At 37.6% G+C, this 72,089-nt stretch overlaps 1 protein-coding gene across 2 annotated transcripts; it reads right to left on the minus strand.

Moving 5' to 3' along the window:
- Nucleotides 1–18,297: 18,297 nt before the first annotated feature.
- LOC149223096 (very-long-chain 3-oxoacyl-CoA reductase 1-like) lies at nucleotides 18,298–26,710 on the minus strand. 2 transcript variants are annotated; one of them, XM_089385759.1, is made up of 5 exons: nucleotides 26,556–26,685; nucleotides 26,105–26,334; nucleotides 24,777–25,475; nucleotides 23,796–23,865; nucleotides 18,298–18,804 (listed from the first exon to the last, which is right to left on the minus strand). In XM_089385759.1, the coding sequence occupies exons 3-5, from the start codon at nucleotides 25,424–25,426 to the stop codon at nucleotides 18,550–18,552; spliced, it is 975 nt and encodes a 324-aa protein (XP_089241885.1). In that variant the 5' UTR covers nucleotides 25,427–25,475; nucleotides 26,105–26,334; nucleotides 26,556–26,685; the 3' UTR covers nucleotides 18,298–18,549. The 2 variants fall into 2 exon arrangements, with proteins under 2 accessions (XP_089241885.1, XP_089241884.1); XM_089385758.1 differs by having other exon boundaries at nucleotides 26,105–26,710.
- Between the last annotated feature and the right edge of the window lie 45,379 nt (nucleotides 26,711–72,089).

Here is a 72,089-nt window from a genome sequence, read left to right on the forward strand (position 1 = left end):
GTATGTATTTGGCATAGAAACCCTAAATATGCATTACTCTTGGATTTAGGGTTGATGGTCTCTACCGAGTTGGAGGAAGTCATTTGGGAGATTTGGTGAGTGTACTTCTCTTCAATGTGAATTATGGCACTGGAGATTTGCCACTTACATTTCAAAGCCTTACGTAAGAAAGATGGTCATAGGTATGCCTTAGTTTAACATAAAAATGAACGAGTTTGTTAGGGTTGTGCAGTTGGAAAACATACAAAGGGACCATTCCCTTCTAGTGAAAGTAGGACTATTGATATTCTTCAATTGTTCCATTTTGACATGTCTGGTATCTTTCCCGTAACGTCATTAGGAGGATACTCATATTATGCAATCTTTGTGGATGACTTCTGTTAAATTTGGAAACTAGGGCCAAATTCCACTTTGGCCAACTCAGTTGATGGATATAATCATTCCATTGAATTCCTCTTTTCAAGAGGACCAAAATCAATATAAAGATCATCAAATTTGGCTAAGGAGAAGTATGATTTTGAATTTATGATTCTCCCATGTAAAATTAGGAAGGTCGACCTCACCTATATGTCGGCTCAATAAGCCCAATAGTCACGTCTCTTGACCACAACAAATTGTATATATTGGAGTGTAGTCTCCCTCATTTCACACACGCAAAGGGTTTCATTTTTGTCTAAAATAGCTGAGTTTTTAAAGGAGGATAAAGGGTTAGTTGTTTTTGGGTCTCTCTCTTCTACATCAAGGTCAATATGCTTCTATAAAGTAAGCTGCAGGACATAAAGGAAATTTTGGGCAATTCTCACCATCCTTTGCTAGCCGAAATCCATCATGAAGGTAGTCGTGGATTAGAGGATGGTTTGGAAGACAGTGTAGGGTTGTCTTGTATGAGATTCATCTTGTGCAGGAAGGCCGCAACTCCTGAGGTTTGGTTCAGTTAAGACGCGGGCCTAAATGAGCTTGTTCTGAGGTCATAAGACTGCTCAGATATGTCACTATCCTCAGGAGGGTTTTAAGGGTTTAATCTATCTCATATCGTCCCTTGAAACCAGCGAAGGGGAGCTCCTAGTATACTTGGATAAACCACACTTATGGGAGTTCTTTTGAATCAGTTAAGCAAGAGGAGGTATTTTGAATCAATTAAGCAAGACAGTGGTATATTGTAAGAAGACCTAACTAGACCATGGGTATCTATAGATAACAAAGTACTTGAATGACAGCCTTCTGAGCCATCTTCTTGTTTAAGGTTGGATATTACTATTGTCAAGTCATTTGACTTTAAGTTCTTGTACTTTATCTCTCTGTTGAGAATTCGATATTAATAATAAGAAGATTTGATCAAGGGTTGTCCCCATCTTGGCTTTTTTCCTTGGCTTGAGCCAATTTATTGGGTCCTCTTGTCTTTGCTTGTCTTCGTTATTTATTGTACATGTTCTTTTCTCAGTTATTGTCATCATGATAATGCTTCACATGATTGTTAATGATTTAATAATTGGGCTAATGAGAGAATTGGAGCTTTGTCTTCTGCAAAGGACATGGTATCCTAAAATTAACATGGTATCAAAGCTCAGGTGGAGACAAGCCCAAGCAAGAGCAATCACCAATAAGTCTAGAAGATCTCCATTCTCTGTAAATCTGGAAGAAAGATTGCACAATGGGCATACTCTATAAAATCTTCCTCAAGAAAGACTTCAGTCTCCTCAAATTGTTGCATTAATTAGGAGCAATGATGGATGGATTTATATCTCTGCTTTGAGTATTGGATTAAGAGGGATTCTTCCCGTGAAGAATATACAGTTTAGAAAAATCAAATTCAACTATGAAAATAGCGAGTCAAGGTTTGACAACCAAAAGGTTTTCTGATCTCTTTGAAGTAGCAAGCGTAGGGAACTCGAACCTGTTGTTTCTACGATTTTCGAACAAGATCACTTAAGTAAATATGCTATATAAAGGCAATCTCAAAAGGGGCTTATTAACAATTTTGTGTGGCCTTCTTCATCTTGGCCCTTGCAAAGAAAATGAGGATCATTACGAAAAAGATCAAGCTCTACGATTATGTTTTGGCTCATATTTCTTTCAGGTCATTTGCATCTATTTTGAAGCAATTTTGTGGTAATCCCCTTGGAGCTCGTGCTCTCTGATTCAAGACTGTGGCATTTCAATACTCTCACTCAAAGTTACCATCTCAAGGCAATGCATATAATGTCATTCTTTAAATCCTCTATGGCCTATAGTAATGGTTCTGTGGTTCGCAAATTAGATGGGATTTTCCGTGAAAGATCATCACAAAGATATGGTCTTACTTTGTGGCACAATGAGTTGGACCTCTCTTTGTGTACTTCTTATTGGCTTCAAGTCTCTCATTTCAAGAATCCCTCGTTCTTATGACCATATTATTGCTCTCTGATATGGGTCTCACATCTTTGTTTTGGATAAGATCTTGCATCCGCAACAAAAATTGCTTTCCCTAGAAGAAAAAGGTCTGAAAGGCCTTAAGGCACATCTCGCTCTAAGATGATGTATCGATTTTGTCCTAGCAAATATTAGCATGATCCGATCATATATGAACTACTCTTAGGACCATTCTTTGTCTCGGATATATATATATATATATAATATCTATGTTATAGTATTGTGGTCTCTATATGGCATCATCCCGGCAAGTATAATTCTAGCACTAGTATATATAGGCAACCTCAACATCATATTTACAGTAATCATGGTATAATGCTTCATCTCCACACCATAAATATATTTTCTCGAAGTTCATGTTTCATAATAGTTATGACTTGTCAAATGATCTCGGCACAACGTTACAATTTATTTCGGCACCTCGCATTTGAATCCTTGGCCCGCTTGGTATCTACGCACTCCGTAGACTTCGAACTTTCAACTCTTGCTCTCGGTCAAATTAGTCTCTTGATATGGCTACATGAAGTTGACTACATATCTATATACCTAGACCTTGTTCCAGCAGCATCTGAGTATGATTATGGGCATTGCGTCTCTTTTTATGGATATCTAACTTCATTCATCGATATATCTCTTTAATGTCGTGTTATCAACCATAACATGATATTATTATCATCATGGTTCACTCTAATGACGTCACTCATTATGTCTTCACATCAAATACACTGCTCAATCTCCATGATTCGACCTTTTTCTTTCTTGAATACTCACACTCTATGGTTCAAATTAAAGGTATGACTTATCTACGTGAATGGCAAAGTTTTATGCCTCAAGTTAAGATGGTCTTCATCTCAGTGACCTATATCAACCACGATATGGTGAACAAGATATATCGCTTTATATTGTTATAACATCGTGGTATATCATGGCTCATTGATCAGTGACTTAGAGCTAATCAAGTTCAGACCTGTTATTATTGTGAGCTCAGATCTCAGATTATAATTGTCTATAATTTCACATCATCTCATGTGTCTTCTTGTTCAGGGCGTAAAAATTTTGGTTTCTTATGATCAACCTATATGTCAAACTCATGTAGCAGATATACTTTAGCCAGGGACAGTTATCCCCTGTAATATGACCTTATCACAGTAGCAATGAATATACCTATGTTATAAGTTGTCCAACACCTTGCATAAAAGTATTATTGACTAGGTTGAGTCTCTAGCACAAAAATCCCTACAGTTGTCGAGATATGATTAAATGACACCATTCTAAGAATGAAGATGAATGGCAGAGGTGTTATGACAACTTTTCTTATTAGTTGAAATATATCTGGGGTGAAGAATATAAGATAAGAAAAGTTTGAAGAATGTGATGATTATCAGTAGCTTACCTTGCCATATCCCTTCTAAAGGTTGGAATATCAAGTCATTGTCCCTAAGTGTAATAGCTCAAAAGATCTCATTTATTACATTTTCAGATATTCTATTCGTTGAAATAAAGGTGTTTTATTGAGGCATGACATTGAGATGTTTCAGAATCTTTGTTCAAGAACCAGTGTACTAATGATGACTACTGGATAATATAATGCACAACAAGTTGAGAACCAATATGCTTGGCACTTCCTAGGGTTTGACCTTGAACATGAGTTGTCAAAATTATGTGTCGTTGATATATGGATGACTTGTTCAAGGACTTGCTTGATAGATTAAGTAGAACTCCAACGTTGAGGTAGTTTATTTTACTAGGAAGTCAGAATCCATTATGATTATGTATGACAGTCATAATACATTTTAATGATGTATGGTCTTCAGGATTTCAATACCCAACGTTGAGGTAAGGTGTTATTGTTATGCCGTCAATATTCGTCAGAAGTCTATCCATTATGATTATGTATGACAGTCATAATACATTTTAATGATGTATGGTCTTCAGGATTTCAATACCTTATTTCAACATATTGAACCTATATTTGATTTGTATTGCTAAGGTTTTTCCTATTGTTGAATATGTTATGCCGTCAATATTCGTCAGATTCTACATTTTATGTCAAGCTGATATAATGTTAGCAGATCTATTCAGTCATATGTCTCGCTATGAAAACCTTGTGTCGATTTATGGATGAGCCTCTCATATTGGACAATTGCTTATTGAGGCATCTCTATTCTATTATCTATCATTTGAGGTACATTGTTGGAATCAAATATTCCATGAATATTCTGATGTTGGCTCGATTTGCAGTATGATAGATGGAAAGAGCACATCTTGTGCTTTATCTCTTGATTCGGTTGCTCTGGAAGCACTATTGAGGCTGAATGTATATAGCAGTAAAACCACTTGAGTTAGCCCTTCAGTGGCTGAATGTATATAGCAGTAAAGCCATTTGAGTTATCTCTTCAGTGAGTCATTTTGTGCACACCTTCTTTGTATATTGTAGAAGAAGATTCCGAGAATCCAATATTTCACATACCACTTTGTATGGTACATCGAAGGACATACCTGGTTTATGGCATGTTTAAGTGGACAAGTCTCACGATGAGTTGGTTTTCTGATAGACACAGTGCACTTTGTAAAGACAATTTTAGGTTGTGCTCTCCCTCAGTAAGAGGGAGTGAAATTAGTCAAATATTTTCTTCATCAAGATATACAAGAAGTAGAAGATTGCTAAGCGCTGCCATGATCTCTATTATAATTCAATATGGTTGCTATGTATACATCTATATGATGTTGGATGGAGCTATGAGGCTCCCATTGATCTAGTTTTGATTTTCAGAAAAAGCAGCTTGGCACTATTCCCTATATGAATGGATCCTTTCTTGAAGATTGAGCTCTGGGAGCTCTTGGGGGCTTGGGTTACTTATTGAGCTATGAGCGACCATAGAGTGAGTGGTTCACCTTCCCCTAGTGGTGTGATGTGTACATGGTGAGTGGTTCACCTTCCCCTGTGATACCCCATGGTGGCTAACATGTGTGTAGGGTGAGTGGTTCACCTTCCCCTATGATTGCTAGCACGTGTGTAGGGTGAGTGGTTCACCTTCCCCTACTGTTGATGACATATACATAGGATGAGTGGTTCATCTTCTCGTATGGCATATAAGCAAGATGAGTGGTTCACCTTCTCTTGCAGGTACCCTAGTTAGAGATGCATAGGTGACATGTCAGTGGGACGTGGTTCATCCTTTCCCCAAAAGTAGGATGTTCATTCCCTACAATTGATGGTTGACATGTCGGTGGGATATGGTTCATCCTTTCCCCACGTGTACGATCCTTCCTAATATTGTTTATTTGCATGCGCGTAGGACGTGGTTCATCCTTTCCCTACTCTCTATGTTTTGCTTGCATGTAGGATGTGGTTTATCCTTTCCCTACATGTGGTTGTGATATTTGTTTATATGGGGTTCATCCTTTCCTTACAAGCGGTTGTGATATTTGTTTGTAGGATGTGGTTCATCCTTTCCCTACATGTGGTTGTGATGTGTGTTTGTAGGATGTGGTTTCTCCTTTCCCTACGAAGGATTATGAGCAGGATGTGATATGTTCTTTCCCTGTTGGTGTTCCTACATCATCCTACCCATGTTGTCTGGGACACATGGGAAGTACTTCTCATCTAGCCAATGAGTTGGGAAAATTGGATAGGGACCATAGCACTACCGATGGACGCATTGTGTACTATAGTACTCCCTATGTCTAGAATGTATTATGTTTCTTCAACTTGATTACTTGGGATCAAGTCTTAATGGTTATGTGCACTGAGTTTTGTCAGTAGAGAGTGGCAAGGTCTTGTGACTCACTCTCGATCGATTATTTCTTTATTATTCATATTAGTGTTCAGCAAAGCAAAGCAGAGATGAGATACAGAGATGGTTTATGTCAACAGGATGGCATGATTGACACGTGGATTTCTCCCTAGTTGAGAGGGAGTGTTGAATTTAGAAACTAGGGCCAAATTCCACTTTGGCTAGCTCAATTGATGGAGATAATCATTCCATTGAATTCCTCTTTTTGAGAGGACCAAAATCGATATAAAGATCATCAAATTTGGCTAAGGAGAAGTATGATTTTGAATTTATGTTTCTCCCATGTAAAATTAGCAAGGTCGGCCTCACCTATATGTTAGCTCAATAAGCCCAATAGTCACGTCTCTTGACCACAACAAATTGTATATATTGGAGTGTCGTCTCCCTCATTTCACACATCGAAAGGGCTTCATTTTTGTCTGAAATAGCCGAATTTTTGAAGGAGGATAAAGGGCTAGTTGTTTTTGGGTCTCTCTCTTCTACATCAAGGTCGAGATGCTTCTGTCAAGTAAGCCGCAGGACATAAAGGAAATTTTGGGCAGTTCTCACCATCCTTTGCTGGCCGAAATCCATCATGAAGGTAGTTGTGGATCAGAGGATTGTTTGGAAGACAGTTTAGGGTTGTCTTGTATGAGGTTCATCTTGTGCAAGAAGGCTGCAGCCCCTGAGGTTTGGTTCAGTTAAGACGCAGGCCTAAATGAGCTTGTTCTGAGGTCACAAGACTGCTCAGATATGTCACTATCTTCAGGAGGGTTTTGAGGGCTTAATCTATCTCAGATCAGCCCTAGAAACCAGCGAAGGGGAGCTCCTAGTATGCCTGGATAAACCGCACTTAAAGGAGGTGTTTTGAATCAGTTAAGCAAGATAGTTGTATATTGTAAGAAGCCCTAACCAGACCATGGGTATCTATAGATAACGAAGAACTGGAATGACAACCTTCTAATCCATCTTCTTGTCTAAGGTTGGATCTTACTATTGTCAAGTCATTTTGACTTTAAGTTATTGTACTTTCTCTCTCTCTTGAACATTCGATATTAATAATAAGAATATTTGATCAAGGGTTTTCCCCATCTTGGGGATTTTCCATGGCTTGAGCCAATTTATTGTGTCCTCTTGTCTTGGCTTGTCTTCGCTATTTGTTGTACATGTTCTGTTCTCAGTCACTGTCATCATGATAATGTTTCACGTGATTGCTAATGATTTAATAATTGGGTTGATGAGAGAATTGGAGCTTTTGTCTTCTGCAAAAAACATGTTATCCTAAAATTAACAACTTCTCACGCAAAACATGGATCTATTTCTTGAAGAGGAAGGATGAAGTGTTCAAATGGTTTCGTTCTTTCAAGACATTGGTGGAAAATCAAACAAGGAAGAAGATCAAGTCGTTGAGGACCGACAATGGAACTGAATATGTATCAAATGAATTCAATGACTTTAGCAGAGAGGTTCGCATTAAGAGGGAGACAATTGTTCCATACACTCCTGAGCATAATGGCATCAATGAAAGGAAGAATCAAACAATTATGGAAGCGACCTGTGCCATGATCTATGATCAAGAAATACCAAAGTTCTTATGAGGAGAAGCCACAAACATTGTTGTATATGTTCAAAATAGGAGCCAACATCAAGCCTTGGATTTCAAGACACCCAAAAAAGTTTTCACTAGTAAGAAACTTGATGTTTCTCATTTTAGAATCTTTGGTTGTCCGGTATACTTTCATGCGCCTAAAGAGAAAAGGAATAAGTTAGAAGCTTTCAAGAAGAAAGGTATATCCGTTAGATATGAACTCAAAGGCATATAGAATCTATGTACCTAGTCAAAGAAATGTGGAAGTTCATGATGTTACCTTTGATGAAGACACTACCCGAGGGAAAGCTAGAGATCTCCCCATCTCAAGGAAAGACAATGATAACGCTGCTGAAAAACAAGACGAACCTCTGATGGATGAGCCTATGCCCGATGGATCTTATTGATCCACCACCTAGTGATCCCTCTACCTCAAGGAAACGACCATTATGGCTCAAAGATACTCTCGAAGATGTTGAAAAACATACTGCTCCAAGAGGGACATTTCGCGAAAGTAAAAAGCGAACAGGCATCAAAAGTATTTGGCTACTATGAGTAGTATTGTTCAAGTTGAACCATGCACGTTCGAAGAAGTTGTAAAACACCAAGTATGGAAGGATGAGATGAATAAGGAATATGAATCTATCATGAAAAAATGATGTATGGGACGTGGTGCCTAGACCTAAGGACAAGTCCATGGTCACCTTTAAATGGTCTTACAAAATTAAACATGGAATTGATGGAAGTGTTGAAATATATAAGGCCAAGTTCGTAGCCCATGGTTTGTCTCAAAAGGAAGGAGTGGACTATGACGAAATATTTGCACCGGTTGTCTGATATATCACTATCCAATCTATTATTGCTCTCGTTGCCAATCAAGGATGGATCATACATCAAATGGAGATCAAAACTACTTTCTTGCATGGCTCACTTAAAGAGGAAGTCTACTTGGAACAACCTCAGGGGTTTGAGGTACAAGATCGGAGAAAACTTGTTAATTTTTACACTGCTCTATTCATAATCAATTACTTTAGCCCAATTCAATTCTTCAATTAGCAATATTTTCAACAGTAATTAATTCTTTCATTCATCCACAATAATTGGAGATAGAACAGTAAATGCAATGACAAATAGGAGACAATCAACACATCAACAAGAGACACCAATTTGTTCAAAGAACAGGGAAAAACCCCACAAGGGAGAAAACCTTGTGTAATTATTCTTCTATTAGATTTTCTTAAAATGTTCAAAAGAGTGCAATGAGCAATATCTATCAACAAGAGTCAAAGTCAAAGGCTTTGACTATCAACCAAGTCAACCAACCATAAATCCAATATACCAATGACAAAAAGTCAAATATGGTCAACTATCTCAAATCTGCAATTTTGTCCAAGTCAACAATAGTCAAAGTCTGCCCTAACCAGTGCATAATAGTCAATGGTCAACCCTCTAATTAACTTGGTCAATGAAGAAATAAATGCGGCCTTTAATGCTGGTCAAGTTTAGCCCAAAACAGTGAAAGATATCCCTATCAAAATCAGTTAAAGGAGAGAGAGAAAGTTGTTGTCACAATCTGTAATTTCCTGCAGTCAAAGTCTGAAGTCATCACTTGGTCAAACTGCCTATATTTTCTCGGTCTTAGTTCCAGTGAACTCGGCCTCTAAAAAACGAAATTTTCACACTCCAAGAAAGTCAAAACATGAAGGCATACTCAGTAAAACTGTAGTCAAAATCTGCAATTTCCTGCAATCAAGCCTGCGATAGGTTTGCGGTCAAAGTGCCCAGACTTCCTCAGTTTTTCTGCCAAAAATTGTGGCCTACCAAGACAGAAATGCCCTCAAAATATCGAACCAAAATTTAGCCCAGAAAATCAAATTTAATGTTGGTCAAAGTTGCAGTCTGCTTCAGATTTCGTCCACCTGAAATTCCGTCCTTTTCTAGCCCACACATGTGAAGAGACCCTGCAATTTGTACGAAGCAATGAGGAGAGGAGAGATGCGAAGTTGTGATTTGATGTATGTCCAAATGAGTTGGAGGTCACTTGTATTTATAGGCGTTGGAGGAGGGTTAATTAGTCTCTCTAAGCCAACTTGACAATTTGTGCAACAGTGGGCTTCACTTCAAAAATCCACCTTCCCTTATCCAAATCAAGTGCTTCAAAAGTCGAAATTGGTCCTCTCAAAAAGAGGACTCTAGTTCCATGGTTGGAATTTGTCACTAAGCTGCCAAAAATTAACACTCTCTCTCTCTCAGCTAGGGAGAAATTCCAACTGCATCATGTAATCCCATCATATCTCATCTTTGCTCGACTCTATCTATTGAAACTTTCTCAAATTTAAAGAAGAAGAATCATAGGGGGGCTTCAGCTACCACCCACTATCCATCGGGCAGCCACTAACTACCACCCAAAATCACTGCCACCAGGGAGCCAATGCTACGACCTCGGAAACCTCTGCAAGCGGGGAGCCAATGCTACCACCCGGGAAACTCTGCCAGCGGGGAGCCAATGCTACAACCTAGGAAACTCTGCCAATGCGGATTCAATGCTACAACTCGAGAAACTCTATCAGCGGGGAGCCAATGCTACAACCCAAGAAAATCTGCCAGCAAGGAGCCAATGCTATGACCCGGGAAACTCTGCATTAGAGGAAATTTTAGCCTAAAAGTGGCCTCCTAAGGAAAAATAATAAAAAAATAAGAGTGATGAATTTTGGAGGGAAAAGAAAAAAACTACTTTTTTATTGTATTTTTAGCTTATCTCTTATAGGTTTACTCAAATTTCAAGTGTAGACACTCGTTAGATGCGAAATTAAATTCCACGTCCAACGAGTACCCATTATGCATACTTTTGAAAACGCCCACATTGATAAAAATTGAAGATACATTAAAAAAGTGTGTTCAACACGTATCTTCAATTTTTATCAATGTGGGTGTTTTCAAAAGTATGCATAATGGGTACTCGTTGGATGCGGAATTTAATTGTGCATCCAACAAGTGTCTACACTTGAAATTTGAGTAACCCTGTAAGGAAATAAGCCAAAAATACAATTAAAAAACGTAGTTTTCTTTATTTGCCCTCCAAAATATTTACTTGAGCCTCTTTTTTAATTTAAAGGATTTTGATTGGTTTACGTATTATGTAAGTGAAAATTTCATGGGCACTTTTAGGCTAGAATTTCCTCTAATGCCAGTGGGGAGCCAATGCTATGACCCGAGAAACCTATGCCAATCTTCCCAACATGACCCAAAAGAGTCAAGTGGTATAACACATGCATCTCTAGCTTGAACGGGATGCCACTTATCATAAATAGTAAGGATCGGGCCAAACTCAAGCAGCCAGCGCCCATCGGCCAAATGGGTGGGAAACACAGATGCCAACTAGGGTATACTCTGTATTGACCAAGATAGGGGAGCAACATCTCCAACACTATGGTTGACAGATAGGGGTGACACCCTATTGTCCAAAGATCCCTCAACCCCAAGAGCTTTACATGTCAATTCCTCACCCTAGGAGCTCAAACAGGGGAGGAAGAGTCGGCTCAGTGTCCTCGATCAACCCGGACCCCTTGTTCGGAAGGGTCACATCAATCCATGCTACAATATGCTCATCAATTGAAGTATGACGAAATTTTGTGTATCATATAGACTCATATCTCCATAAGTATATCTCAAACAAAATCCTTCCTATGCTTAATCATCGAAGGCCCGCTACCTGTCAGGAATAGATCGTCAATATATAAAGTCAAAGTCAAATTCATACCTTGGACCAGTTTGCTTCTTGAGATATTAAGCTTCACCAAGTAATTGTCAATACGGGCATAGGCTCAGGGTGCTTGCTTCAAACTGCTAATGAGAGACTTCTTGTCATGTACATCAAACCTTTGAGATTGATCGATACATACTTCCTCCTTGTACCTTTCAAAGCTAATGTCCCAAACATCTTTCTTCATAATTGATTCTTCGGCCATAGTATCCTTCCAAACCTGTTCTCTCACTGCTCCAATATCATGTTCAGAATTATCATCGGACTTGATCCTATTAGAGGGGAATGGTCCCCTGGACTTCCTTTTATTTCGGTGCCATATCTTACTCTGATGATTGGTGTCATGGATCTTTGCTAGAAGAGGTCTTCCAATGACTCTATATAGTCCTCCCACTCTAGATCCCAAAGTAAAGGAATCTTTCATATAGGATCCCTTCAGCCAGGAGAGAACCTTTCCATTAATGAAGGCTATTCTCATTCCATTATCTTCCAAGGCAAAAATAGATATCAGGTTCTTCTTTAATTCTGGAACATACATTACTTCATGAAGAATAATAGATTTTCCATAGTCCAAATCAAATATGACAGTACCAAAGCCCATCACTGAATATGTAGAGTTGTCCCGAGAATAATCTTCAAACCAGTCTCCCTCTCAACCAGATTTGAGAGAAATTCCTTATACTCGGTGAGGTGTCTAGAAGCCCCACTATCAACCAGCGAGGTATTGTACAAATCCAGAGGAGAAGAACTAGAAAGGTTGAAATAAGAATGTATTCAGATGGGATAGTAGCTACGTTACTTTCATACCTGGAGTTTCTTGACTTCTTTCGAGGACGAGGACTTTCTTCAGGATCATCCAAGATATCTCTTCTTTGATCATCTCTCTCTCTTCTATTATCTTGCATTCTTTTATCATCACTTTTTCGATCATCATTTCTTCTATCATCATACTTCTTGTTGTAGTAGCTTTGATCGAATCTTAGAGAATCTTTCTTTTTCGAACAGTCTCGGGCATAGTGACCACGCTTGTGACAATTGAAACATTCGACATCCCTTAGTCTTCTATAAGAGTCCCTTGAATCAGGAGAGGACCTTTTCGAACTAGATGATCTTCCTTTTCCCCTTTTCCTTTTATCTTGAGTAGCAAATGTGGCGGGTTCTTCTTCTCCATGCTTTTGAATTCTCCCTCTTGAAATCATCCTGGATTCTTCTTGAGTGAGCTTTCCAACAAGTTCATCAAATGACGGAAAATTGTTGTTGTTGCTAATGGTAGTAATGAAGGTTTCCCAAACAGGAGGGAGACCTCTAAGAGTCACAATAACCAATTCCTTGTCAGGTACAGATTTTCCAACTCTCTGCAATTGATCTTTTAGACAAGAGATCCTCATGATATAAGATTGCACAATCTCTCCTTTATTCATTTTCGTGTCTTTCTGTTGATCTTTCAAGGTCATGATTTCATTCAAAGTGTTCTTCATACAGGCCGACCAACTTATCATACATGTCCTTAGACTTATTCAAATTCCCAACATAAGCAAGTAAATGATCTTGTAAACCATCAACGATAATTTGTTTTTCTTTTAACTCACATTTCTTGTGCTTGTTCTTGACAATAGCGGAAGCATTCTCCAAAGGCTTAGGTACTTTTCCTTGAATGAATTCCAAAACATCATTGTTATCAATTATGATCTCCAACCTAACCTTCCATGCAACAAAGTTTGATGAGTCACCCAACTTCTCATGTCCCTTGAAGAATGAGGAAGACATCTTGACTTGATTAGATAGGCTCCTTCAACTTTCCAAAGATGATTGCTTCAACTCGTCTTCTTATGGGCTTGTCCTTCACCTTAGCTCTGATACCATGTTAATTCTTCAATTAGCAATCTTTTCAACAGTAATTAATTCTTCCATTCATCAACAGTAATTGAAGATAGAACAGTAAATGCAATGACAAATAGGAGACAATCAACACATCAACAAGAGACACCGGTTTGGTCAAAGATCTAGGGAAAAACCCCACAAGGGGGAAAACCCTTTGTAATTCTTCTTCTATTAGATTGTCATAAAATGTTCAGCAGAGAATACAATGAACAATATCTATCAACAAGAGTCAAAGTCAAAGGCTTTGACTATCAACCAAGTCAACCAACCATAAATCCAATATACCAATGATGAAAAGTCAAATTTGGTCAACTGTCTCAAATCTGCAATTTTGTCCAAGTCAACAGTAGTCAAAGTCTACCCTAACCAGTCCACAACAATCAATGGTCAACCCTCCAATTAACTTGGTCAAAGCAACAATAAATATGACCTTGAATGTTGGTCAAGTTAAGCCCAAAATAGTCAAAGATATCCCTATCAAAATCGGTTAAGGAGAGAGAAAGTTGTTGTCACAATCTCCAATTTCTTGTGGTCATCACTTGGTCAAACCACCCAGATTTTCTCGGTCTTAGTGTCAGTCAACTCAGCCTATGAAAAACGAAATTTTCACACTCACAGTGAGTCAAAAATGAAGGCAAACTCCACCAAACTGTGGTCAAAATCTGCAATTTCCTGCGGTCAAAGTGCCCAGACTTTCTCAGTTTTTGTGCCAAAATTTATGGCCTACCAAGACAGAAATGCCCTCAAAAGATCAAACAAAAAATTTAGTCCAGAAAATCAAAGTCAACGCTAGTCAAAGTTGTAGTCTGCTTTAGATTTCATCCACCTGAAATTTTATCCTTCCTTTCTAGCCCACATGTGTGAAGAGACCCTGCAATTTGTACGAACCAATGAGGAGAGGAGAGATGAGAAGTTGTGAGTTTATGTATGTCCAAATGAGTTGGAGGTCACTTGTATTTATAAGTGTTGGAGGAGGGCTAATTAGTCTCCCTAGGCCGACTAGACAATTTGTGCAATGGTGGGCTTCACTTCAAAAATCCACTTTCCCTTGTCCAAATCAAGTGCTTCAAAGGTTAAAATTGGTCCTCTCAAAAAAAGGAATCTAGTCCCATGGTGGGAATTTGTGACTGAGCTGCCAAAAATTAACAACATGCATGCAGGTTGAAGAAAGCGCTCTATGGGTTGAAGTAAGCCCCTAGGGTTTGGTATGAAAGAATTGATAGCTATCTTATGAAGTTGGGGTTTACTAGAAGTTATGTTAATCCAAATCTATACTTCAAGGTTGAAAAGGACATGCCTTTTATTTTGGTCCTTTATGTTGATGATCTATTTCTAATAGGGACAAACCCTCTCATTTGTTAATGCAAGAGGGAGTTGACTTCTAAGTTTGAGATGAAGGACCTAGGGCTGATGTATTACTTCCTAGGCTTGGAGGTCTAACAAAAGTCAAGTGAGATTTTCCTTTCTCAAGGAAATACAATGTGAAGCTGCTAAAGAGATGTGGGATGGTGGAATGCAACTCTCTGTCTACTCCGATGGAACTCAACTTCAAAAAGCTATGTGGAAGTGTTGTTGGGCCTGAATTGGCAAACCCTGTCGTGTATAGACAACTTATGGGGGCCTTGATGTTCTTGGTAAACCCTTTTCCAGACATATGCTTTGTTGTAAATACTTAGATCAATTTATGGTTGAGCCACATCACATACATTGGGTCGCTACTAAGAATCTCTTAAGATATCTTCGTGGCACTGTCAACTATGGATTGAGATACATTGTCGAGAATTTGAGGCTACATAGATATTATGATGTTGACTGGGTTCGTAGTGTGGTGGATAGAAAAAGCACGTCGGGATGTTACTTTTTTTTGGAATCTGCTTCAATTTCTTGGATGAGTAAGAAGCAGAAATCAGTTGCTCTAAGCATCGTTGAGGTCGAATACATTGCAGTTAGCATGGCCTATTGTGAAGTTGTTTGGTTGAGGAAGCTCTTCAGTGAGCTATTTGGGCACGTGCTAGATACCAATGTTATTTATTGTGATAACCAATAGGATTCTCCTTTCAGAGAATCTTGTGTTCCACGACTGTTCCAAGCATATTGATATCAGGTACCACTTTATCTGAGATATCGTACAACAGGGAGCAATAAGGCTCCAACACATCAAGATTGACAAGCAGGTAGTTGACATCCTCACGAAGCCCTTTGGGAAGGTCAAATTCTTAACCTTCTTAGAGAGACTTGGAGTCGTGGAAGGACCCTACCATGAGGGTCCTGCTTAAGTTGGACATTGAGCTCTGGGAGCTCCTAGGGGCCTGGGGTACTTCTTGGAGTTATGTGTGACCATAGAGTGAGTGGTTCACCTTCCCCTATAGATACGTTGTGCACAGGGTGAGTGGTTCGCCTTCCCTGTGATACCCCATGATGATATATGAGAGCATAGGGTGAGTGGTTCACCTTCCCCTATATGCATAGGATGAGTGGTTCACCTTCCCCTATATGCATAGGATGAGTGGTTCACCTTCTCCTATGGCATATGAGCAGGGTGAGTGGTTCACCTTCTCCTGCAAAAGCCCCAACATACATCCTATCCATGTAGTCCAAGACCCTTGGGAAGTACCTCTCATCTGGCCAAAGAGTTGGGAAAAGTGGATAGGCACCATAGCACTGGCCAAAGAGTTGGGAAAAGTGGATAGACACCATAGCACTACAGACGGACACATCGTGTATTGACGTACTCCCTATGTCTATAGGATGCATGGTGTTCAACAACTTGATCTGGGATCAAGTCCGATTGGGGTTCTACCCCTGGTTATGTGGATTGACTTTTGTTAATGGAGCGTGGTAAAGTTTTGTGACTCGCTCTCGATCAATTCTTCTTCATTATCTATATCAGTGTCCAGCGGAGTTGAGATGAGATGCAAATATGGTACATAATGACAAGATAGCATGATGATCAATGGTCAGATATTGGCAGGTGGAATTCTCCCTAGTTGAAAGGGAGTGTTAAAATTGGCAACTAGGGCCAAATTCCACTTTGGACAGCTCATTTGAAAGAGATAATTATTGCATTGAATTTCTATTTTCGAGAGGACCAAAATCGACCTAAAGATCACTCAATTTGGACAAAGAAAAATATGTTTTTGAAGTGAAGCCCACACATGCAAATTGTCAAAGTCGGCCACATCATCATGTAGGTTCATGAAGCCCAACAGACATGTCTTTTGACCCTCAACAACTTGTATAAATAAGGATGACCTCAAACCTCATTTGGCACCTCATCAACTCACACGTCCTTCTCTCTCCTCATTTGATTGGTTCGTACAAATATTGGGCAGCAGATTTTTTTCACATGTAGTAGAAAAGGACAAAAATTACAAAGCCGAAAAATCTGAAGTTTTTGTGTAGTTTGACCAAGGTCTGACCAATGTTGACTTTGAATTTCGAGGCAGTTTTTGACTTCAATTTTTTGGGAGAATATCTGTCTCAGTAGGCCACATTTATTGGTAGAAAAACTGAGGTGATCTGGACACTTTGACCTGCGTTGACCACAAGCTTGTTTGATCGCAAAGTTGACTTCAGGTTGACCAAATTTGACTGCAGATTTGTTGACTATTTTGGGCTGACTTTGACCAACAAGAGAGGTCGAGTTCCTCTCCTTTGACCGAGAGGTTTTGGGGAAGTCTGACAACATTTTGACTGTTGCTGGCTTTTTGGTTAGGGCTGATTTGACTACTGTTGACTGAGGACAGAATTGCAAATTTGACAGCGTTGTTTTGGACAGTGATTTGGCAATTCAATTTTGACTTTGACTCTGTATTATTGTACTCTTTCTCTCTGGTGAACATTTGATATAATAATAAGAAACATTGATCAATGCGTTTTCCCGTCTTGGGGTTTTTCCCTAGCATTTGCCAAATTCTAGTGGTCTCTTGTCGTGGCTTGTCTTCTGCTTTTATTGTTCATGTTCTATCTACAGTCACTGTCAATGTGATGATTAATGTGATTGCTATTGGAAATTAAATTGGAAATTTCCATTGGGCTAACTAAAGGACATTGAAGTAATTGTTGCAAGCATAGAACATACCATTGCTATCTAAAATTAGCATGGAGTCTAGACAATTTGAATTTGAATGCCCCACAGACTTTATAGGGTGTTGAACTGATTGATGCATTCAAAATGCAATTTAAACAACAAAAAATTACAATCTCATCAAAAATTGTATCACTGGATTATAACGAAAAAACAAAAATGTAGAACAATTGGACTGCACCATATAATAATATAGCAATATTAGAGAAATTATGAACATACACATAAAAAGTTCATGTACTTAAGGTCTAATATTTAACAAAAACTAGGTGCACAACAATCTACAAACAAGTAGCAATTCCCAATAAGTGTAGTCACGTATCTTTGGAGTGAAGCCTTACATTCAAAGTAAGAATGTGGTTGTCACTACAAATTAGGTGATCAAGAAAGACTTGGCTACAATAGCACCATCCACAAATGCCAAGGATAAATAAGATGATAGCACCATCCACAGTACAGACCTCATGTCAATAAATAAACACAGTACCGACTTTAAAGTTGCAACAAATTGATCTATGCTTTTGCAAGCAGATAATATTATATCACCCTGAGTATTTTGCAGTCACGATGCCTTTCAGGTAAAAACTACAATCCAAATTAAATACCACTTCCAACAGAAGTTTCATGGAGGGAAGAGCCTCTCTTTTTAGGGTACTGGTACAAATTGACCTGAAAGTTCTTGAGTATCTGATAACTTTTCGAAAATAATAAATATGAAAGGAAATTGATAACACAATCTTAGGGATTTAGAGGCACACAAAAAATCCAGATTAAAATGAACTGACAAACAGAATGCAAAACCAATAACTAACTCTTTAAATGTTTTGAAATTTATTTTTCCATGTACTGAAAGAAGGTAACCGTAATAGACCGGTTGCACCAGAGAAGTCTATCATAACTAATAACTGAAACGGAAATAGCAGAGGCGTAACATGGAAAGGTCTTAATGTGGATTCATCTGAACTTGTTGCTCACACTACTTGGAGAATTAAAGCTTGTAAACAATACCAACTGAAAGTTACTGACACAGCAAAGAACTTATTCCTCATTCTTTCTTCCTAGAATCCTTCAACTGGCCCCTCTTGCGAATACCAAGAGAGAACTTTAACCGATATGCATCCACAAAAGGTTCAGGCAGTGCATTTGCCAACCACCATATGATGGAATGCAGCCAGTAAGGGGTGCATCTTGGCTCATAACCAACCCACCTTAAGGCAGCACGTGCATAAGTATCAGCAGAAGGTACAAGTAAAGAAGCTTTCTTGATGGAGGCCATTTTAGTAGCTACATACAAGGGAACCTGTTGCACAAACACAGCCAATATTTGAATGTCTCAGCATCTATTAGCTGCATAATATTCTCTTTATCTCTTAAGGGATCAATCTGCAAAAATTTACAAATGTAAAACAGGGAAAATAGATATACCGCTAGAACAATCTGACTTGAACGTTTCACCATGAGGAAACTTTAAAACAGTGATGAGCAAACAAAACGACCTGACAAGTAAAAAGAAAACAACATTGGTTCGCCCAGCCCAGCATGATGCTGGTTGATTTCTCAGACTATGTAGCCCAAGAAATAACCTCTATGCTTCGATCTGTGTACTTCTGGTTGGGTTACTGATAACAACATGCCATGCATGTCTACTAGACACCATATTAATCCTTAGTCTAACAGTGTATCACAGTAACAGGATTCTTGCACATTACAAGAACCATATTTCAAGGATAGGTCACCAAATGATTCCTTTTTACCACTTGTTGTGTGTGCCTTCGCACCCTGGCAACCACTCACATGCCCAGAATTAATGAATAATAAAACAATAACAATTGCCAATATATTTCAGCCCAATATATCATAAACAATTGGGAAATAGAGATGTAACAACCCCATTTTGCTGTTCCTTCATGGTACATGGATCATGGTGTTTGTATGGTGTTTAGGTGCCTAAGTCTTGTGAAACTCACAAAAAGGTACCTGATGTCGTAAATATTGTGCATACGAAGTCATTTGACCATGTAAAAGTTGCCAAGTGGGAGACCCCCATTTTGCTGTTCCATTATGGTACATGGATGATGGTGTGAGTATGGTGTTTAGGTGCCTAAGTCTTGTGAAACTTACAAAAAGGAATCTTATGTTGTAAATATTGTGCATACTAAGTCATTTGACCATGTAAAAGTTGCCAAGTGGGAGATAAAGGCCAAGGCTCCACTAGTGAACATGTTAGTTCACCTAGGGACATTTTTCGTTTTCTTAAGTTGATGGGGTCTAAATGCTGAAGTACAAGAATGATGTAACCATGATATAAAATCTAAAACAAAGATAAAATAACATAAAAATATGGAATATAGTTGTTTTGGGAGTGAGCTGGAGGGAGAGCTATGATATGACGAGTGGCTCCCACTAAACTTACTATCCTTTCAATTGCAAAAAGTAGCTAGAGAAACAAATGCCTCGAGGCTCAAGGAATACACCTCACTCCCATGCACTTGAATGCTTGCCTACCACCCTCCTACTATGTGTACATCTTCTTGAAACTTTGGAGGAGTTCTTTAGTTATTACTTAGATGCTCAACTTCTTTTTGGCAAGATTATTCTCACAAGGAGATCATGCTAGCTAAAGGGTGACAAGGGAGAACTTACTACTTGAGGATGAATTCCCGTACCAGATTCAAACATTTGGATCTCCATTGTGAAAGAGAACTATCGAGGGTGATTGCTGAGTATAAGAAGAAAATTCCTGCTCTTGTAAGGGGATTGCACCGTTCGCAGTGGTGGATTGAGGCAGATAATAGCAGTGAAGTAGTTTAATTGTACATCCTTGATTTTGTTAGTTCTAGCAAGGATTAGGTCTTGTACTAGTTGGAGCTAACAAGGCTGTCTGGCTAACTGCTGCAATAGTTCTTTTCTTGTAAGGCCTTCAGCTGTTATTGTTCAAAATTTGTGTTCCTGTAAGAGGATAGCAGAGATGGATTGAGTCAGATAATGGCTGTGAAGTCATTTCATGGCACGTCCTTGATCGTGATAGTTCTAGCAAATATTGGATCCTTACTTCAAGGATTAGACTCACAAGAGATCTTGTACTATGTGGTACTAGAAAGGCTGTCCAGCTAACTGCTGCAGTATTTCTTTCTTCTGAGGTCTTGGGCTGTTATTGTTTTCACCTTGTCCAGCAAATGGGCTTGCAGAGGTTCCAGCTGTTTTGTTTGCTTTCTTCCCTATTTTGGTATTGAGCCGTGTACATAACCTTTGGAGCAAGGAAATTTGCACTCCCTGCCAACTTGGGAGTAATAGAGAGAGCTATTGAAGATTGGAAACAAGAATTTTTAGTGGGGCAGCCTAATATTCAAGCCTAGGGCCCTAGTATTGATATGCAATTCATGGTAATGTTAAATTCTTAAAGGAGAAGTTTACTTAAATTTTTAACATTACCATGACGTGACTCAGGATGTTTGAGAGTGGTTCATTGGATTTCATACGAAGAAAGTAGGAATTTAAATCTCACTCAAAATCCAGCAGACTTATCAGTTTTTCAGGATTTCAGGATTGGGGGGATTGCAATGTTTCCATTGGATTTGTCATGTACTAAAGTATGGAACTCGTATTTAATCAAGAGCACCAAGCCCTCTATGTACCTTGATGTTAGTGACATTGGTTGTAGAACTCCTCTATCATGACCCTACTAAAAATGTACCCATCACTCAAACAAAATCTTGACTTGACATGCTATGTTGTTTCTATGTTATGTCAATGCTAAGAGGCTGATATTAATGACAAGGATCCCAAGATAGGCAATGATTTTGATGATATGTAGGTATTTGTTGTAGCATGATTTTTTTGGATACTAGAAGCCATCTAGATCCTGTTTGTTGATGCATTTTCGGTTCAGAGATGGATTGCACCCTATGCTATTTTGGTTATATCCATCCTCACATGCTATATAAATGAGAACTTGTAATTTGTGGACCTGTGATTGATGAAGATTATAACTACTAGATGAATGATGTTATATGGTTTAATCCATGTTTTTATGTTTTTTATCACTAATTCATCATTCTACATGCTTTTGTTGACATATATGCATCAAAATATATAAAAATATATATTATATAAAAATTGCTCCCAACCCAAAAGCTTTTGAAAATGTCGCTCCCCACTCCCGCTCCCAAGTAGCCTAGCTTTGAATGAATTTGTGAGTAACCATGCAGAATTCAGATAGCTCAGCCATAGCCTCTTGCCATCTCACAACCCAAGCTCAGGGTGCATTCTAGCAGAAATGCTTGCAGTTGAGTAGTGACTGCTCCCTTGGCAATCATTCTACATGTTCTGTTTAGCTTAAGAGGAGTGTTATGTCTCTTCTTGGATTTCTTTTATGTTATATAATTAAATTTGATATGATAAATTCCTAATTCTGCATTCCATTCTTGAAAGTTGCTCGCACTCTGTAAGTATGTCTATAAGCAAGTGTGCATAAAACCCTCAATGCTTAAGACTCAGTATGGCAAGGGAAACCAAAGAAGCTTGTGGATAAATACGATTCTTCCATGCCATGTGGAAATTGTGCCCCAGTTCTAAAAGTAGGGACTGGGTCTGCTATACCTTAGCCAAGTGCTGTGCAGTCACATTTAACAACAAACTCACAAAACCCCCTGTATTGGTCACCTTGCAATGATAAGCAATTGCTGTGAATAGAGATGGAACTATTTAGAACAAAATTACTCTCTTGCAGGGGTTATTTTAATCTCGGGGAAATAATGGAAACAAAAGATTCATACCACGACAGCAGCAGTTCTACTCGCTCAGGACAGCAACAGCTGCCAGAAAAAGCATGGAAGAAAGACATACATGACAGGACTAGATATGGTTGACCATATCAAGAAAACACAGTTGGATAATATTTGATAACTCAAACCACATATTCAGACCACCACAGCAGCAGTTATACTTGCTCGGGACAACCACAGCTCCACAAAAAGCACGGAAAAAAGACATACGTGATGGGAGTAGATGTGATCAATTTTAATCAAGAAAACACAGTTGGACAGACATAGCTATAAAAGCAGTTCACATTGTCCACAACCTATATGAGAGAAACCAGATAGTGCTAAATACAGAACACAGTGAAACAGTGAGATAGTTATCAATTTGAAAATGGTTGAAATTGAATCACAAGTCATTCTTCCAGGCTTATTCACAGCCATGGCATACCAAGCGCAATCAATGTTAACCAAGGACAATTGGAAGCAAAAGAGAAGGGATGCAATAGCCAGTAACTACTGACACTAAGAATGATAGTGGATGGACTACTTCGGCAACAACTAGAATGCACAGTGTATAAGGCCAAGCATTACCATACTCTGGTAAGTGGCAAACTTGCTGACCCAACTATATCAGGGAATGAGTTTAAAGTAACAGTAGAGTTTTTTACTTTTAAGAGTACCAATGGCATCAGTCTCTTCTTGAACATATGCATCGCAGTTGTATAATAAAGGTCTCATCTTAGAAAGGCACCATTATCTCGTCTAATTTGGGAAATCCTGGCCCAACAGTTCCACTCAAGTTGTGTCAAATAGTTCTAAGACATTTTCTGAGCTCATCCATTAGGTATGATAAGTCCTATTGCAGAACGAAAAAACATCTCTACATGCAGAGAAGCAGTTATAGTAATCTTAATCATTTTAACAAGATGTACCTTAGAGTACATTCTAAGAACAATTAGCAGATTTGTGTATTGTCATTATGACACTGAAATAGCAATCGCTAGTGTAGTATAGGATACCCTGTGCTTACATGATTGCATCAGTATGTCAATTCTAACAAAGTAACCTTCTAAAGGAAAGGAAACTGACCTACAATGGTGTTGAAACACTAGGATTGGCAATACCAACCATGGTCATCATGCCAATTCCCTATATTGGCACGGTTATTTTATAAGAAAAGGGAACACTCCAATGTACTGGAAAAATAATATCTGATATTCCTGGAGACCATGTCATGAAAATAAGTGATTCATTCTAATTTCTGGAATTATTTGAGAAATTATTTGAGCAGCCTCAATCCAATACAAACTTCTGACTCCCCAACCAAGTGATAATAAATCATACCAGTGCCATTAAGAATATATTGCCATCAAGCTTGCTGGCAACTAAGAATAGAGCACCATCTAGTGAGAATTAAATTACCACATCGACATCACACTTTCTAGCATTTCTTTTTTTCATGTTTGGATGAGGAAATTAAAGATGCTAAAAAATTTAAATGACATTACTTCAGAAACAAATGATGACATACCTGGCACTGCACATCAACTCCACTGTGCTTGTATTCCACATAAAGTGACCTTGAAAACTGGTCCACATACCTGTTAACAAATATATGAAAATTTTGATTCATGTATCAAATCTCAGCAACAACCTTACGAATTCAGCTTAGAATCCCAATCTTACCAACATACAAACCTTCCTTAACGATCCTTTCAAATATTTGAACAACAAAGAATCCCAATATATTAAAACAACCCTTTCAGTTTAATCCCATAAAAGACCATGGCATTAACCACTCAAATTTTCCCTGCCTTAGAAAGGAAAAATATCCATCTCTCTGTAATTAAAAAATTTCGTAGCTTCATTTGTTTGCAATATATTTCTCCCGATTTTAGACTTAAACACCTTATACGTGAAGCATAAATCCAGGAGGAATCCAACTGCAGATCTAAAACATAGATCATACCCAAAACACACCCCATCTTAAGAATGCCTTAAACATTTGTCATTCTTCCATGTAACAAACCTAACATAAACGCTATCACAGATTAGTCTTAGCTTCAAATGCAGGCCACAAAAAGAAACTGAATTCATTAGCCCACATTCCAATTAAGAACCCAACCGTGCATATTTTCCAACCACATTTGGAACCCAGTAACACACTATATATTCAACCCCAAAGATAACAAGCATTACACTTCAATTGCCATTATAATTAACATTTCAACCCCAAAGATAACAAGCATTACACTTCAATTGCCATTATAATTAACATTTCAACCCCAAAGATAACAAGCATTGCAGTTCGATTCCCAATATAATTCACAAAAGAACTTGGCAACTGGACCTTTCTAGACAAACCAGCAAAACCTATCCAATCAACAACATTCCCCACGTGATGCAAAATAAAATCTTTCTATCCAATATTATTCCATACAAGAAGAACTCCTGAAAGAAAATCAACATCAAAAACACACAACCACATGGAAAAAGAACCAAAGATCCTTACGCTTTGGTGGCAGCATAGACAGTGTAGAGAGGATCAGAAGGAATAACTGTAGCAGCGCCAGAGCCAATGTTCACGATAGCACCCTTCTTCCTTTTCAACATTCCAGGGAGCACAGTGTGGACCATTCTAGTAGTACCCTCTATATTCACTGCTATGAGGTTTTTGAGAAGCTGAGAATCAACTTCATGAAAGAACCTGGCATACGGGTAGGACATCCCAACATTGTTTATCAGAATTCCAACATCCAAGTCATTAATGGCCTCCTCTACTCTGTTCATGCCTTCTATAAGATCTCCAGTGAAATCCACCACAATAGTTTTGACTTGGGTTTTGTATTTGGCCTGTAATTCATCTGCAAGGTCTTTGAGCTTGGAAGGACTTCTTCCAACCAAGACCAAATTGATCTTGCGACGAGCTAACTGAATGGCAAATGACCTTCCAATCCCATCCGTGGGGCCTGTCACTATTGCCCATGAACCATACTTGCTGAGATTCTTCCCAGGTCGAAGAAAGGTCACCCAAATCCATTTTAGGAATCCACTCGAAGTGTTGAGAATGGTAAGTAGACCAAGGGCTCCGACAAAGAGGAGAATCATCCTCTCTGGCCCTGCTTGGTTCAGGAACAATAACAACGGATTTGATGTTTCCATAATAATACCAATCCCCTCACTCTACGTTATGCGCTGAATCTGAGGATCCCTGAGAGACACACATCCAACAAACACCATAACCACCTTGAAAAGCAAAGAAACAAAACAGGTAATTAATTAAAAATGAGTAAAGCTAACACTATAGCCTGAAATCTGGGCGACTGTGCTTAGTTTAAATTGTAAAATCACAATTTTTTCAGGGTACTACTTTGCATCTTATTCGGATTCAAAAGCCCAACAGGGAATAAGAGGTAATACACAAATCCATTACAGCCTGAAAGCTAATACGCGAACCCGATTCCTATGGTTTAACGATAAGAAGAAAAGTGGGAGGGCAGATTCAGAGACCCAGATTACAAAAATGGGGCAAAAGAGCAAAGGCCGGACAGATAGAGAGATTCAGGCTCTTGAGACAAAATATTGTGATAAAGAACATACTGATCTCATGGCTTTTAGTCAAAACTCGGAACAGAGCAAGGAGCAATGAACTAGTTTTAAACTTCGAAATTGAAATCTGAAACCAAAATGAATACCCGCTACAGCTTCGCATCCCTACTACAAGGAAAAAGAGTGAACTCAGCTAGTTTACGTGCCCATTGTTGAAAAGCAAGAGTTTTTAGATTTTAGTCCTGGAATCTAGCGCAAACTACTGAAGCCCAATACACATGAAACTCGTACCTTGCGAAATCTTAGAGCTCGGGCTCTCGGGTCGAAGAGATCCAACAGAATTGAAAAGCTTGTATTCAACGACGGCATACGAAGCTAATCCTTCATTCCCTTTGAGGGAAAACGGGCAAAGGAAAGAGAGATGACCTTTGAGTATTTAAAGTGTAGTGCCAGTTTAACATGACGAATTAATATGGCTTATCTTCTAACCGCCCTGCTACTCGAATTAGATATTCGACAACCTGTAAAAACCCGCAAATTGAAGAGCCAGAAAGGAGGAGTTAAACTCAATAAAGATAGGTAGCAGGTGGGTGGATTTTAATGAAATCACGTTAGAGTAAACCACTGAAAGACTTTTGTTGGTATGGACGATGGTTGGCGATTCCTTGTTTGGCTTCCATTTCAGCTGTCCATCGACGACGGGATACTGGGGAAGTAGCCAGAAGTAGGTAAACAATAATACCTATATTGAATGGAGTTCCAACACTCCCTTCAGTTCATTGATGATGCCTGTAAATTGCCTGTTCGGATTCATGAATTGTATAGGTAAACCGTCCATCCGACGAGAGGATTTCGTTAAATGCGAAATAATCATTTCTGATCTGGGGCGCATCACGAATGTAAAAACAAAAACAAGCATAAAAAGGGAAAGAAAGGGAAGGATTTTCCATGTCTTAATTCATGGGCTATAACTATAGTACACTTTCACACTTGGATGGATTATTTTTTCATTAAAATTACCTCAAGTTTGGTTTTATTTTCAATATTTCAATTAGAGCTCATACATGGGTGATTGGAGGTGTCATCAATGGGGTGGTAGTGTAGGGATGGTTGGTACTTTAATGTGGAATAGGTTTGAGGTTTAATGTGGAGTAACTTGTTTATTTTTGTTTTTATGTTGGTTGGTTTTTTTATTTTATTATTATTTTATTTATTAGCATTTGTATTGGGAATGTTAATAGGAGGAGTGGGGAATGTGGAAGGTAATATTGAAGCAAAATATATGGACAATGAAATACAATCAAAATTTTCATTTTTATATATCTTCTAAGGAATGTAGCAAGAGATTAAATTTAAGAAGAAAGTTACAGTAACGTAAATGTCCCAGAACAATAGCAATCCTTGCAGACAGAAGGTGCATACCAATGAGATTACAAGAGATTACAAAATTCAAAATACAAATGTAATTTTGGTCTAAGATACACAACCTAGAAGTATTTATATTATAAGATGCTTATAACATCAACATGAGTTAACAACGCTAAGGGATAGTTAACTAGTTACAAAATTCAAAATACAAATGTAATTTTGGTCTAAGATACACTGCCTAGAAGTATTTATATTATAAGATGCTTATAACATCAACATGAGTTAACTACGCTAAGGGATTTGAATCTGAGACTACAATTTGTATGTGTTCTTTTGAGCCTTCAGGAGTTGTTCCTGCCATAGGGGGTATGCCAAGGTGTTGCTCTATTATGTCAAATATGAGGTCCAAGTCTATCAAATGGTGATGAAGGTCCTCTAAAGAAAGGACACCCTCTGGGTGTTGTTGTCGATCCACTAGCTTGGGTCCCAATAAGAATTTCATCTGCCAATAAAGGTCAATAGTTTGCATTTATTGTTTGAAAAGACCCCTGGTCTTCCTTGTGTTTGGGATTCAATCACCCATTCTACCAGTACCTTTGTATTTGAGAGAGGAGTTCTATGCATGGAAGCTTCTCCCTTAGCTCGTGTAGTATCTTCTTGGACAAGGCCTAGCATTAGGTCCCAATATCATCCAACGAAAACCTTCAAATGATAATGCATGCATGTGTGCCCTCTTTGGGCTCGTTCTTGATAATAAGTTGCCCCCCTCCAAACCTACACCCACTAATATTATTTTTACACGAAATTACATATCCTCTTTATCTTAAAAAAATATATTCTATTTTTTACTTTTAATTATTTTATGTCTCTATGTAAATTTAATGTAAAATTAAAATGAAAAATAAAAATATAATTACAAAATCTTTAATATATAAATCATTAAAATAATAAAAAATGTTAAATAATAGATCTAATAATGACTCTAAATAATAAATTTATAAGGACAAAGTGAAAGCATATGTTCTAATAAGCACTTTAAATAATAGATTTAATAAGGACAACCTCGAAGCATATATTCTCTATGGTTTATCTTTCTATGATATATTTATCAATTGCATGTGATACTAAACTAAAAGAGAGACTGAGACATCATGTTTAATCTAAAATTATTATTTATTTATACATAAAAATATTCATCTCTAAAATTATTGTTTATTTATTTTTACATAATAAAAAATTCTTCAATTGTTAAATTTAAATTAATAGTGTAGATAACCATTACTCATTATCAATTGATTTTTTATTATTTATTAAAACTACACTAGTAGATACCCTCTAATAATCCATAATGAGTAGCGTATAAAGACCCACCAAAAGAATAGAAGATTTAGAAAAATAATCTTAAAACCCTAAATCACTAAATATAAAAACGGTGATTTCTAATAGAAAAATTATTATATGTAGGTTTTAACCCTACATAAATTACCTGCAAAGAATTCTTAAAACAAAAAAAATATACAATGGCTAGAATATAAAACAAATATACACAGAGATTTCCCCTGGATCCCAAAACCGAGACTACTAGATTGATTTTCATTATTAAAATACAATTAAATACATGTTGAAACATTCACAAACCCCAATCCACTGCCTTGGATTAGAACCTCATCCCCTTGACCAAACCATGGGCAGAAAATCATCATGCCCAAAACCATATGCAAAACCCATGCACAAAACCATGGGTAGTTTTGTCCACCATCTTTCGGTCTGCGCAACTATTATTGGGTCTGCATAAAAAAATAAATAAATAAATAAATCTGCCCCGGACCCATGTAGGAGGTTTATCGCACTTGATGCTAGTCATGAAAAGAAGATAATACATACGCAACAATATAAAGATTATTTGAAAAAAAAATGAGATATATAAAATGTATGACTCCAAACTTGGTGTAGCATGTATTGCATTGAGATAAAGTGGATTTAATGAATGGTGCTTCAACAGATAATGTTAGCCTTATTGCAAAGTGGAAACTAAAGAATCAACCAAGTGTCATGGATGTGTAGCGACAACAAATTTAGTGAGGATGACGACTTTCATTTCCACCCATGCCATGGATTTTCTTCAGATGGTATATATTTAAAAGTGGATCGACTTAATCATGGATTTAGTATGCTCCACTACTCCCACGAACTAGTCCAAAACCATTGGATGTTCCACAACTAGCAACTATAGTATCTCATTACATTGGCGAATACATAGTCTTCGAAGATGGCAGTGATTCTTAGCTCTTCTATTTTTTTTACACCAACTAATGTCTAGTTGTTTCAAAATTCAAGTAACAAAACAAAAAAGGTGGTTTTTGACTTCCAAATTAACTGTATATTAATAAATAAACATTTAATTAACATGTAATCAATAACCATTATGTCATTATGTCACTAATTAACATTAAGTTAAATATGATTTATCAAAGTATTAAAAATCCATAAGTAAATATTTAAATTAATTAATATAAGAATTAATCCAATATTTAAACATTTAGAATTACATTTAAGTCATTATTTTAAAACAGAAACTATAGTTTAATTAAATAAATAATTAATGAACAATAATTAAGTAAAAATAAAATAACAAAATATATATTAAATTAAATTAATGTAACATAGAATTTAAATTACTCAAGGTGTATATGTTGTAAAAGGAAAGTAGAGTGCCTTTTTTGGATAGTGAGTTATGGCCTATTATGTTCTAATAACAGGTGGTTTCATGTAATAGACTATCAACAAAGCTAGACTAATAATACTTGATTGTTTGTAATAGACCAAGTTGGCTTTCAGTTTGTTGGTGGCCATGATGTTATCTTCCGAAAGATTTGTAAACAAGATGTTCATGTACAATATTTTTTATTAATAGAAATCTTCAACATCAGTTCACAAAAAAAAACATTTAGTTGTGTGAAAGAAGATCTTAATCATCTCTTTTAAAAAATCATAAAAACTAATAAAATTATAACTTTATTTTAAATTACTATTATTATTAATAATTTAAAAAATAGTTAATATATAAGTTAATTGTATATACACTTCAAAATGCGTGGAAGATATTCCTAACCATAGAGAGTTTTTATCACTTTTACTATGGTGATTGTAAATAGGTTTTTTTACAATATCATGGAGCAATACCATGACTTATCAATACCACATGCCTAAAGTTTTCATCAACATAATAATTATAAAAAAATTTCATAATGTTATTATTAAAAATTTATGTTGTGTTTTTTAAATTTTTTTTTAAATAAATATATGTATTTGTAAATAAAATTTATGTGTTTTATTATTATAATTGAAAATATAATAAGTTTTTCACTTGTCCTATTAACTAACAGGAATCAAAATAACTTTTTTGCTTGCTTGAGAGCGTATGGTCTGCCCTAGCCTACGCAAGCATACAGCCAAGAGTGGATCTCAGCCGCAATGGATCCAGGAGGCGGCTCTGAGATCCCTCCTCCCTCGCCTCCTGAAGTAGAAGCTTTCAAGAAACTTGTTGCAGCAGCTGGAAAAAGGTCGATTACTGGAGCCCAACAGAAATTTGTTAAAAAATTGGACAGTATACCTACGGTGGTTCTGCCGGCGGAAGAAACATGCAGATCGGCTCTGAATCTAGCAGAGAGGGGACTCATTGGTCAGTTCACAGGGCTCTGGCCATCCCCGAAAGCGGTAGAAGATTGGGTAAATCGAAACTGGATCCCGCTGGTTTCGGAAGGAATCAAAAGTCATTTTGTTGGGAAAGGTTTCTTTGTGTTTGTATTTGACAATGCCGAGGACAGAAGTCTGATCTTCAGGAATGGGCCATATTTTATGGGCCCTCAGGGCCTCTATTTGAACAAATGGTCTCCAGATTTCGATCCGGCTCAGGATGTACCCACAGTTGTTCCAGTGTGGGTGCGACTACCTCATCTCCCCCTCCATTGTTGGAATCAGAGGTCGTTGCAATACATAGGCAATGCCCTTGGTAAATACATAGATCAAGCAGCGAGAAAAGATCAATACTCCTGCGCCAGAATATGTGTAGAAGTCGATCTGGAAGTTGGTTTACCTGAGGCCATCAAACTTACTATTGCTAATTGGACTCACATCCAAGAGCTTGACTATGAGCAGCTTCCCTTCAAATGCCGACATTGCCACGAGTATGGGCACTTTGCAAGGTATTGCAAGAAAAAGAACGAGGAAGTAACAGAGAAAGAGAAAGGAGAACAATGGAATCAAGTCAAGAAACCAACAAACAACAGGTAGAACAACAAATCAAAAGGCAAAGAGACTGGGAAAAAATCAGGGCAAAGCAATGGAAATCCTGCAGATTCAGGGAGCAAGGAACCTAACAACACTGAGGCGGGCAAAAATTCCTTTGATCCTCTCAAAACTTCTCCAGAATCTCCAGAAGAAGACCGAGAAGGGTTCCTCCAGCCAAATGACACTACCTCTCTGGAATTAGGTAATGTTGAAACAAGCCCCTCAAGTTCAGTCCTAGGCAATAATCCCTCTCCTTCTTATGCAAAAATCATTAAAAAAAAAGACCACAGAAAATTCAGGCTCATCGGAGGATGAGACCTTTGAGAGGCTCAAAAAGAACCGAAAGGAAAACCCTCAAGGAAATCGAGAAGAAGAAGCAGAAAGGCTAAAAACCCTAGGGAGTCAAGCCACCATTGAGATGTCTTTGGGGAGGAATACAAGAACTAGGCCGGCCAAGGGAGGTGGTCCCGCTCCAACAAGTAGTAAGTAATGCATCTAGTCTCTTGGAACTGCAGGGGTTTGGGGAATCCTGAAAAGGCAGAAGCAATAAAAGATCTTTTGAAAATGGAATCCACAGATATTCTGATGCTCCAAGAGACCAAAATAGAAGGAGATTCCCTTCTTCATACAAGCAGTTCAAAATGGAAATTCGATAATGGGAAGGCAGTTGGTGCTAGGGGCACGGCTGGAGGAATAGGAACCCTTTGGTCTGGAAAAACCTTCTCTCTAGAAAGATCCCATGAAACACAACATTGGATCTTCACTGAACTTCGACACACCACAAGTAATCTCAGTCTAGCATTATTCAATATGTATGTCCCAGTAAACTATGTTGAAAAGAGAGAGTGTTGGAAGTCCCTGTCGAAGTTTTTAGATCTCCACAGCAAAAAGAATATTGTCATAGGAGGAGATCTGAATATCATAATGGACCCAAAAGAAAAAAGAGGTGGAATTTATACTAGAGACTCCATGCTCTCTTTTGTGGAAAATCTTGCCCAACAATGGGATCTGGTTGATTTTAAACCTGTGAGAGGAGAATTCACTTGGACTAACAATAGAATAGGGGAGAATCACATTTCAGCCAGGTTAGATAGATTTTTCATTCACAGCTCAATCTTTTTGGATAGAAGAATAGTCTTTTCCAAAATTCTACCGAAGTTAACCTCGAACCATAAGCCAATCCTCCTCGCTTTGAAAGAGGAAGAAGACTTAGGACCTCTTCCTTTCAGATTCAACCCTCTCTGGGCTAAAAGAGATGGGTTCCTTGAAATAGTCCAAACAGCCTGGTATAAAGAAGTTACAGGATCCCCAAGCTTCGTATGGGAGCAAAAGCTAAAAAATGTGAAGTATGCCTTGAAAGATTGGATAAAAAAGGCAATAAAAACTCCAACCAGCCAGAGGAAGGAAGTTGTCCAACAGCTGGCAGATTTTCAATTTGATATGGAAAAGACAGAAGTCTCCTCTTCGGAGTTAGACAAAGAAAAAATTGCTCAAAGGAGATCATATAGCTCCTTTTGGAGAGAAGAAGAATATTGGCGAATCAAATCTCGCAGCTTGTGGTTAAAAGCTGGAGATAGAAACACAACCTATTTTCATAGACAATATAGAGCCTGTCTCTCGCGCAATCATATTGCAGAAATTGTCGCTTCTAGTGGGCAGATGTGCAAAGGGACTGAGCAGATTAAAGAAGCAACAAGTAGTCATTTTCAGAAATTACTCAGTGCAGAAGGGGATGGGTGTGATGAGGATATAAATGATTTTCTCGCACACATCCCGATTCTGGTTAATACAGAAGATAACAACACCCTATTGAAACCTTTCTCGGAAGAGGAAATCTCAAAAATAGTGTGGTCCATGGAGCCAGATAAAGCATCAGGGCCAGATGGTTTTTCAATTCATTTCTACAGACTTTGTTGGGATATAATAAAATCAGACCTTCTGAGAATGATTCAAGGCTTTTTGAGAAAAGCTAAGGTTGGAGGAGGAATCAACTCCACATTTCTCGCTCTGATCCCCAAGGAAGTGAATCCTGGGTCCTTTGAAAGATATAGATCGATTTCGCTCTGCAATGCCTCCTATAAGATTCTGGCTCAGCTGCTAGCTAATCGAATCAAACCACTGTTGCAAAAAGTTATTTCTCCTACTCAAGGAGGGTTCGTGAAAGGAAGGCACATCTTGGACACCGTAATTCAAGTCCAAGAAGCTCTGCACTCCAGCCATTCTTGAAAAGAACAAGGTATGATGATTAAACTAGACATGTCTAATGCATTTGACAAAGTTAATCATTTTTTCTTGTACAGGGTTCTTCACTCCTTTGGTTTCAGCCAGGAGTTCATAAATCTTATCAAAGCTTGCATAGGGAAGGTATGGATCATGCTACTAGTAAATGGAAGGCCAGCCAATTATTTTCAAGCAACCAGGGGTCTGAGGCAAGGATGCCCACTGTCCCCTTTCCTCTACATTCTAATGGTAGATACTCTGAGCAGAAGGTTATCTTACGAAAAATATGTTGGTAGCATTCCTGGGATTCGAATAGTAAAAGGAGTGGATCCTGTGAATCATGCTCTATTCGCAGATGATTCCTTAATGCTCGGAGGAGCATCTCTTCGAATGGAAAATTCTTTCAAAGTCATTCTCAATAAATTTTGCAGTATCTCTAGTGCTCTGATAAATGAAAGGAAAAGCGTTGTATATGGTTGGAATACAGAGCAAGATACTATAGACAGAATTGCAAACCTTCTTGGCTTCGCTGGTTTTGCATCCTGGGAGAAAATAAAATACTTAGGACTCCCATTAACGTTGGGCTCTAATAGGAATAACCTGTGGGAGGAAATCATAGCCAAATTCAACAAAAAAAATCGCAGTCTGGGGAGGATATTGGCTCACAACAACAGGCAAATTAGTTCTAATTAATTAGTGCTATCGGCGCTACCCACATTCCAAACCTCTCTCATCCTGGCACCTAAAGCAATTACAGATTAGATAACAAGGTTAATGCAGGAATTTTTGTGGAACGAAGGAAGAGGAAATAACAAAAGGTTTCACCTCATCAATTGGGAAATGGTGAAAAGACCCCTCGTGGAAGGAGGGTTGCAGATCAGAGAACCCACGCATGCAAACATAGCGATGGGTTGTAAAATTTTGTGGTAGCTTCATACAGAACCCAACCATCCGGTTAGTCAGATTATTAAACTTAAATATCTTAATAACCAATCGTTGAAGCATTTCAACACAGAGAAAACGCCAAAAGGTTCCTTGGCTTGGACCTTGTGTAGTCGAGGAATTGAATTTTTCAGAACCTTCCTTTATCGCATACCTGGAAATGGCAGAAACACTAAGCTATGGAGCGATAGAATAATGGGTCACCCTCCTTTAGCAGAAGTAAAAGAAATGGATGAGATAAGAGCCTGGCTTATCGAGAAAGGAATTCAGAAGTTAGAAGATATCTCGGACTGGGATAACAATGGGAATTGGCAGAGCTGGAAGTTCCCAAGAATTCCAGATTGCTTGAAATTGCAGTTTGAAACTCTTATTGAAGCTATCACTGATTTCGCTCTGGTCCACAAAGATGAGAATGACTCTTGGGGATGGGGCAGATTTGGGGCTTATTCAACTACCCAAGGATACTTCCAGATGCAATCTAGGAAGGATTCAATCCACCCAACTTCCTTTTGGAAACAGGTTTGGGATAGCTTCAACATCCCAAAAATTAACTTTTTCTTCTGGACAGTAATGCACATGAAAATTCTGACTGGCGAGAACTTGAACAAAAGGAACATCGCAGGCCCCCATCGTTGCATTCACTGTAAATGCGCTTTGGAAACCACAGATCACTTGTTTGTCGAGTGCGAGTTCGCGAAGAAGGCATGGTTTTTCTTTTTTCAAGGCCTATATCTTCCCTTTCCTCCACAGACCTTGATAGTCTCTCTGTTCTCTTCATGGAAGGACAACTATCATTATAGAATCAGCAACAAGACTCTTTGGTATCGAGTGTGGATAGCAATTCCAAAGTATGTTTGTTGGAAGTTGTGGTTCACCAGGAATGATCTCATTTTTAACAACATTGAGTGGACCCTAGATAAGGTGGCTGCAAGAGCAGAGGGCCTCCTAATCGGAACCTCAAATCAACTCCCCTTTAAAGAGGATAAAACTCTCCTAAATAAAGAAAGGTCGTGGCTGGAAGCTTTTTCCTGCAGAGAGAAAAACCGAATTCTCTCCCGTCCAACTCAAAAGGAAAGATGGCAAATTCGGGATTCAGATGATAGCTTCCAACAATGGTGGAGAACCATGGGTAAGTGCACAATTTTCTTTGGTGGCGCTTCTAAAGGTAACCCGGGAAAAGTAGGTGCTGGAGGAGTGATCTATTTTCCGAATGGGATCAAAGAAGACAGGTTTAGCTGGGGGATTGGACAGAAAACCAACAACCAAGCTGAAATCCTTGGCTTATTGAAAGCCTGCCAATTGGTTAGAGAGAAAGACATAAGAGAAATCCTAGTCTTTGGAGATTCATAAGTTCTGATAAAAGCTCTCAACACTGAGAAAGATCTAAAGCATCCGAGGCTAAACAAGCAGCTAATAAGATTGAAGAGAATCTTGCAAGAAATTCCCTCGACACAATTTTCCCATATTCTCCGGAGCTCAAACAAGGAAGCAAACAACTTGGCAAACATAGGATGTACGCTGGATACTAGAATGCTAAGCATAAATGCTGAGACCCCGGTTAAGGCATTAATCCCTTGAGGATGATGTAATGAAATTTCTGCTCTCTGTAAATGGTTGATTGGCTTGGCCCAACCTGATTTTTCTCATAAATAAAACATAACCGTTTCAGTTAAAATATATATATAATAAGTTTTTCAAAATTATTTGAACATTTTAATTTTAATTATATATTTGCAATGTATTAAGCTAAGCATTTTAATATTATTATAATTTTGCTAACTTATAACGTTAAAATTAATAATGGAAAATATTTTTTAAAATTATATTAATAATTTTCTTTAAACAATACACTTATTTATTCTATAATATTTTTGAGAATTAATTAAAAACTAATTTTATTATAAAATTATAAATAAAATTTAAAAATTTATTAAACTATTTTTTTTAATTAAAACTTATATAATAAATATTTATATAATGAAATACTTTCTATTTAATATTATAACAATAATAATAATAATAATAAAAACTCAAAATGTTGGTTTTTTTCATTGTTAAATATTATCTAAATGGTGAGGATTCAATAAATTATTAATTTCATAATAAAAAATTGAATACAACCCATACTTTAATGTGTTTTCTAATTTTAATTATATATATTTTTTAATTTCAATAGATGGTTGTTGATTTTAATGAATAAGTGTCCTAATGAATAAGTGTCCACTTACTCTTACACTCCTTTTTCATTACATTTATTCTACTCACCAAATTAAGAGACCTCTCAAATTCATATTGAGGTTTCAAATTCAAATTTATTTATTGTGCCTTTATTTTGACTTTGATTTTAACTATCTTTACAGTGAAAATTTGCCAAATAAGATTTTGATTAAAACGTTACCTTCATCTTTATTCATCGTAATTTAGAATAATTTTGAAATTTGTAATACATTAAGCAAAGTCTCTAGGTAGAAATCATGTAAGAGGATTTTTGGTCGATGCGTTTTGAACCAACAAGTGTGGTTCACCATCAGGACCAAATGAAGAGGCAGACCATGGCAAAGGCTTAAATAGAGAGCAGTGTAGAGACATAATTTCAAGTAACGGCTATATTTGAACAATAATATTTAAATTATGATATTAATTTATTAATATGTTAAAAACAAATATTTGTAATACAATTAAGTTTATTTGTTTATTGCATGATTTTATGGTGTATTTATTTTAGACTTTATTTTAAATCTGCTTTATTTCATAGTTATCCTTATTTTGATTATTTACTTAATAAATTCAAATTTAACATTATTTCACATACAAATTAAAAAGGCAATTAAAACTCACAGTAAATAAACCAGCCTCCCTAATTCTACTATAATATTTCCAAAATCAACTATCAAATTTAACATTATTTCACATACAAATTAAAAAGTTAGTTAAAACTCACAGTAAATAAACCAGCCTCCCTAATTCTCTTATAAATGTTAGACAGTCATTGACATCATCCCAATTGATTCAAATTGTCCCTATAAATAACAACGAGGTAAAAAAGTGACTTCATTTCTCTCTATCCAATACTATAATATTTCCAAAAGCAACCATCAAATTTAGCATTATTTCACATACAAATTAAAAAGTCAGTTAAAACTCACAGTAAATAAACTAGCCTCCCTAATTCTCTTATAATGTTCGACGGTCATTGACATCATTCTAGTTGATTCAAAATGTCCCTATAAATAACAACAACCATCACTCTGGTTGATTACTTTGTGCACCATTCGCCCTCCTACATGTAGATAGATGTTATTGGTTTTATATATACTCTGTGTTTTATGTTTTTTTTTTCCAAATTGTTTACATATAAACAATGTAACCAAGTTGTTAATATTTAGAAAATTCCCAACACATACTTTGACGCATCTCTTGTTGTTTTCAGTCAATTGGTTAGAACATCCCTTGGTAGCGGGGATTTCATGAGTCCAAATTTAATAAGAACTTTGTTTTTTCACGTTTCCTATGGTTTTGGAGATGGTTCTGAGCAATTGATGTATGTTGCTAGAATTATATCAATGTGTTTCCCGGAGAGAAGTTTTCTTGATATATATATATATATATATATATATATATATAGATAAGAACTTTGTTCTTTTACGTTTCTAATGGCTTTGGAGATGGTTCTGAGAAATTGATGTATCTTGCTAGAATAATATCAATGTGTTTCCCGGAGAGAAGTTTTCTTGATATATATATATATATATATATATATATATATATATATATATATATATATTATCATTCAATGAAAGTAAAGAAATGACTATGGTTGTTTGTCATCTGCAATAAAAATCAAATTATTAACGCAACTATATAAATTCGTAAAGGTAAATCATTGCAAGAATTTGGTTTTAAACCTGCGATATTCAATCCACTACTTTCATGGTGAATTGCAACTATAAAATTTGGTGGATGGAACACTGAAATTAAGAAGCAAAAAGACCATATCTATATGTGCATTCAAATGTCTCACATATATTACTTTAATAATTAAAATAAAGCTTCATTCTTTAATAACTATGTACAAAATCACAAAATACCCTCTGAAATTTTTTTCTTTAATAACTAGGTAAAATTAAAAATCAAATTATATAAGATAAAAACTTTAATGACATATATTACTTTAATAATTAAAATAAATCTTTATTCTTTAATGACCATATAAAATCACAAAATACCCTCTAAATATTTTTCTTTAATAACTATGTAAAATTAAAAATCAAATTATATAAGATAAAAACTTTATACATTAAAGTAAAACTTACCTTTTACGAAGCTTTACAAAATTTAAAGGGCTAATCCCCATCCTATACTCCACTATAAATTGGTCAATGGAATGATCTTGGGACTTACCAAGTAAAAAATGCAAATGCAACTAACTTGACACATTAACAAAGAATTCCAACAACCGTTGATTGAGGGGCAGTTTCTTATGCAAGTTAACAACCCAACCAACCAAGGTACGATACTTGCTTTCAAAGGTAGGATCGACAGCATCAGGTCAGGTGGGTGAATCTTACGGTTAAAGCATTGTGATTTTTCCTACTCATATTCCTTTACGCCTGCTAATAGTCATTTACGCATACTTCTCTTATTTTCCGGACACCGGCGAAGAGAACCCACGAGCGCCCAGAAATGCGGTGGTCATTTTTGTGGCCTAAGGTCTAGATTCGGGGTCTATAAAGCTAGTAGGAAATCCTTTCATAGTTGTATGAATCGGACTTCACTCGGGTGGGTGTTCACCCTAAAGTGTTCCTGAACCAATCATGAGGGTATTGGTTCCCTCTCATTCGGCTCTCTGCAATTTCCACTTGCCACGAAAACTAACAAGTGAGTGGGATTTCCTACTTATCTATCAACATATACATATTTATGCCACATACACGGGTTCAATAAAGCCTATTTAGCTCTCTTTCTCACCTGCTCATAGCCAGATACAAGAGAAATTTATAACTGATTGTCAACTAAGTAGTTGGTTGATTACTCCTCCCCCGCTCATTTCAGAATGAACTTGCATACCACTGAACGAATATTATCACTGCCATCATAAAGTATAGGTCCATTTGTCAGTGCCCACACCAGACTCCTTTGGTAGTGTGAATGTGATTCAGAGATGAAGCCCTAAACATCCCCATTATAAGAAGTCAACACATTGAGCAGGGATTATAACTTGACTACCCCTCTGCAATCTCTCTGCAGTAATTTGAGTCCCTTTCAAAGCGATGGAGGGGGAGACAAAGAGTAGGAAAATAGCCAGTGCAGTGCCTGCAACTTTCCTGGTTCTCGTGGGGATCATAATTTTTGGTGGCCTATGGCTTCCCTTGATTGAGGTTGAAGATTTATCCATTATTGAATTGCAAGAACCAGTGGATAATGTGAAAGTCGTTTGTAACAAAACTCTCTATCCAAAGCTTTGTTATTCCAAACTCTTTCCCCATTCAGGATCGTCCCCTTCACAACCCATAAAGCTCCTTTACCTTGCTCTAATGGTGGCCTTGGATGAAGCAAATTAGGCTTTCACCCATGTTTTGAGAGTCATTAAGCAAAGCTCTCATAACACTATCTCTCTTTTGAAGCACCGCAATCTTAAAACATTGACTCGTGAATAGTCGGTGGAGCAGCAACGGCGGTACATAGGCGTAAGGCAAAGACCAAGTTGTAAATGGTACAACTCGGTAATCACATTACGGAGGCGTGAGGCAGAGACCAAGTTGTAAATGGTAGAACTCAGTAGTCGCATGAACTTTTCTGGTAAATGAAGCAAAACCTCCACCCATGTGTCAGATTTCAATTTGATTGAACGATGAAAATCAAAGTTTTGGATTGGCCAGGGTAAACAATGTTTTATCACCCCCAGCCCTCAAAGAAAACACCTACCGACGTAATCAGTGTTATTTCTCTTGTTTCTATGTTCATTTCCTCTTTTATTGTATTTGATTTTGTATTCATTATTGTTTTATTTACCAGCCTAGATCCATCTTAACTCCGGATCTATCAAGCGTCGAGAGGGATCAAATATCTCGAGGTGAAAACCTCTTTTTTGAGTGCAAAACTTAAGGAAAGGCTTGCACCTCGAGAGATTTGATTCCTCTCAACGCTTGATAGATATGGAGTTAAGATGGATCAAAGCTGGTTTCAGTCCTATGCATCCAAAGAAAATCGAACAGATGATTAATTTTATCAATAATATGTAAATTCATATAATATTAATATAATCATTTTAAGTATGTTAAATACACATAATATTAATATTATCATTTTTAATGCATGCATCCAATACAAAATTTTAATTCAAAGTTAGAACACTTAATGATGAAAAAAGAAAAAAGAAAAATAATATTTTATTAAATTATAAATCATTTACAATGTGATTAGTCTCAATCTCTCTTCTTATGCTTTTCTTATTTTCACACCTGCTACTTTTTCCATCTTTTCATATCGTTCATATGAAAAGGGAGGTTGAAATCGTAGACCATTCAATTTTTTAACTCAAGATATTGTTGTGAATGCCATACCTTGTCTCTCTTGCTTTCCGATATTAATAGTAGCTTTCTCCAAAGTTAATCCTTATGACTTATGGATTGTTAAGCTCCAAGCAAGTTTCAAAGGAAGTTGTTTTTTATTACCTCTTTCAATGGGCGTAATTGAAACTGTTTGAGGGGATGATTCATCCCATGGCACTCCCATGTATTTATCAAATTTTACTAAAACATATGTGGGCGGTTCTAGGGGTGAAACTTTAGGGTTATACACAATTTTTTCTACAATTCCAAGAGCACCATTTACGAGTCTTGCATCAATCCAAATGTTTGATGTAAGCATCACTCGAGCTCCAACTGTAATAAGTAACTCAAGTTCCATTTCTTCCTCATCTATTTCCATATATTTTCTTTTTCCTTTTGTAGCTATGTTGGTTGCAATGGGACAATTTAGGTTTCTTAAACAAAGCTTATTATGATTTTGTACATCATCATTTGTTGCAAAAAAATGTATTTCCTTATCAAATGACTCTATTGTGGAAGTATCCAAGTGTGTATTTGTACGATTCATGAGTAATTTCCAGTCTTCCATAGTTGGTGTTGCATCTCTTACATTCATCAACAAATTGCGAAAAATTCTTTGTTGATTGCTTTGTCCATCTTGTCAAAACACAGTATCAAGAGTCACAATCATTGTGAATGAGTTCCATAATTCTTTTGCAGGACCAGTACATGCATATACAAGTTTATCCATAACAGGTGGCAATTGTCCCAAATCACCGACCAATATAATTGATCTCCCACCAAAAATAACTTTTTCATTTTCTGGGAAAGCTTGTCGAAGTCTTGAATCAATGTTTGTTAATAGATGTCTTCCAATAAAACTCATTTCATCTATCAGAATATATTTCACATGCTTCATCTCTTCTTGGAATGTAAGTAAACTTTGTTGTTTCAAAGGTTTTATGTCTTTGATTGGAATTTGAAGTGTTGAATGAATGTTTTTGCAGATATGTTGAAAGCTGCAACCCCTATAGGAGCTAAAAGTAGTAATGGACTCTTCCCAAGAAAGGAATCAGTTTCAAGTGTTTTTTTAATGGCTCCAATCAAATAAGATTTTCTTGTACCTGTAGTTCCTTGGATTATCATGAGTAATTGGCCAACCCCTGATCTATTATGGTCAATGATAATATCAAATGTGTTTCTCTGCTTAGCACTAAGACTTTCAAAGAAGTAAGAGTTTCCAAGTTGGTTAGTGCAAAGGGAATTCAACTTCCGTTGTTCAAATATGAAATGAATAACACGATTAGACATGACTTCATCAACAAAATTTGTATTCCAATTATAAGCACAATTGCGATCTCTATGTCTCAGCATCTCAAACTCATTGTAATTTATATATTTATTCTTATACAATCCATAAAGAATCTCCCACTCATTCTCTCTAAAATATGCAGGTGGATTTTGAACTTCTTCTTCATTAGATTCAATTGGAGGCAATGGATTGCGATCAACATACCATGGTTGGTATTGAAAGTTTTCCAAATTATGAACTATCTCATCATTTGTCTAACCTGTATCTTTGTGAAAATCACGAAAGGTCTTGTATAGTAGCAACTCATACCAACAAAATTCAACAAACTTGTCATCTTCTCGATTAAGAATTGAGGTAAATCGAGGGAACACACGTACAATAGTTGCATTCTTTCGTTGTAACCATTTTTTCCCACGTCGACGTTTATCATATGACCATGATTTTGTGACATTCATCAATGGAAGGTTCTCAATATCAACAGATCTCTTGGTATATGCATCAATAAGGGAATTATCATTGTTGACATTGTATTTATCAACCTGTACTTGTTTGAAAACCTTCATACCAACATTTAGAACTGCAAATCGCTGACTACATTTAGAAAAGGGGAGATCTAGAAGCAAATGACATGTCTCTTGTGCATAGATATCTATGTCAACATATTCATTTGGGTTTTGAATAGAAAATACACACATCAACATATGATGGAATGTTTCTAATCATTTTTTAGATTTTACATCATATTTTGCTATGTAATTAATGATGACACGCTTTGAAAGAACAGGTTGCCAATCTATATTAACTCTCCACATCATCAATGTTTCACGGTTGCGCATATTCAATCTATCATCATTTTATCTTGGTTCATATTTCTTTTCTCCATTCTCATCAACATAGAGTTTTGACTCATCACATAGATCCCACGATGCCTTATATCAACATACCAATCTTCTCGCTTTCTTTCGGAGGCAATATCTTTCATTGCATGTGATGTGATGCTCAACACAATTAAGAAGTTCTTCATAATCAATCATAGGATCAGATTGAAATATTTGTTGTGTATCCTTTAAGCAAGGATGATCATCAACATTAAGTCTAAATTGAATATTTCTTTGATGTCAATCATGTGGATTCATTGCATGTACACATCCATCAAAATATTCTTTAGAAAAATTAACCTGTGTAGGATCATCCCAGTTCAATATCCATGTTAGGAGCATCTTTTAACTATATAAATCCATGTGCGTGTGGAGACCCGCGATGTTTCCACTCATAGCGACACCAATAATCTATAGCATGATGAAAATGGTCAAAAATTTCATCTCGAAATATTGTATGCCTTAGGTGCATATAATATGCTATAATATGAGGATTGTCAATTACATTTTGACGTCTCCATTTTCTTGCTTTTGCTGGATCTGTAGGACATGTTCCCGACATTAATTTATGTAAATTTGGCCATTGCATATCTGCTGCACTTAATGTAAAGAATATTGTGGGACACCCAATCTGTTGAACCAAGTCAAATAGCTCAGCATGACACTTACTCCAATATGCACGTGTACCTCTCAATACAATTCCAAATCGCATTAATCTTTCTCCAAGTCGTGATTCTGGAAGATTTTGTAGATGTTCTCGTAACTCCTCTATTGTTGTTGGTAGATCTGTCAAATTCTTCTTTACAAAAACTGCAAAGGAAGCTTGAGCACGATGTCTCATGATGATATTGAGTAAAAAGTATCTGAATCGTGGGTGTCTTCCAAACCTGTTGTCATGATATCAGAGAAGATGTTTTGCATACTCATGAAGATGGACATTTCTCTTTCGTGCTTGCAACCAATCTGCTTCACCCTTCGGGAACAATGTTGGAAATTCCATATCGAATAATCCCACTGTGTTATATTCATTAATTGGAGATGAACCAATGTCAGGCCAACTAAGCACTTCCTCTGCATTACGATTATGTTCCTTTTCATTAGGGTTCTCTTCCCAATCTCGAATAATATCAATCTCTCGTCGTGCATTAGGAATATTTGTTGCAAAAGAAGATGTTTGTAACCCATCTAATGCATCATCAATCTCTAGAACTCCTTCCAACATTGCAAATTCAGTGTCAATATCTATATTTTCCAAAGCAACAACATTAATCATATGTGAAACATCTGTTGCAACTTTAGGAAATTCTCTAAGTGCATTGTTATCAACTTGAACTCCACGATAATATGGATCATTCTCAATCTTATAATATAATGCAAGCAATACAATACTTTTCTGACAATAAAATCATAATTTGATCATTTTGCACCTTTTTACGCATAACAATAATAAAATCTAAGTCTTTAACATGACGAGGTAATTTCATGGCAAGATTAGAAACCTCTTGTGGAAAACTAATGGTGTGTCCTCTATATTTATATTATCCACCTATTGAATGCATAACGTGCAAAATTAGACTTTCATGTGCTATTAACATCTCTTCAACTTGTAGGTTTTAACCCTGTACATAAATTATCTGCATACGAATTCTAAAAACAGAAAATAAACAATGGCGAGAGCATTAAACATAAAACGGATATACATAGAGATTTTCCCCTGGATCCCAAAACCAGACTACCAGATTGATTTTTCATTGTGTTCCTTTCAATGTTACAATACATATATATACATGTTGAAGCATCCATAAACCCCAATCCATTAACCCTAGATTAGAACATAATCGTAGTTCCCTTGATCAGATCTACAAAATACCATGGACAGAAAATCATCATGCCCAAAACTATGTGTGAAATCCATGTACAAAACCATAGGTAGGTCCACCCACCTAATATGGGGTCCAAAAAAAAAATCCTGGGGAATTGCCCTGGACCCCGTCCGTGCAAAGGGGCTACTGCCCCCCTGTGACCCCTCACACATGGGGTAGTCGTGGAAAGAATATAACACAATTTGAGCTAGTTCTACAAGAATTTTAGGCTATCTTCCTAGATTCATATGATTATCCACTGAAAATATATGATAAGTTCCTTCTCTTTTACATTTGATATACAATGGACATGTATTTGTATTAATTACTTGAATTCCAAGATATGACTCTTCACACACATAACACATTTGATTTTGATCCAATCAATCAATCATATCACGAAATTTTTGATGCACAGTATGCATATTAGCAAGAATTATAGGTTTTGCATTTTATTCTTCTATTTTTTGTTGTGCCTTTCTTTGTCTATATGCTCTTTGATATGATGCTCAATTTTTTCTATTCACCCTCTATTCTTCAAACTCTTCAGTTGTGATTTGTTGTGCATTTTCTTCTTTCTTTTTTGTTGTGTCTTTCTTTATCTATATGCTCTTTGATATGCCTAGATCCTAACAATATCAAATAAAATAATAATAATCTCAACCAAATTCAAAATACAATTCATCCTTTGAACCTATTTAAATATATTAAGATTTACATCCTAAAATTTCAATCGCTCTGTAGATTAACTTTTCTCAATAAATATTATTTATTTGACTAGTCATTTTTCACTAATTAATTAATTATTATTAATATATGTCTCAAGTTGAGAAGACTTAATAAATCCTTTTTTTTCAGAGAGAAATCCTTATATATGGCCGAAGCCCTCAGATTACAATATGGCCGAAGCCAGTCAGAATACGGCCGAAGCCAGATTACAATATGGCCGAAGCCAGTGAGAAATACGGCCGAAGCCAGTCAGAAATACGGCCGAAGCCAGCTGATTTTTACGGCAAAGCCGTCACATATATCGCCGAAGCGAGGGGTCCTCCGCAGGGATCGAACACGGTTGGGGGGAGCGAAAGCCATCCGCCCCAGCTGTCATATCATGCACGCCCTAAGAAGACTCAATAAACCCTAACTATATGAAATCTCAACCCTAACTATATGAAATCATTTAGTAAACGTATTTAGTAGATCATTTAATAATACTAAATGATTTTTCACTATATTTATTTAAGATGTAAACTTAAATGATTTAAGTGGAGTCTAATAACGTGATTTAGGTCATTTAAGTGGAATGTCTAATAATATTCTTTTAAAACCAAGAAAAATCACAACTGTCGATACCTCTATACATATAGCATGTTGTGCTCAATGCAAATTGAGAATTAACATAACATAAATATGGCCAACCTGGAATCAATCCACTTAAATAGAGAGTGAATGCTCTTCCTCCTAGTTTAATTAAACAAACAGAATTAATTTTTTTTAACTGTTCAGAGAGCGTCAACTAACTGAAATTTGCCCTAATTTTCATTGATTCAAGGATCTCAAAGAAAAAAACTAATTTAATTATTATGTCTACATTTGGTTAGTTAAAACATAAAGTATTTCAAGAGGATTTGGTGTCCTCCGGATTCAATGTTGGCTCAGATTTCGTATTAATTTTTATAGTTTCTTGCAATGGCCTTCATTATAGGGAACATTTAATTTGGCCGGTTGAGTACAAGGTCAAAATATGGTATGCACTTTAAAAAAAAACGGTGTTCGATTTAAATCTGCGCGTCCAGTACTGAAATTTGAAAACAAAAAATAGTAAAATCATAAAATGCATGCCCAGAGTAAGAGAAATCGAAATCAAACGTAGAAATCAATGACAGTTTTACTGACCTGGAAATCTTTGTTCAGAAATATTATTTCACACTTGGAACTGTGCCGAAATGCATTTCACAAATAGAATCCCACATTTTTTTTGGTGTTAAATTTATATAGATAGAGAGAGGTGATTTTCCATTAGGGTCGACATTAGTTTATATTAAATTAAATTTTTCATAAATGTTAAATATGTTAAATGTTAAACATTACATGTTTACATTTATATTTTTACGTGAGATCTATCTCTATAAACATTGCATGTTCATGTTTATGTTTATGTTTACTTTTACACTTATGTTTACATTTACGTTTTTACGTGAGATCTACTCTCATACATGTTTACGTTTACGTTTACATTTATGTTTATGTTTTTATGTGGGATCTAACCCCATACATGTTTATGTTTACATTTTTACGTGAGATCTACTGCCATACTGGGCTGTAAAGCTCGGTGTAGTTAGTGTTATTTCTTTGCTCAATATTGTGTTGCTTTTTGCTTGTATTCACATTTATATTCTCTAAAATAATTTTTAGCAGTTGGGTTGTTGTTATGTGGAAGTGTTATTGGGTCTTTCTAAGCTGAATGAAGTTATGTGACCTCTTGTTTACATTTGCGTTTCTGCTCTCCAAGACATTGGCTAGTATTAGGATTGTTCTTATGTGATAAGGGTGTTGTTGGTAGTGTAGCAATCGACGGCTTTAGTGCCTTTGCTCTCTTTCGGCTCGATGAATACTAGGGTTGATGTATTTCTATGGTTTGATGCACATATTTTGGGCATTTAGTAGAAGAAGGTCCACATCTTATGCTCTTAGTCACATTTGTTTTTCTCATGTGATGGGTTATTTTATTGTTGTGGAAAGCATGGAATGGGATTTTGGATTGCTTGCTGAGTCTAAAGCAAAAACTAGATTGTTGCTTGCATTCACCCTTGTGCTCTCCTCAATGTTTTATGAATGAGTTTGTTTAGTTATTATTCCTTTGTTCATCACTTTCTTACTTAGGTTTGATTGTATGCTTTCTTGCACTCCCCATCTATGTAACGCCACCTCTCACATTTACCCACTTTCACCAGCCTACCAAGGTAAACAAGATATGAGGGCTACTATGACATGACTCGACCTCCTAAGTACAGTTTAGGAAGGTGAATTGACAAAACAAAACTTTAGTGGCCTTCCTCATGAGCTATAGGACCCCCAAGAGCTAAACCACCCCTCTAGGTGCTCAAACCCTGAGTCAAATTTCTTTTTCATTGACCTTGACTCTCAGTCACATGCATAACACTGCATCCATGAGATTGTAGGCCCTCATTCACATGCATAAACCTGCAATGTAGTGATTATATTCCCAATTTTCAGTTCTAAGCCTCCCACCTCGGGATCAGTGCCACCTTTTCAGGGCTTATCTCTAGACAACTGCGCATAACTTAATGAGACTTTCCAGAATGATAAAATACATCAAGAAAAAGATAGATATACAAATTTAAGCCACAAATTTGACCCAACAAGGCCTAACCATGATATTCATTTCATCAAACATAATGTGAACATGTAATATATAGGTCACGAATGCATATCTAAACATAGAGGTCAGATACTTATTTGAGAATCATCAAGAAGGTCTAATACCCTCTCATAATAGCTACAATAACATATATTAGGCCATGCATTTAATAACCATTCATTTCCCAATCAAAACATGATAAGAGCCATAACTAGAATATGTCATGAAACCATGCTTATAACCAGCATATAACCAAAATAATAACCATGATATAACAACCATCAAAGCCACATCATAACAAATACATTTACTCATTAAATACGAGAGGAAAATAACTCTTATTAGCATATGAAAAATTCAACTAAGTCAGGGACTTCCACGTACCACTCGAGCATAGATTAGGTTGAACCAAATCTTTCTTTCAGCCAATCACCCTCGTGTCATATTCCAAGTGTGAATGTGGGATCTCATGGGATAACCAAAACATAAACAACCAAGGGAATCCATAGGTTAAACCAACTCCACCCTCACACTAATGTGATATTACCTAAACCGACCTCAAGATCACAAAACTAAACCAACTTGGATGCCTCAAAATTCCTTCATCATCCCTTGAGGTATTTTCCTGTCTCCACCCACCTGTTGAGGGCTTCCTGAAGAAAACCATCTCCACCTACAACCCTTGGTATTTTCCTGAGACCAACTCACCCGGATCCAAAACCTTCCGGCAATCCAAATCTCAACCAAGAATGAATGCCATCACACCATGGTTATCTAGGAATTGGCAAGGCAAGGTTGAAACCACTATCAAACTAGGCGAAACTCGTTCCAATGACAACAAATGAATCAAATACACAAATGCGTGCATCATGCATTCACACTTCAGCTATGAAATCACACATGCAACTTATTACCTACAAGTTCGCTTGATGAAGCTGCTGTTGGCATTATGATGCATGTGTTGTACTTGATGGCAACCCTCTCATAGAAGAATATCTCACTTATGTATAACTGGGTGAATCTTCAGAAGAGATATCAGATGTGACTAATGGAGGACAGCTCAAAGGAATCAGATGATGAATCTTCAGAAGAAATATCAGATGTGACTGATGGAGGACAGCTCAAAGGAATCAGATGATGAATCTTCAGAAGAAATATCAGATGTGACTGATGGAGGACAGCTCAAAGGAATCAGATGATGAATCTTCAGAAGAAATATCAGATGTGACTGATGGAGGACAGCTCAAAGGAATCAAATGATAGTTCTAAGTCAAAGGAATCAGATGATGAATCTTCAGAAGAAATATCAGATGTGACTGATGGAGGACAGCTCAAACGAATCAGATGATAGTTCTAAGTGTGACAAGTTAGCTTTGCCATCAAGTCCAAAGGGGGAGATTGTTGGCATTATGAGATAAGTATTGTCCTTGATGGCAAACCTCACTGATGACAAATCATAGTACAGAAGGTCAACAGCAAGGAATTGATGATCAGACTATAAGAAGAAGAGAAAGTTCATACACGCAGGTTAGTTAAGCCCAAGTCGCGTGTACACGCAGGTTGGCTTCATTAAAAGCGCGTGTATGTGGAAAACTCATTTTGGTCCATGGCGGTTAGTCCTTGGAAGTTGTGCCTATGGTTTTGGACCTTGGTGTCTCGACGGACGTGTTGATCCCTAGTTTTAAAGTTGATGGTATTGGATTTCTATGGTTGTGGCCCTTGGTATTGAACAAGGCCTAAGGCTATATAAGGATAAGGAAATCATTAGGCAAGAGCATCTGAAATGTCTTGAATATCTGATGAAGCATTAGATCCAGTATGCAGGGTTATGGGTTGATGATGCATTGCTTGATCTGAGCTAAGGAGAGATCTCATAGGTTGATGGAGAGCAAGATCTAAGGAGAGATCGGGATCAAATGGTTTGAAATGAACTATCTTTATGATGCTTATTCTAGATCTACATACTGACGCATGTATTGTTCTATAAGTGTTATGAGTATGACTGATGTCTGGTACAGCTGTAAGTTATGAGAAATTATTTTTAGATCTGTACGCGGGTTGGCTTTGAAAAAAGCGCGTATACACGCGGGTTTGATTCATCGAAGTAGCGTATACATTGTAAATCTTAATATTTGAAGTTGCAGATGGATCTGATGGTTATTACAGAGTTCTGTGTCTGCTCTGTGTTCTGGTGACTGTTGTTAACAGGGTTTCAGTGATTCAGAGTTTGATGATTGTTTTTATCTTTAATGATAGTTATGGGTCCAGTATGAAAATTGATGAAACGTGGTACCTGGAGGTGAGGAGATTGTAGGCAAGCACCTACGTACTAGTATCTAAGCTAGTACAAAAGCTAAGGGAGATCTTTGGAGCATTGTAGCAGGTAGCAGCCTGCGTACTAGTAAATGGATCGGCTAGTACAAGAGCAAAGGGGGTTGTAGCTCCCGTACTGGTATAAGACTGCACCAGTACAAATATTGTAAAAGGATTTTCTTATTAAGAAGAAGATTGAGATGACTTGCAGCAGGTGGTTTTCACCCACATTGGGTTTCCACCTTATATCATGGTGTTCATGTGTGTGGCTCTTGTGTGATGTTCTGTTCTGTTATACTGCACCTGTTTACTGTTAATATGCTTAATAATGTTCTGATGCATCTACTGAAGATTAAGATAACTGAATTATAAGATCTCTGTATATACGCTAGTTGCTTTAGACACAGTAGCGTGTACACGCGGGTTCACTTAACTAAAGTAGCGTATATGTTTCTGAGCATGAAATTGAAAAGTATTATTGATCTAATAATACTGATTCACCCCCCCTCTCAGTATTATTTCCAACAATTGGTATCAGAGCAGGTCCTTTGGTAGAAGCTTGATCGCTTGAAGGAGATCCGTGGAACAATGGGAAAGAAGCTTAAGAAGAAAGCTCATAAGAAAAAGAAGACATCTCAGAAGATCTATGACAGTGGGAGAGTCGATTGGGGATTAGGTATAAGAAGCTCTTCAGATTCAGAATCAGATTCAGAATCATTATCAGGTATGAATGTGTTATCCTCTGATGTTCCTGCTATATTTCCTTGTGAAAGTGATGGAAGTGATAGTGAAACTACTGAACATGCTTTTATGGGTGAGCAAGAAAAGTATCAAATAGAGGCAGTATTTAGAAGGCTTGAAGACAAAGTTAAAGATCAACAAGATCTATTGAACAAAAGGGAATGTGCTTTCAAAGAAGAAGTTACCAAACTAAAGGCCCAACTAGAAGAAGGAAACAAGGTAAGAAAGCTACTCAAGGACAAGGAAGACCAATGTCAAAAATTGCAGCATGAAGTAACATCATTAAGAAAAGAAGTCAACGAAAGAAGCTCAACCATCAAGAAACTCAAAGATAGATCCAGCTACTATGAAAATCTTGAAGCTACAATCCCCTCACTAAAAGGAGATCTTGAAGAATCAAAGAAGCAGAATACAGATCTACTCCAAGCTATTGCAAAACAAGAAAACGAAGTCACCAGCTTAAAATCTCAACTAGAATGTGCCTTCCGAGTTCGTCAAATGCAGCAGGATCTGAATGAAGAACAAGAAAAGGAGATTCTCAAACTAAGGCATCAGTTGGAAGAAGGAAGGAAAGATGGAGAAGACATGAAGAAACAATGTCTAGAAAAGGAGGAACAACTTCAAGTTGAGGTAAATATCTTGAAAGGTAAATTAGAAGAAAAGGATAAACTTTTGAGATTTCAAGATAGTACTAAAGCCTTGGATGATATTCTTAATAGTCAAAGGTCTCCTGCTATCAAGACTGGTCTTGGTTTTCATGAATCTGTTGAAGGTGAATCTAGCTCACAAGGTGAGGCAAAGAACTCTAAAGAGAAAACTAAAATGATCAAAAGGGAGATGAAAGGTCAACCCCACCAACAATCAAGGAAAGAGACTCCTCAAAGAAAATCGTTTACTCCTCCTATGAATAATGTTGAATGTTATGTATGTCATAATCTTGGACATGTTGCAGCTAGATGTGGAAGAAGAAGGGTTCAAGACCATCATGCAGAAAGATCATCACACTCAAGATACTTTAATGGATATTGCTTTGCTTGCAATATGTTTGGTCACAAAGCTGCTGATTGCTATAGGAGGAATATGAAACATGTAAGATGTTATGCATGTAACAAGCTTGGACATATAGCAAAGGAATGCAGGAACAAAGGATGGACATCACACCAAAAGGAGAAAACCTCATCACACTTGAAGATATGGAGGAAGAAGGAAGCACAGTCAGCACAATGTTCTGGGACACAGCACAACACAGACATATCAGACTCAGGGGGAGCTAAAAGTGTAAAACTTCAGTGTTCTGAATCTCATACGCAAGTTCCTTAAAGGGAAGTCGCGTATATACGCGAGTTAGACACTGCAAAGTCGCGTATATGTCAGTATGAGGAAAAGAAGTGGGGACAGGATCAGAAAAAGGATCTGATATGATTCAGTCTATTGTTTGCTCTATTGGTTACAGTCTGCTAAGGATGTGTGGAAATGTTTTGTTACTTGTATGATGTTTAGAAGTGTTTTGATCCTAACTTGAGGATGATGATGCTTTGATGCTTATTGCTGATATATGCATGATCAGATCTAACAGATGGCACTGGTTGAGGGGGAGCATATGCCTTTAGTAATTCATTGTTGGCATTATGGTTAATAATCCTTGGTGATGATTCTTATATGGCTAAATGATACATCTTGCTATGATATGATGTTGTGAGTTGTCTATGATAAACTCTCATATGACTCTTGAAGTTACATAGAAGATGATCAGATCAGATTTATGGTTGATTCTTTGATGATGCATATATGGTGCTTACATGGTGATCTTCATAAGGACAAGGAGAAGTACAAAGCTTGAATATACATCTTCCTCACTTGATGCTGGGTCACTCATATACTGCTGTTGTCATATGCATAAAAATCATACAGTTATGATGCAGGCACTCTTGTGGATAAGGATTGTTGTTGTTGATGATATCAAGAAGTTTTGTCAAATGAGCTTGAGCTCAAGATACATAATGCTGATACATGGATGACTACTCAAAGTTGCTTTATTGGAGACATGGTGATGAGTTCTTATCTATATGATGATAGGTTTATTCTTACATATGTTAATTGATGCAGATGTTCCCAAGTAATGATACTTGGATCATGTAGAGCTTGATGAAATGGCTATGGTGGTTTCACACATGATACAATGTGAATGACTCTGAATTCTGTTCAAAGGGATGAATTGATGCAGACATACCTTGTTATAGGTTGATGACCTATTCTCTACAGGACATTTACAGGTTGCTGATATGGAAATTTGTGTACGCGTGTTGTTTAAAGGATATCCGCGTGCATACGCCGTTTTACAAGGGGATAGTCGCGTATATGGTGTACGCGTGTTGCGTAAGGGATATCTGCGTATATACGCTTGTTTATGTGTATACAGACGCGTATATGGAGACTTGAAGGAAATCAGCAGGGACAGATGTTGGTTGCAGAAAATCTGATATAGGTCTGACAGAGATCATCTGGCACAGGTTCAGGGGGAGCAGATAATCTTCCAATGATGCATTGTTGGCATTATCTTAAAGCTTTTGGTTCTAGTTCACATTTGGTGTTGATTTCAGGAGGAACAAAGGTGAAAGGAGAACAGAAGGATCTCTTGGTTGCTGATCTGAATGGTGATTATCAGATGCTGCTGGTGACTTTCATAAGTCTTGGTCTAGTTATTTCGTCTCTATGTCATATATCTCTTTTGTGGTATCTCTTTCAGGGTGTCAAGGTCATGTAACGGCCTATTTTGGTTTCCCCACTATGCCTGGGATGATTGATGCAATGTGATTGGTTGTCATATGTAAAATTTTGATGTATTCCCACTTGGTTGGGTGGATGAGTCAATTTTTGTATATCCTCACTTAGTTGAGAGATGGATGTATGTATGAGTCTTTGGTGATAGGAAGGTCTTTTATGATGTATAAAGTCATGTTCTTTTTGAAGAACATCTTTTGCAGATCTTGCCTACAGTCAGGAAGAGCATGTACAACACACTTCAGCGGTACAGAGATTCAGCATGTACTCAGGGGGAGCATGGACAGATTGGTACACCTTGGCATATACAAAGGGGGAGACTATTCAGAGATTTCAGCAGGTACTCAGGGGGAGTATGGACAGTGGAATGATTCAGCAAAGGAAGAGAATTTCTTGGTCCACCCTTTGCCCTTGATGTCAAAGGGGGAGAGTGATTTGGTGTTGTTGCCATCAAGTCCAAAGGGGGAGATTGTTGGCATTATGATGCATGTGTTGTACTTGATGGCAACCCTCTCATAGAAGAATATCTCACTTATGTATAACTGGGTGAATCTTCAGAAGAGATATCAGATGTGACTAATGGAGGACAGCTCAAAGGAATCAGATGATGAATCTTCAGAAGAAATATCAGATGTGACTGATGGAGGACAGCTCAAAGGAATCAGATGATGAATCTTCAGAAGAAATATCAGATGTGACTGATGGAGGACAGCTCAAAGGAATCAAATGATAGTTCTAAGTCAAAGGAATCAGATGATGAATCTTCAGAAGAAATATCAGATGTGACTGATGGAGGACAGCTCAAACGAATCAGATGATAGTTCTAAGTGTGACAAGTTAGCTTTGCCATCAAGTCCAAAGGGGGAGATTGTTGGCATTATGAGATAAGTATTGTCCTTGATGGCAAACCTCACTGATGACAAATCATAGTACAGAAGGTCAGCAGCAAGGAATTGATGATCAGACTATAAGAAGAAGAGAAAGTTCATACACGCAGGTTAGTTAAGCCCAAGTCGCGTGTACACGCAGGTTGGCTTCATTAAAAGCGCGTGTATGTGGAAAACTCATTTTGGTCCATGGCGGTTAGTCCTTGGAAGTTGTGCCTATGGTTTTGGACCTTGGTGTCTCGACGGACGTGTTGATCCCTAGTTTTAAAGTTGATGGTATTGGATTTCTATGGTTGTGGCCCTTGGTATTGAACAAGGCCTAAGGCTATATAAGGATAAGGAAATCATTAGGCAAGAGCATCTGAAATGTCTTGAATATCTGATGAAGCATTAGATCCAGTATGCAGGGTTATGGGTTGATGATGCATTGCTTGATCTGAGCTAAGGAGAGATCTCATAGGTTGATGGAGAGCAAGATCTAAGGAGAGATCGGGATCAAATGGTTTGAAATGAACTATCTTTATGATGCTTATTCTAGATCTACATACTGACGCATGTATTGTTCTATAAGTGTTATGAGTATGACTGATGTCTGGTACAGCTGCAAGTTATGAGAAATTATTTTTAGATCTGTACGCGGGTTGGCTTTGAAAAAAGCGCGTATACACGCGGGTTTGATTCATCGAAGTAGCGTATACATTGTAAATCTTAATATTTGAAGTTGCAGATGGATCTGATGGTTATTACAGAGTTCTGTGTCTGCTCTGTGTTCTGGTGACTGTTGTTAACAGGGTTTCAGTGATTCAGAGTTTGATGATTGTTTTTATCTTCAATGATAGTTATGGGTCCAGTATGAAAATTGATGAAACGTGGTACCTGGAGGTGAGAAGATTGTAGGCAAGCACCTACGTACTAGTATCTAAGCTAGTACAAAAGCTAAGGGAGATCTTTGGAGCATTGTAGCAGGTAGCAGCCTGCGTACTAGTAAATGGATCGGCTAGTACAAGAGCAAAGGGGGTTGTAGCTCCCGTACTGGTATAAGACTGCACCAGTACAAATATTGTAAAAGGATTTTCTTATTAAGAAGAAGATTGAGATGACTTGCAGCAGGTGGTTTTCACCCACATTGGGTTTCCACCTTATATCATGGTGTTCATGTGTGTGGATCTTGTGTGATGTTCTGTTCTGTTATACTGCACCTGTTTACTGTTAATATGCTTAATAATGTTCTGATGCATCTACTGAAGATTAAGATAACTGAATTATAAGATCTCTGGATATACGCTAGTTGCTTTAGACACAGTAGCGTGTACACGCGGGTTCACTTAACTAAAGTAGCGTATATGTTTCTGAGCATGAAATTGAAAAGTATTATTGATCTAATAATACTGATTCACCCCCCCTCTCAGTATTATTTCCAACAGCTGCTTAATCCAATCCTTCATTGCTTGTCCTTTGATTTCCTTATCCTTCCTTTGCTTCTCCTTGCTTTCCTTTTCCATGCTTTGCTTTCTTGCTTGCTTTCTCCTCTTGGTGCTCTTCTCTCTCTGAAACCAATTTCAAAGCAAACTAGAAAAAGGTTGTGAACTGATCCTCAGAAGCCTTTTTGTCACTGAGGCCTCTAATTTCTTCAATTTCCTCTATTTTCCTTCAATTTCCTCCTCATGCAAAACTGTGACCCTTCACCTTTATTTTCTCCTATTTTCCTTTATTTCCATAAATAAATATCAATTAATGTATCTTTTCCTTTTCAATGCCTTTACCAATTCCCTTAGCCATAATAAACCAAATGAACACCCACTAGGATGTTTTTCCCAACGCTCAACTTGGAATACGTGTCCCAAGACCTTAGTCTTATTTGGCATTTATTAAGTTTATTACAAGAACTTATAACCCGGGGTTGTTACAGACCCCTCCCACTTGGGGGAACACCATCCTTAGTGTTCTATGACACTAATGACCAACAAACTGCTGAAAACCAAAACATACCTCCCATGGAGCTTTATAACTTAGCTTGATGCAATATTTACAATGAACAACCTACTGAAAAGCATGACAATCATATTATTTATTGGAGATTTATAACATAACTCATTTAGGTATTTACAATAACAAATACATATACTTATGCACATTTGCTTCAACTAACAAATAACCATATTGTTTATGGAGCTTTATAAATCCAACTCGATATAATATTTACAGTAATATACACATATATTCATATGCACATTTGCTTTAACCGGAAAATGAAAGTATACGATGGCCGCATCTGTCAAAAAGGGAATCCAAAGGCTCACACTTCCACCCTCAAAGTAATACTAGGATTCACCTCCTTCCCATGAAGTCCAAAATCCACTACCATAGTCAATCTTGTATCCAATGTCCAATGTTATGATCCTTGCACTACATGTTCTATCAGTGAAGAGTTGTTGGCTCATTGTTCTAGGGCACACTCCCAATGTGCATCTAATTTCATCATGAAATGCTAATAACCAAAAGAAATCCATTCCCTGGCCTTCCCTTCTTTGTTACACAGTTCCTAGGCAAATTTGGACACCCCTTTCCATGGATTCATTCACCTTCAAAGTTCCCCAGCATCCCCTTTCCCAAGCGATCCATCACTTGGCAAGGATTCCTCGCATCGGAAGGTCCAAAAAACAAGGCATATCCCTCCCTCAAAACCATCATACCTGTCATAGCATGCTCATGGAAATCAATGGACACTATTGGGTACTAGTGTCCTATAATGGCCCTTCTCCTGAAGTACTTTACCAACATATTGTTGCCTATTACAATTACTTTCGTTGTTGTTTCCATCATTCTTGCAATCATTTCAACCACCCAAACTAGGCATTTCTCCTGCTTTCCTGTACCAAGCACATAATTTCCATTAGACTCAAAATGAATTGAAATAAATTCAAATCACACCTCATTGGTTGCCCGTCAATAAGGTACACTTGCAATTCTGTTCACTTCTTGTCACAACAAGTCAAACTATCCTTTCAATCAAACTATCATGTATAAACATATCACATCTGATTAACCCAAACACAACCATTATAAATCAAAATCACAAATCACATGCAACCATCATAAATCAGAATCATAGATCACATGTATGATTAAAAACTGAAATGAAATACTAATACTTATCTTTCAAATGGTTCTTTGCTTCTTTCCTTTGTTCTTTGTCCTTTCTGTACACACACTGAATCGGTTGCCCAATCGGGGAAGCACCCATTTCTTTCTCTTCTCTCTGAGTAACAAGGGAATCCAAAGACTAAACCGCTTCCTCCTCAATATCACCAACAAAGATATCCCAAGACTAAACCGCCTCAACCCTCAATAGAAACAACAACGACATCCAGAGGCTAAACTGCCTCAACCCTCAATAACAACAACAAGGGCACCCAGAGACTAAACCACCTCAACCCTCAATAGGAACAACAAGGGTATCCAAAGACTAAACTGCCTCAACACTCAATAGCAACAACAAGGACCCAGACAATCCCATACCTGCCTATCCCATCACATTGCACAACACATACACATACATAGTGTATAACACAACACATACACCTACACCACACCTACACCCAGTGTAGAACACAACGCATACACCTACACCCGGTGTAGAACACAATACATACACCTACACCCGATGTATAACGCAATATATATACGTACACACCATATAATACAACGAATACACATGTTACGGTACAACGACTACACACTACGCATAACACAATACCACATGTGCACAACACAACATGTACGACATGTACACAATACCACATGTATAACATGTACAACAGTACCACATGTATACCATGTACACAGTAACACCTATACACAGATCCACCTGCACAACATTTACACAACCTCACATGTACATAACACCACCTGCACAACATGTACACAACACCATGTGCGCACAACACCACATGTACACAACATTGCATGTACAACATGTACATAGTACTACATATACGATATGTACATAGCACCATCTGTACCCAGCACTGCATATGCAACACCCACACGACATTATATGTACACAGTATCGCATATGCAACATGCACACAACACCATATGTACACAATACTGCATATGCTACATGTACACAACACCAGTATTGCACATTCTAAGACCACATTGTCCTTACCAAACAACCTTGCTTCTATTGTATTTCCACCATCCATTCTAGCCCTAGCATGCGGCAAATCACACTACTTTCATTCTGTTGATCTATCCCTCAGCATACCCTGTCCATAACATAAACATAAGCATAGTATAACATCAATTCATATCCACACGATACTAACCTCATAGATCTATCAAGGCTACTCTTCCCACTTGATTCCTCTAAAGACCATAAACCTCTTCATGTCATTCACCTATATAAGCAATCATTCCTCCACCAAAATGATGCCTGACGACCCTGTCAGACAACAACATATACACACGCACACATACACACATCAACATAAAAAAATCATGATCCTTGACAACTTTGTTAGACAACGACATACATACATACATGTACATATATAGACATCAACATAGCCATGATCACAACATAATTACCATATATCACGAGGTCAAGGTTAAGAGAACTTCCTTTATCCGTACATAGCATGCACAACATTGAGAACAATAGTTCCAAACATAGCCAAGGCATTTGACGCCTAGAATCCATTCACCTTACCTTTCTTGTTACCTTTCTCATGACTGTCCTAACATCATCCATTTATCCCAATGGACCTAACCAATCCAATTGCATGTTATATTCTTACCTTCAGTCGCCCTTATACATGCACCAGGATTCATCGAAGTCCTACATTACCTGTTGGGTTTCATTTGGATCTCCCCGAGCTCCATTAACTTCCTCTTCCCCAACTAATTCCCAAGACTCTCAAAACATAAAAGGAAAGAACAAAAGGAAAACAAGCAAAAACCCATGGAAAACTAATAGAAATATAACACCACAAAAAAAGTGGCATGGCCATGTACCAAACATAAACAAAACTGCAAATCAAGCGCAAACAAATCACAAAACACCAAAAGCACAAAACTAGCAACAAACACCATGAATCAACCCTATGGGTTCCCAATGCCTCTAAGGGAAAGCTCAATTTGAGCCTTCTTCAAGATTTCATGGCAGCCTCTTTTGCCATGCAATCCCCTGCATCATACTGCCATAAACACATAATTGTCAGTGCATAAATAAACATAGAAATATACCGGTTACCTTACCTTGTTATACCCAACACGCTAACCTGTAACTGGACACGTACATATATTAGCTCTCATGGGACTCCAATTCCTTGATGAATCTAACCATAACTGGAAAGCAATTGTTATACCTGTCAAGTACATGTTCATGAATATAGCACATATCCACATTATGTCATATGAAATCAAGGTTAAGAAGACTTCTTATATGTAAAGCACTCATTCATTTGGAATTGTGGTTTCCAAGCATAGCCAAAGGAATTCTTACCCAATTCCTTTCTTATACATGTTTTTCCCTCCTGCGATTGAATCTTATATGTGTTATCACATAAGCCAGTTGTTAGTTATATAAACAAATCAACTATTACCTTGTCACGCTAATACCAAGCATGTTGCCCTACCATTGTTCACACATGTTAGTCACATGTTCCAAAGATCAAGATATCATTTCTATTAACTTGAAATCAACGTTTACCAAGACTAACAACCATGTCATAATCAACAGTCAACTCACAGTCATAAATCATAATACTACAACTAGCACTCACTTACACTCAAGTTCATATCAATTGTCTCAACACATATTGTATTAGTGCCATTGTCTTAAACAAGGCCATTCCTTCATGCAATCTTATAAACACATACTCCTAGCATGCAATTAACCAACATTCAAGCAATCTGTAAACATACCATGTTAGACAAACCAAATAGACGACATAATCAAACTCATACCTCAATGTATCTCAAGGGAGGCTATCACATCTGCACAAGTGAGTCCAGATTAATACAACACGATTCACTAGTATATCAACTCATTCCTGAATACCATAACCATCTGCACAAGCTAATCCAAATTAGCACTATACATGTAACATCGAGATCTTAAATGAAATGACCATAATCATCATGCACGTGACCACAGTGCTTATAACAACAAGTTACTACCTTTCATGACTATTCAAACCATGTGCATATGACCGCACTAATAAACTAACATCTATCATGCATGTAACCATAACAACGATATACAACATGCATGTACATAACCATAATGCTCATAACAACCATTAACCAACATGCCTGCATACCCAAGATACAAATATGTATGATGGTTTGATCTTACCTCGAGGTCCAGTGTTGCAACCTCGCTCTGATGATTAACATCTCCTACTCCATCTTAGCCAACATATCAACCTCCTAACATACCAACAACATCATAAACTACAACAATGACTACCACAATGCATGCATAACAATCACATAGATAACTAACATGCATGCATGATAAACACATTCCGCCCATCCAGTCCAAGTGTTGAACCTGGGAGCTCTAATACCAATCTGTAATACCACCTCCCACATTTACCCACTTTCACCAACCTACCAGAGTAAACATGATACGAGGACTACTATAACATGACTCAACCTCCTAAGTACACTTAAGGAAATAAAATCGACAAACCAAAACTTTATTGACTTTCCTCAGGAGCTACAGGATCCCTAAGAGCTAAACCACCCCTCCAGGTGCCCAAACCGTGACCCAAATTGCTTTTTCACTGACCTGGACTCCCAGTCGCAAGCATAACACTACATCCATGAGACTGTAGGCCTCCAATCACATGCATCAACCTGCAAGGTAGTGATTGCAGTCCCAATTTCTCAGTTCTGAGCCTGCGACCCCATAATTAGTGCCACCTTTTCAAGGCTTGTCTCTAGACCACTACCTAGAACTTAATGAGACTTTCCGAAATGATAAAATGCATCAAGAAAAATATATATATACAAATTTTAGCTGCAAATTTGACCTAACCGGGACTAACCATGGCAGTTATTTCGTCAAACATATTGAGAACATGTAATCTACAGGTCATGAATGCATATTTGAACATAGGAGTTTGATACTTATACGAGAATCATCAAGAAGGTCTAATGCCCTATCATAATAGCTGCAATAACAAATATTAGGCCAGGCGTTCAATAACCATTCATTTACTAATCAAAACATGATAAGAGATATACTAGAATATGTCATGAAACCATGCTTATAACCAACATATAACCAAAATAATAACAATGATAGAACAACCATCAAAACCACAACATAACAAGTACATTTACTCATAAAATACAAGAAGAAAATAACTCTTATTAACATATGTAAAATTCAACCAAGTCAGAGACTTCCATGTACCACCCGACCATAGATTGGGCTGAACCAAATATTTCTTCCAGCAAATCACCGATGTGCCATATTCCAATCATGAATGTGGGATCTCATGGGATAACCAAAACATAAAAAACTAAGGGAATCCATAGGTTAAACCACCTCCACCCTTACACTACCGTGATCTCACCTAAACTGGTCTCGAGATCACAAAACCAAACCAAGCTTGGATGCCTCAAAATTCCTTCACCATCCCTTGAGGAATTTTCTTATCTCCACCCACCTGTTGAGGGCTTCCAAAAAAAACCATCTCCACCCCCAAACCTTGGGATTTTCTTGAGACCACCTCACATGGATCCAAAACCTTCCAACAATCCAAAGCTCAACCAAGAATGAATCCCATCACACCATGGCTATCTAGGAATTGGCAAGGCAAGGCTGAAACCACTGTCAAACTAGGAAAAACCCATGCCAATGATAGAAAATGAACCAAATACACAAATGCATGCACCATGCATTCACACTTCAGCTAGGAAATCACACATGCAACCTGTTACCTGCAAGTCCTCCTGTTGAAGCTACTTGATCCAATCCTTCCTTGCTTGTCCTTTTCTTTCCTTGTCCTTCCTTTGCTTGTCCTTGCTTTCCTTGTCCTTCCTTTGATTTCTTGCTTGCTTTCTCCTCTTGGTGCTCTTCTCTCTCTTAAACCTATTTCAAAGCCAAAACTGACAAAAAGTTGTGAATTGGTCCTTAGAAGCCTTTTATCATTGAGGTATTTATTTTCTTCAATTTCCTATATTTTCATTCCATCTCCTCCTCATGCAAATCAGTGACCCTTCACCTTCCTTTTCTCCTATTTTCCTTTATTTCCATAAATAAATACCAAGTAATGCCTCTTTTCTTTTTCAATGCCTTTGCCAATTCCCTTAGCCATAATAAACCAAATGAACACCCACTAAGATTTTTTTTCCCAATATTCAGCTTGGAATGCGCGTTCCATGACCTTGGTCTTATTTTGCCTTTATTAAATTTATTACATGAACTTTTAACCCAAGGTTGTTACAATCTCCTTACTCGTCAATGTCATCCCTCTACTTGTTTATGTGGCCTCTAGGTTGTCAGTAATGGGATTTTTCTTATGGGAGAATGGTGTTGACTTTTTTTCTAAGTGGGTGAAATTGTGTCATCTCTTCTTTGTATTCGCCCCTATGTTCTCTTGGATGGTCACTAACAATGGGACTATTCTTCTATATAGTGTAAATTTATGGAGTTAAACTATGTCTATTTTTTACGTTTCGAAAAATATACATAGTTTAACTCCATAAGTTTACACAACATGTTTACAAACTATGAAAACCTCCACACTATTCTTCTATTATGATGGTATTATTATTAGTATGGCAATGGACATTTTCAACATTATCCTTGCTCTCTTGCAACTAAGTGAATACCAAGGGTGATAAGGATTTATATGGAAAGGTTTACCCATTCTAGTTGTTTAGGGGAACAAGGTTGGTAGTGTGAGATCCTAGTTGGATTTGTTTTTCTTGCATGGTAAGTTATTTTGTTGTTGTGGAAATCATGGAATGAGACTGTAACAACCCTAATAAAAAATCCATGTAAAAGTTAATAAAGGAAAAATAATAACCATGGTCACGGGACACGTATTCCAATTTGAATGTTGAGCAGAAACATAGTGATGGGGATCACCTGTGATTAATTAATGGCTATGGAAATTGGAAAAGGCAATGGTTAAGGCTTTGGAAAGGCAAAATGGAATTTATTGGCATTTATTTATGAAAATAATGGAAATTAGGAGAAAAGGAAGGTGAAAGGTCATAGGTTGCATGTGAGGAGGAAAATGAAGAAAAATGATGGAAAATGAAGAAAATAGAGGCCTGATTAATAAAAAGGCTTCTGAGGATCAGTTCACAGAATTTTGTCAGTTTATTTTTGGAGCTCTCATTCTATTCTCCCCCTCTCTCGTACTCTTGGATACTTAGTGTTTTCTTGGAGTAATCTTGGAGGAGTGTGGCATACTTGGTATTTTGAGCAAGAAGGCAAAGGAAAAGCATAAGAGGACATCAGGATCAACAACTACCATGGGTTTTGCTTGCAGGTACCGAGTTGCGTGTATGATTTCCTTACTAGTTTTGGCATGCATGGCATATGCATGTGGTTTCTTGGTCATGATATGTCATTGGCATGGAGGATTTCCTGGATTGACAATGGTTTTGCCTAGCCTTGCCATTTCCTAGATAGCCATGGTGTTGTGGGAGTCTTTCCCTTTTTCTTTCTAGTTGGTTCTCATGTTCCTTTGGTTGTAGGTTGAGTTATTAGTTCCTGGAGCCTTGTTTGGAAAAATGCTTTAGAGCCTTGTAACAACTTGGATTGAGTTACTAGTCTTGTAGTCTTGGTTGGACAAGCGCTCTAGAGCCCAAAAATAGTTGTGGGTTGAGTTACTACTCCTGGAGCCTTGGTTGGAACAAATGCTCTGGAGCCCTAGACAACTTGGGTAGAGACCAATCTGATGATGGTTAGTGATGTCTGATCGTGAGGTGGAATAACTAGTTGAGGGTTGAGGCGGTTTGGCCTTTGGAAGCTTTGGTTTGATTTTAATGGATTTTTTCTATGAGATCCCACATTTATGCTTGGAATGTGGCGTGGGGGTGATTGGTTGAAGAGAGATTTGTTTCATCCATTCTATGGTTGGGTGGAATGTGGAAGTCCCAAACTTGGTTGGCCTTTGCATTAATCAATAAGAACTCTCTTTCTCCCTGGTATTTTATGGGTAAATATACTTGTTTATATGTGGCTTATATGGTTGTTATATCCTTGATATTTTTGTTGGTTATATGTTGGTTACGAACGAGTCTTATGATAGTGAAAAGGTATGGTTCTCATCATGCTTTGGTTAATCACTGAATGGACAATGAATATATGGTTTAATAGATGGTAATGCAGTTATTGTGATGATGCATCAATGCTTCTTAGAGATTCTCAGATAAGTATGAGACCCCTATGCTCAGGTTTGTTGTTTAAACATGTAGAATGCATATTTGTGACATGTTTGACGAAATTCATATCATGGATAGTAGGGGTCTAGTAAAGTCCTTGTTCAAGTATTTGCATTTGTATCATTGTTTTGATGTTACTTTTCATTTCTAGAAGTTTCATGGAGTTCTGGGCAGTGGCCTAAGTCCTGACCTTGAAAAAGTGGCACAGAATCCAGAGTCGTTGGCACAAAACTACTTGGAAAAGTCCCCAACCACATGCATGCCTTGTTGTGGGAGCGACTGGAGGGTCCCAGTCACATGCATGCCCATGTCAAGGGATTGATTGAGGCTTTAATGCAACAAAATGCCAGTTTTTCTTAGGGGTTGGTCACTCGGATGGGTTCGATGGCTCTTGGGGGTTATGTTGCATGTGTAGAGGTCAAGTTGGTTGTGTTTTGTCAGTTCCACTTCCTTAACTAATACATAGGGATTTGAATCATATCATAGTAACTATAGGTCACATGTTAACCCTGATTTGTCAGTTACTTGGGTAGATGTGGGAGGAGGGTGTTACAGAGTGGTGTCGGAGCATGGTTCTGTTCTCCTTGGGTGATGTCTGGTTTTCATTCCCCTTGGATGAATGTGTTGTCATATGTACATGTCGGTTGCATATAGATCCTTGTGTTTGTGGTCTATGTGCTTGTTGTGTATGCATGGTGTGGATAATGATTGCAGCGGTGTTGACATATGAAAGTTGATGGTGACGGTGTTGAATGTGTTTGTTGTGAGTGTATGTCTATTATGCATACATTAGCCTGGTGATAGTTCTCATGCATGAGGTCATGGTATGTGGTTGGTATAGTCATGCATGATAACTAGATAATGGCTGAAAATATGCTTATATCTTGATCTGATTATGTTTATATATATAGATATTGCACTAATCTGGTCGGTCTTGCAGACGAGACATCATCCCCGGACTATATTAAGATACGGTTGTTTGTTTATGATTTGGTTTAGATTACATAATATACCTTGCAGGAAGAAGAGATCAAAGATGACTACAAAGATGGTAGACTGCAAAGATTCTCCCTATGAGTCAAATGAGCAACGTGGTGTTGGGCACTCTTCTGACTTAGAAAACACGTTGAGGAATTTGAAGGAAGAAATAAGGAGTTGCAAAGAAGATAATGAAATAATCATGCAAGCACAGTAGAAGCAAGTAGAATTCAATGCAGTAATTCTTTAGAGTTTGTCAGAATTGTAGAGGTAGGGACCACTTCAGATCAGGCATGGACAAGAGGATAGGACTAATGGGACATATGGTAGGAGATATCGCAGTGGATACAGGTCATATAGAGATGCCACGGTTAGGGATGGTAGGTTCTTGGATACACCGAACAGGAGAAGTGATGGACATAGGTACTATTCTAGTTTTGGTTTTGACATGTATTTTGTTCATCATCGTTATGATCCTTACAGGAGGAGTCATAGGGGATATTTGTCGGATGAGTTCAAGAAAGAAAAGCCACCTACACTTGATGGGGAAATGAAGAAATCACAGGATGTAGAAGCATGGTTGCTTGGAATGAATAAGTTCTTCAGGATACAAGATTACTCAGAAAGCATGAAGGCCAGAAAAGTTACATTTAGTCTTAAAGGTAAAGCAAATATCTAATGGAAAGATGTAAACAACATCAGAGATATTTATGAGGAGGAGTTGACTTGGAGTGAATTCGAGAGACTGTTAAGGAAGAAGTACCTATCGGAGAGGTACTATGGCTATAGGGCAAAAGAGTTTTATGGGCTAAAGATGGGATCTATGATTGATGAGAAGTACACTAGAAGATTTATGGAGTTGTTGAGGTATGTACTTACCTCAAAGGAGGAGAAGGCCTAGATTCAGAGATTCATCAGTGGGTTGTTGATAGCATTTAAGGATAGGATTGAGTTTGATGGGCCTAGATCATTGGAGGAGGCCATCTAGAAGCTAAAGCAGTGTTTTGAGCAATCAAATCGCAAATCTGAGACTAAACTAGACTGGAAAGGTAATAATAAGAATAAAGGGAAATGGGACAAGAAACAGGCAAGGCCTTAGGACACAAGTAACAAAGAGAATGCAACGCTGCACAATGATTGTACATGCAATAGTTGATACGCCTAAATGGGACCCTCGAAAAGTCCAAAAGTTGAGGGAAAGAATGACCTCCTTTGTGCAATTGTGTATCTACAGAATTCCCTTCTCTTAGTTTAATGCTTACCAATATACAGGTTATAAAAATTATGCTAGTGTCTAGAAGAGACATATCCACTTCTATGAAATTTCCTAATGCATTGCCTATATGTTTAAAGAATTATAATGACCAAACTCAAGAGAAACACCAAACTATTTTATCCATACATGGGTGAGGTTCATTCTCTATATATGAGAATCAAAGAAAGGAGAACAACATTTGAAAAAAAGTGGAATGGAATTCCATCTCTAAGGATTTGCTAAGATCTTATGTGCATAATCTTGAGATTTAAGAATGAACCCTAATCAACCCCTTAATAGAGTAAAGAATTTTGGGATATACCCAATTTGAGGAGCCCAATAATCTTGCTACCAAATTTTTAGCATCAATTCACCCACTTTCCTTCCATTAAACATACCAACTAAATCTTGAGACGCCAAAACTCCCACTTCATGTATCTTGATGTCCTCCCTTATAACTAGTTTGACTAAAGAATTTTGTTGTTTCACACATTTCTTCTGCTTCCTATTACCCTCTGCCTTCTCCCCACCTCCACTACTCACATTGACTACCTATTATGCTTCACCAAATATATTTCCCCCCAGTAAACTTGGCCCCACAATATATGTTAACTAAAGGATTCTCCCTTTTCTCCAGATCATTTATAACTCTCTCAGCATCAACTAACAATGACATATTTGAAACCTCATTAAAAACAAATTTCATAACTATAGAAGCTCAAGTATTATTATCTAAAATAGAACCAACAAGATCTACCACAAAAACAATATTACCTAACTAAAATCAACCTACATCACACCTAATAGAAATAACCTTCTTATGGCTAGCAAATACATTATAATATGTTTGCCTAAATGACAAGCCAATAACTTGAAATCAATAGATGAACCCAAATCAAGCTTACATTTGAAATCAACTGGGTTTGAAAACCACCATAGCCAACAAGTTCAAATCCTCGTAGTTTCTATAAAGAAAATTGGTCCTCCTAAGCAAAAAGCTTTGATAGCAATAACCTTCAAATAGCAAAGAAATCACTAATGGTCAAATGTGAATGCACATATGATGAGGAGGACTTTTGAAATTAATATCCTTACTAAAATTAACAATAAAACATCTTTTGTCCACACAAAATCCATTTTCCCATGTACCTACATCACAATAGTCATTAGAAGTCCTATTTTGAATTGGTGCCTCTAGCCCAGGGCATCCCAAAAACGTCATTACTTAAGTCACCTAATTGTTGTGAGGTTGAAAAATGACCAGGAATGGCTTTGGATGGATGTAAGAAGATTTGTCATTCAACCCAATGATCTCCATAATGATCCAAAAATCTCTTCAAATTGATTCATAAAAATTATTCCAAGAAATAAACTAACCAATAAAAGAAACACGAGGCCCAAATTATAGAAACTTTGGCCACGACATCTGCATTAATTTCCTCTAATAGAAATTCCACATTCTTGTGTTTTAAATGGCATTGCACCGAATATTAGTTTTATGCTTACTGTTATCACCCCAAGAAACTCTCCAAGGTTGTATCTCAGAGATGCTTGGGAACATTACAAACTCAACAAAATGTTGGATAAATGGTGGATGAATGAGAGAAATGATGCATATTCAAGCTAGATAACCACTTCTACTATGCTTAACCCCAGACATGGGTGAACACCCCCAGACTATAAGGCTTTAGACCACCAATTACTCACAGTTTTAAGAAAATGTGATGATGGAGAATATTGATCACACCAGCAGATGCACAAGACCCTGTGATGGCTAGCTGCAACCAGTTTAAAGGTTTGTAAATCTATTTCTTAATGCACAGATAGGATGGCAGCTCTCTGGCATTAAAACAACAGAAACCTACATACAAATTCAATGATACAGCTAGATTCTAACACAGAGGTGGGATGACAGCCCCTCTAATGCTAAACATCAACAACACATGAATAAATGCATAACAGGCACAACCTGGAACAGAGAAGAAGAAGTGGAAAGTGAGCAATTAACAACAAAAGAAGCTTGCATTAGCTGGAAATGAAGACCAGAAGCTGCAGGTGTCACAGTAGTTACAGTCTCCAAAAGTTGAAGTTCACACCAACATAACATTCATCAACCATCAACCCCAATACAATCTCTTTTCTCGATATATATATAGAGGTTTATTACAAAGATATTTTGCCAGGCTATGCGTGGAAGGTCACAGCTGACCACCAACCACATTAATTCTCTGAAATGGGCCTCTACTACGATATGAGTGTTTTAATGAACAAAATCGACCTTTTCTGGTGCTCTGCAATCCTTCTCTGAGTGACTGAAAGAAACCCATAACTGATAAATGTTATAACTGCTCAAGGCTGTCTTGTTTCCTTCCTTGGCCATGTTGCTCTTTGAATGTGGTAGCTGAGGATTAACTGTTCTGGGTACAGGTAGGTGACCGCCTTAATTCTTTGGCAGCAGAGAGCAATCGGGAGTATTACAGACAGTATGGTGAGGCAGACTTGAACGGAGGAATGCAGCTCCACCGTCAGATCGCGCAGATCGATGGTGGGGATCTGTTGATAAGGAGTATCGAGAGGTTATAAAATCGGGATAGGCGGGAGCCGTTAGATCAGGGCGCGGTGGATCTGAAGGCCATCACACAAGGAAGATGTGTGGACGATATCAGGCGAGGAAAGGTGGTTTCGCGGGAAGCAGTTTTATCGCACTGCCTATCAGAGGTAGGCAGTATCCCTATGCAATGGCGCAATCCTGTGACATTACGATGTGTGGTGGACGAAAATCGCCGCCCCCGCAGGTTAACGTGTGTGCAGGTCACACGATCGAGGGAAGCATTCACCGTTAGATCTGGCGATGGACGCGATCAACGGTGGGGAAAAGAACGAGGCTTAGCGCGCGAGAAAAAGGCGACAAAGGTTTATGGAGGGGTGTGTCACGTGGCCGCGGGCTCATAATTTTAACGCCTGGGGCTTAAAGAAAAGGGGCTATGTAGATTTTATAAAGATAAAACAATGGCAGCAGGGTAAAGGAATTAAGCGGGGAATAGGGAAAGGCGAGGGATGAAGAGGTTTATGAGAGAAACAGAGACAGCGGAGGTTAAGAGGGTGTGAGGAAACCGAAGGAGAAGGAGGAGAACGACCATTGTGAGCACCTTTCTCGGCACAAACCAACCACCAGTCCTGAATTTGACCTTCAAATATTGAAAATTGTAGCAGAGCTAACACTGGCTCCTTCTGGGGATGAGATCCTCCCTGTGAGGTCTCAAGAACTGCAGACCAATGCCTTCATTCAAAACCAGCTTCAAAAACATTTCCTAGTATCCATTGGGCATGGAGTCAAACCAGGTCTACTCTAAAACCTGAAAAAGAAACTGTGTACAATCATTAAGGCCAGAAAACTTAAGACTTCAAAAACTGCCCATTTGCTGGGCCACCAAAATTGTTGCCTGTCAGCCGGTTCATCATAGATCAGCAAAACTGGATTTATTTGATCCTCTACCTCAAAGAGTTTAGGACATTTGAGCTTAATAGGTAGATATGGATCAAATTTCATCTCCCTTCTGTGTGCTCTCTTCCTTGGATGTTCTTCATGGGAGCCTTTGTACACCTGCTGAATAATCATGGCTGCTGTGTACCTGTCTGTGTCTTCTATGATCTTAACAACTAATATGAATGATGAAGCAATGAATTCTTGTGCAGGGGACACATGGAGATCATCTGCTCCTGCATCTTTCTTTGAACAATCTTCATCCAAGGAGGAGTTCCAAAATTGTGCATGCTCTTCCTCTGTCATCTGGCAAGCTGCCTTTTCAATCTGCGTGGGGGCCACCTGAGCAGGCATCAGAATATCAAGACTGAGATGATCAGTTTCAGCCTTGAGCATTGAATTTTGTTCTGCCTCAGTGTTCAAGGGGCAACTTTGAGGGATTGTCACTTGAGTAGGCAGAGGGACAAAAGATGATGGGGAGCTTTCCTCTCCCTTATTGATCACTAGGCTGGGGACAAAAGCAAGCTGGCTAATTTGCAGGTCTGCATAGCCATGGGAAGATGGGCTGGAATCGAGCACAGATTCTTTGAGGATGAAGGGGTCAGCTGCAGCTTGCTTCTGCTAATCAGCTTGT

Source organism: Pinus tabuliformis, chromosome Q (genome assembly GCF_031772625.1).
Source record: "Pinus tabuliformis cultivar Carrire ecotype Pingquan chromosome Q, CPIR1, whole genome shotgun sequence".
Taxonomy (NCBI): domain Eukaryota; kingdom Viridiplantae; phylum Streptophyta; class Pinopsida; order Pinales; family Pinaceae; genus Pinus; species Pinus tabuliformis.

Coding starts and splice junctions, on each gene's coding strand:
- LOC149223096 (XM_089385758.1), bottom strand. CDS start 25,426: ATGGAAACATCAAATCCGTTGTTATTGTTCCTGAACCAAGCAGGGCCA. Junction 23,866..24,776: donor GTCTATGCTGCCACCAAAGC/GTAAGGATCTTT, acceptor ATTTGTTAACAG/GTATGTGGACCAGTTTTCAA. Junction 18,805..23,795: donor GAGTTGATGTGCAGTGCCAG/GTATGTCATCAT, acceptor TTTGTGCAACAG/GTTCCCTTGTATGTAGCTAC.